Source organism: Emys orbicularis, chromosome 12, assembly GCF_028017835.1.
Source record: "Emys orbicularis isolate rEmyOrb1 chromosome 12, rEmyOrb1.hap1, whole genome shotgun sequence".
Taxonomy (NCBI): Eukaryota; Metazoa; Chordata; order Testudines; family Emydidae; genus Emys; species Emys orbicularis.
In genome coordinates, this window is record NC_088694.1 from 7,454,116 (window position 1) to 7,526,204 (window position 72,089).

General features: G+C 44.3%; 1 protein-coding gene across 1 annotated transcript; it reads right to left on the bottom strand.

Moving 5' to 3' along the window:
• Positions 1-25,124: 25,124 nt before the first annotated feature.
• Positions 25,125-45,631, bottom strand: SLCO4A1 (solute carrier organic anion transporter family member 4A1). Its single transcript, XM_065414902.1, has 11 exons — positions 44,839-45,631; positions 42,806-42,896; positions 39,895-40,016; positions 38,649-38,760; positions 32,388-32,542; positions 31,344-31,539; positions 30,561-30,726; positions 29,015-29,184; positions 28,475-28,539; positions 27,515-27,663; positions 25,125-25,274 (listed from the first exon to the last, which is right to left on the bottom strand). The coding sequence occupies exons 1-11, from the start codon at positions 45,629-45,631 to the stop codon at positions 25,125-25,127; spliced, it is 2,169 nt and encodes a 722-aa protein (XP_065270974.1).
• Positions 45,632-72,089: the final 26,458 nt, after the last annotated feature.

The window sequence follows — 72,089 nt, forward strand, 5'->3', positions numbered from 1 at the left end:
GGGAACATGGAAGAGCTGCTGGGGCAGCGTAGGGGAAGATGGCATTAGTTTCAGGGCCTAGGAAATTGAATCGGGGGGTCCCCACTGCCAAGAGGTGTGTCAGATGCAAGGTCTGCTCTTGGAGGGTGTGTTTCAGAAATCCTATACATAAAACACACTTTGGGGGAACAAACCTATCTTCACCATTGAGCATCCTCACATCTCTCACAGCCTGGACGATGTGCAGGTTGACCTGATTAGCAGGCAGTTTGGGGAGTGAATGTGCAAATGGGGTTTTGTGTGTGCAATGGGACACAAACTGTCTGAAAATTGGACCCCAAAATTAGTTTCCCCTGTATTATATCAGAGAAAGTACCCCCCCCTTCTGAAGCCCTGCAGTCCTGGCCGTCAGACTTCAAAGGGGGTGGGTGATCCTTGAGACTCATGATTCCACGCAGACACAATTTGCAACACTGGGGGGAAAATGGTGAATTTCAGAGCTTTTGGTGCATGTTTTGTACTCCTCACATTTGTTTCAGGGGGTGGGGAGCTTATCAGATATTGGTGTTAACCTAACACTGGACACTCCGCTCATATAGCACCTTTGTGTCTTAGAGAATTACAAACTAAACAGCTTTAGGGATCTGTTCACTTCACGCATTACCAAAACAAAGTCACCTCTGGGGTTGGATGTGGCAGCCATTATAAAGGTGGACATAGCCCTTTTAGGACAGGAAGTGAACTATTTATTCAATTAAACCAAGAGGGGATTTGGACAGGTGACATATAATTCCCCCCGCTAGAACTTGGATGTTGATTAACCCACCTTTTGGAACCCCCTGCTAGTCTTGAAAGACACGCCATGGGTTCATTAATGAATGACTATGAACAGTCCAGACTTTGGCTTTGGGTCTCCCCTGAAAGATCATTCTACTGAAAAAAAAATATATGGAACTTAAACAATTTGAGCAAGGTTTTTGCAATAACCTTCCTCATCCCGCAAGCAGTAGAAGGCTGAGGGGAGAATCAGCCAGAATTTGCATGTTGGCACCTGGAACAGGAATAATTTGATGTTCTAAACCTGCTAGAATCTGATGTTTCCCTCTTTAATATTCATACATAACAGCAGCTGTTGAGGGCTGGAAGAGCTTGCTGGCAGCTCTGTACTAAAATTCGGCCAGCTGACAGATACCGGCACTGGGTATCTGGGGTAGTGAAAAAAGTTCATTGGGTAAAATAGACCAGGGATTTAGCAGTTAGAGATGGCATAATGGTGCCAGGTGCATAAAATTTGGTAAACCTTATGCAAAGTGAAGAGCTATTCCTCTGTTACTTGTAACTAGAATCACAGTGAAGAGGCGAAGGTGGAAGAGAAGAGGCTAATTAAGGCCCTGTCTAGTAAAAGCTTTCCCCAACCCTAGAACATCATAGGTCAGTTGTAATAAACAGGATACATGATGAAGCAGGAACAGTTGATATCATTAATACTTCCTGCAGCTGAAACAGACACTGATTCAGAAGAGAATAGACAAACAATCATGGTCACAGATGGGAAACCAGTACAATTTCAAACCCATCACACAACAGAGATAGAAAAAGCTAGGGCCAAATTTATTCCCGGTGGAACTGCAGTGGAGTTAATGACCTTTCCCACAGACAAACTGGCCATGAGATTGAAAAATGTTAGCAAGGCCATGCAAAGGAAGGGGTGGTTAAATTGCAGAGAAGGAGAAATGCTATAGTCAGGTGTGTTTGATGAGGGTAGGTGGCATCCTGCAGTGCTCCGAGCAGAGGGAACATGGAGAGGTTTGAGTTCTGTGTCTACTCTTGTGGGCCACATAGCTCCGGGCTTGATCCTGTGCTCCTTGAAGTCAATGACAAACTTTTGTTGACTTTAACAGTGCAGTATCAAGCCTTCAATGAGCTTGGAGGTCAAACCCTGACCTCTTCTTCCCGATGTCCTGGCAGTGCCTGCCCAGACTGCATGCTGTTCCCAGTGGCCAAAGAAAAGCAGCCAGCCCTCTTCTTGTCCCCAGTCCAATCCCACCTCTCCACTAAGAACAAGCTGCTGTCACGCAGGCCCTTTTCTGGATCATTCACAAGGAAGCAGCTGTTCTCTGCCTAGGGGATGAGTTCTCAGAGCATAGACAGGTATATATCATTCACTGAGATGGGATCTGATAGCACAAGCTTTTCTCTCATTCACATGCATTGAAGGGAGTGTCCCTCTCCTTCATGCTGGTTTCTGGGATGGGATCCCAGAGGGTGAGTCTTTTCTGGTCTGACTGTGAGGAAGTACTGAGGTTCTCCTTTCTTACAGGTTTTCTGGGAAGGGGTTCTTGAGCGCAGAGGCTTCCTCCTTGGCTAGTACTTCCCACTACACCATGACACGATGGTGGTTTTAGTCACCCCGGCATCACAATGCAATGATGCACCATGGTGATGCACAGACTCCGTCCTGGTGAACCAGCTGTAAAATGCAGTACCTCTTTCCCTGCTGAATGGAACTCCGAATGGCTGGGTGCAATACCACGGGCTTGAACACCACGGCTTTGGGCTCCAGATGCTGCCCTCACCATTATCCAAACCTAGTAATATGGAGAAACTCTGAATTCTGTAATTCAATGGCCCCAGGTGATATCCTTCACAGCCTGTCTGATCTACATGGACAAGCAAGCAGCACAGAACCAGCAGTGGCAAATTGTCTTCCATTTGGCCTAATGCATATACAAGATCTGTTCTACATTGAGATGCAAAGAGTCAAAGAATACCCCTATTGAACTGAGAAGGTAGCTGGTGTGGAATAAATCCATTGGGCCAAATTAATCCTCGGTGTAAGTGCAGCTCTCAAAGCTCCTTACAAGTGATGTGAACTGTTATATTCTCTCTTTAATAGCTGTAATAACAGTAAATAACAATAAATACATACTTGGGTCTCATATAGCTCTTTTCTCCATGGATTTCCACATATACCTAGCTTTTATAGTGTTTTTTCTGCCACAGATCTCAAAATACTTAAATACACTGCAGAGTGTGAAGACACTGGTTACAATGCCAATGCTCTGATATATCCACCCTTCCTTCTCTTTACATTTTGACCTTTGCTCCCAGCTATAAGACTTTAAGCTCCATGTAACACTTCCTTAATGATTTGTGTCTGTCTTGATTTTTATAGATGTATCAATAATGTGCATCTGGTGTGTGAGTGTAATATAAATCCAGGTGCTTCCATAGATTTATATTATGGATTAATCTGGAACCTTCTTCGTGGGCACAGCGTGTGCCAGCTGATTCAGGAAGGCTACAGAGAGGATATAATGCCATGTACCCTTCATTCTCCCCAATGAGATAAATGATAAGGAAACATACGGCGTTTTGTATTTCCTGTACTGTTGTTGTGAACTGATCAACAAACATTGTATTCATATTTAACTTTTATAGATCCTCCCAGAGCCAAACAGTCCTGAATCTGGACTCTATGGTGTTTGGAATGTGAATCTGGATCATGACTGAGCCCAACCAAAACTGCAGATCCACGTTTCCCAATCCAGAGTCTCATGTTGTTCCTTGGGCCCATCTCTAAGTAAACCCATATTCACATTGCAGTTATTTAACTTATCTTAAACGTGCCCACTGACCGCTGTTCACATTGAAACCAATGGGAAAGAGATCTCACTGAACTCAACTTTCTTCCTCTTCAGGAGGAAGAAACACAGCCTTTGTGGAATAAGTACATTTTACTTTATTTCTTCTTGGGATTAAATAAAATGTTAATAAAAAACCCAAACAAAAAACAACCAAACAGGCATAAAACCCAATTCCCGTGTTTTCGATATGGTGTCTGGTGAGAAGGTCACAACAATGTTACCCAATTCAGATTGATCAGTAGAGCTCTGAATGATTATTCCAAAAGTTGCACAATGAAAAACATTATGTCAGAGTTTTAGTTGTAAAATGTAGACTAGAATAGACATCATTACCATATTTCTCTATATCCCTATTCTCTTTTGTATGAGATTTATGTTACCCCCAAGGGTTCCCACCTTCACACAAGTACTATTCCTTATCTCCACCATCAATGACCAAATCCTACAGTCCCTACTGAAGCAGAACTCCTCTGAAGTTAATACAAGGCCCTATACGTTCCCCTATTGTGTTTTCCAGGCACAAAGATTAAACAACTAGGATTTTTTCATTTTTATGATGCCTTCCATCTGAAGATCCCAATGCCCTTTACAGACATTAATGAATGAAGCCTCACAACCAGGGCCGGCTCCAGGCACCAGCTTAACAAGCAGGTGCTTGGGGCGGCCAAGGGAGAGGGGCGGCACCTGCGGCAATTCGGGGGCAGCAGGTCCCTCACTTCCTCTAGGAGCGAAGGACCTGCCGCTGAACTGCCACCGCCAATCGCGGCTTTTTTTTTTTTTTCTTCTTTTTTCTATTTGCTTGGGGCGGCAGAAATGCTGGAGCCGGCCCTGCTCACAACACCTTTTGTGTGGTAGATGCATATTACCTCATCCATGACAATGGGAAGAGTAGGTTATACAGAGGTTCAGTGACTTGCCCAAAGTGACATGGGATGACAGAACCAGGAACAGACCCATCATCTCCTGACTTTCAGACCTGTGCTTCTTATCATAAGACCATTCCTTTCTTTGAACTTATCTGTGACGCTGGCAAACGAAGTGCCAGCTCATGCCAAGGCCATGCTCATGCCAACGGAACACTGACAAATGCTTAGCTGGAAACCAGTCTGTCTCACCTGTGTGTTAGCATTATTAAAATAGGTGTTAGATTTATAGAAATGCATGTAGTGTTTAGACGTTACGAAATGCTTGCAAGTTGCTGCATGTATTAATCTCACTTATAACATCTGTACCCCATGCTGTAAGGTTATATTGAGTGTTTGCATTGTAAGCTTCTGTAACTGTGTAACTCATCAAAGAGGAAAGAAGCATTTATCTGTTAGGTGCTGCCCACCAAAAAGGCCCATAGAAACCGATCGGAGCCATTGTGAAACATCAAAGAACAATGAATTTGTTAATCGCTTCCCCTACAACCATGAAGAGAAGACCTGTATATGGACTTGTCCCATCAGCTTAAACTCTGGGGGAAGGGAATAAAAATCCCTGACTGGACAAAACTGTATCTTTATGCTGCTTGGTCTCTGAGGGTCCAGAATTACTAAGCATAAGCAAAAGATCCCAAGTGCTTGCCCTGGCTTAGCCCTCATATATAGAGCTTGCTTATTATTTCTACCATCTTTTGAAACCGAAGACTATAACTCATTTATGTATGTTTATCTGCTTTAGCCTTGTAAATAACTCTCATTTCTTTTTCCTTAGTTAATAAATCTTCTGTTAGTTTATTAAAAGCCTTGTCTTTGGTGTAAGATCTAAAGTGCAGTTGACCTGGGGTAAGTGACTGATCCTTTGGAACTGGGAGTAACCTGAATAATGTGATTTTTGGTGTAAGAGATCACCCAACACAAAGGCAAGCTTCTCTGGGTGACAAGATAGATCAGAGTACCCCAGGGGACTGTCTGTGACTCCATGTTAAGGTTGTTGTAGTGCCCGAGCAGTTCATATTTGATACTTTGTTGGAGCTCACAACCAACTTGGGGTGTGTGCCCTGCTTCTAAACCGTCTGTCCTGAGGTTGGTATCATGGCCTTGAGCCACTCTGGACAGCCTGACAATATCAAACCACTCAGTATTACATATTATAGGCCAGATATTTTTTAAAACTGTCCTTCCTTTCTGTGCCTGCAATTCATGCGGGTAGTTAATTGCATGCACAGTTAATGTCTAAGTACTTGATTGAACCCACAAATCAGGTACTGAAATGTCTAATGACCTAAATCATTTTCACAAATGATTGCAGGAGCAAAACCAGGCCCACAAATCTTTGCTCCCGCAAAGAGGGAAGTTGAGTTTAGGCTGAAAACCATGGTCAAATCCTGCTTGCCTTACTCATGCAACACTCTTGTTGACATAGAACAGGATTTGGATCTCAGTGAATCCGTTTATTCAGCTCACTCTGTGAAAGATATTTAGCGTACATCTTCACTGAAGAGTTAGCCTGGGTGATTGGCACTCAGACATGAGCACCCAGGTTAGCCTCGCCCAGGGTGTGAGCACTCTCACTGCAAAGCCCTAGTCCCCATGTATGCTGCTAGAATTCTACAGGCATAGCCCATAGGTCTTTGTTCTGCAGTAAACTGTGCTGCTCTATGATTCTTTCCCAATGAATTGTGGGAAAACTTGTCTGCCCTTCTGAGTACATGAGGGAATTGTGGGAAGGCACTGGAGAACTATCAGCACTCAAGTAGTTTAGCCTATGTCCTCACTGCAAAGTGGGCAGGTTACCAGCCCGAGCGAAAGCGGAACTTGGGCTCTGTCTCGCAGACCCGGCCACGCCAAATAGCGCAGTTGAAAGCACCACTTAACTCTGAAAGGGTTGTGTGTGTGGACAGGAGAGGTGTTAGGGGCAACACCCAAGTAAGAGCTCAGGCTAACTCTGCAGTGAAGACATATCTTTACACTGCTCCTATAGCAAAGAGCTACTAATGATGGGTAACAGAGAGAGAATCTCTCTCTTAATCAGTAAGATTAAGAAAACAAATGCTTGGTTGATAAACGCTAAGTGCAAGGTAATTAATCTCAGCTCTCTTTTCCCAAGTCACTAAAACTGTGCAAATAAAACTCCCAAATGTTTTATAATGGCACAAATTTTTGCATATTTATATATAAACCTTCCAGTTAATTGACATATTTCCAACCGAAGGCAAACGAGGCGCTAGCAGAGAAGAGACATTCTTAAAGCGAGCAGCATTCTGTTTAATGATGACCTTAATGAATTAGACATGCGGAACACTGACAACATTTGTTTGTCTAATTAGATTAATAAAATAGGAGTGGAGCCCCTTCACTTTCTTGAAGATATACAGCACGTGCATCCCAAAGGACAGCACCCATATGGCTTTGGGATGCTCCTCAGGGATGGCTCCTCTCCCTATGCACCGACAGGCAGGCTGGGATCAGCTGAGGCTCGTTTATTGACAGTCCCTTGTTGTGCACTTTTGGGGACCACCAGTGGGACATTGCCAGGAGGTGATTTCCCAGCTGCAGAAGGTGCTCCCTGTGGTGGTCCAAGGAGGCCATGTTTATTGACCTCTGGACTCCCAGCTACTACAGCAGTGGTTCTCAAACTGGGGCCGACGTTTGTGTAGGGAAAGCCCCTGGAGGGCTGGGCTGGTTTGTTTACCTGCCGGGTCCGCAGGTTTGGCCGATCGCGGCTCCCACTGGCTGTGGTTCACAATGGGGGCTGCAGGAAGCAGCGCGGGACAAGGGATTTGCTGGCTGCCGCTTCCAGCAGCTCCCATTGGCCTGGAGCAGTGAACTGCGGCCAGTGGGAGCCGCGATCAGCCGAACCTGTGGACCTGTCAGGTAAACGAACCAGCCTGGCCCGCCAGGGGCTTTCCCTACACAAGCGGCGGCCCCAGTTTGAGAACCACTGATCTACATAGCCAGGCTGTGTCCATTAAAATGGGTCCTGGGGTTGAGTGGCTGATTTCCCCCACAGGGGATTGTCGCTCAGTGGATTCATGTTGTGCATGAAATCCACTGGACCATTCTCATGCCCATTCCAGAGGCAGCTGCCAAGACAAGCCATAGAGATCTCCAACATAGTGATGACAAAGGTATGACTAAACAGCATAAGACCTTCATCCAAGATGAAAACAGGTACCCAAGTGGCACACCAGAAGCAACCATGAATCTAGATGTCAACCCTAACCAGTGGGCCAGCAAGTGCTCTCTCACCAGAAGGGCCAGATACTTAAACCTGCCATGTTGTCTGGTAGCTTCCTTCAACTGAACAACATCACAGCTCTTATTTATGTGACTCTGGGTAAGGGACATTTAAATATTTTAGGGAGCAAAAAGAGAAATCCATTCCATCCTAAAGAAGTAGTTATGTAAGTGAAACAAGGTGTACAAAATGCAGGAATAACTTATAAGGTTTGCTTGATAGGAAATGGGTGTTATCATGCAGTGAAGAGGAATAGAATGTTGCTAAATAAACACTAATCATGCATTAAAAAGCAGATTTTCCACCCCAGGAGTGAGAATCTGGTTCTTCTACTGATGTGTGCTTTTTTCATAGAAGTTGGTTCTTTGTCCATGCACCGAACTAACTATTAATGTCTGTCACTGTTCCAGCTGAGCAGCTATTCAGCATTAACTGCAGGTCCATTTAAAAAAAAAAGAGTTAGAAGACATCTAACTGATTCTGATCAACCTAAAAACATGTGTGTTTAAACTGAAAAATGTTTGATAAGAGTTTGGGAAGCTATTCTTGCAATTCATCACATTTCCACAAGATAGAATCAAATAAATGGAGTGAGCTGATAGAATTGAGATTGGGCTTCTGAAAGCTTCATTTATTTCGACTGTCATACTCTTCCTGTTATATACATGGGCCAAGATACTCAAAGGTGATTAGACACCTAACTCCTGTTGGTTTCTATGGAACTTAGGAGCCTAAATATCCTTGAGACCTATCACATAAGATTTTCTAACTTGCTAAAGCAGTCAGAAAATTTGGTCTATCATGTTAGTTATAAGCAGGACAGATAACCATGTCTGACAGTTGATGAGAGCTGCAGTTGCTGTACTTTCTATGCAGTGCATTTTTATTGCACTGACTGCTCTTGCTATCCAATATGGATTTTATAACAGAGCATCTAAAATGTTCTCCACTAAGAAACTGTTGGCCTCATGATTAGCATCTTCTGCTAATCTCAACCCCAGTGCGCAAACTTTTAGAAGATTTCTCAGCCCCGTCTACTAGCCACACTGTACATGGTTATTGTGTTGCAATGTCACTTGATAATGATACATGCAACTCATGCCTGAACTGTGAGTCAGGCATGGCCATCTACACATTTCCAGCAAACTGCGTCTAGTGTTCCCGCCTCAGGGGCATGCCTCCTCTGCCATCATTGATCCTATGCCAAGTGCATTGGCTACCACATCGAGTCAGGTAAGTCAGCTGGTTCAGTATGGAAGTGTTCTTGTCTTAAGCAGATCTAGTATACTGCACCAGTAACTTTAAGGGATAAACCTGTCTTTGCTGTTAGGGTGACATTCTCTACCAGTAAAGAAAACCTGGGAGATCAGTAACTTTGTTGCGCTAACATATGATTTTGTTCCCTTAACTTTTCTGCTTGAATATAACATCTGAAGTGTAAATGATGCATGGTACAAACCAGGGCGTTGGGCCCGGTCTTCAGCTATGGCAAGCTCACCCCCAGCACAGTTGAGAGGAGGGTGGCAAAATGGTTTAAGTCACCTCTGGCCCCGGGAATGCTCAGGCTGGTGAAGACTGGTGTCTTTTTGGCTCGCATTTCAGTTCCATGTAGCATTTTAACATACACACTCTGAACAACAAACCCTAAATGTCCACTGCTTTCAGCCTCCGGCATTGGCATTTGCAAAACAACACTGAAGCTGCAGGGAAGATAAGATCATTATAATGGCATTTATTCTGTTCCAAGTACAATGCCTCTGGCCAAAGGAAAAGTTAGGGTGTTCTGCTTTTTTGGATCCTGTTGTACAATTCCCTTTAAGTATAATACAATTCACATCAACAACACAACAATCACTGTACAACCATCGGTTTGTGAAATTTGTCTGGTCCAAATAACCCACCCAAATTACCTGCTTTAACCTGCTGTAATTCTCTAGCTCCACTTGGTTTTCAAGCAAGCCAAAAAGAAGAGTTATTCCTAAAAATCTCATTCTAAACCCAATCCAAAGTTTGTGACTGAAGCCAAAGCCTGCTCAGTTCAATGGGAGGTTTTCTGTTGAACTCCATAGGCACGTGTTCTGGCCCCACATTATTGTTTCTATGCCCCAAAGAAATATTTGGTATAATCTCAGGAAAGTGACAGCTGTGTTCCACACCAGAAATCAAGAGTGGTTGATCTTGATGACATTTACAGATTTGTTTTCTGACAGCTGAATTCTTCTCTCACATCAGTTTTGACATCCAATAACTCAGTTGAATTCTGCGGAGTTATTTCCACCTCGATAAGTGAGAGAAGAATAGGACCTGAGAAGCACAAGCATCAAGCTTGGGCTCCCCATCCCAGTCCTATGCTTCGGCTATGGAACAGCTTGGCCGTCAAAACCGATTGGTGCTCAAGCCTTCTCCTTCCAAGCTACGTGCACAGTCATCTGTGGCCTCAGCTTGCCCGTCTGATCAGTTTGTTCAGCATTGGGAAATCCAAAGTTGGAAACTGAAATGAGGTTATAATACAGTGAGTAGCTCTTGTGGCTGAAACAAAGTTGACATCCTCCATCTGATGCTCTCATGTTACAGGAGGAGAGGAGAGGGTGCGGTTGCAGCTAAGGGGACTGGGCACCAGGGGGCTTTGGCACAACCTATCACATCCCAGTGAACACAACACAAGGACATGTAGAATGATAAGTTGCCACCTCCCCACCATATATAGAGGTTTATGTCAATACAAAAATCTCTAGGAAGCCTGCTTAGATGGGACAGCCAGACTAGAACATAGGAAAGACCTCTAAGTATTCACATATAGGAATGGGTATGTGTTAACCACTTTTCCTATTTGTAAGAAGCCCAGTTACGAAAACCCTGTTCACAGCCATAGCCCCAGTCTGCCAGATTCTGAGTGCAGAATGTGGTATCGATGGTCATGTATCAAGGGGTAGCCGTGTTAGTCTGTATCCACAAAAACAACAAGGAGTCTGGTGGCACCTTAAAGACTAACAGATTTATTTGGGCATAAGCTTTCATGGGTAAAAACCCCACTTCTTCAGATGTATCATGGTCATGTGCATCTCTTAGACAATTCCCACTATATGTGCCCTATCTCCTGACAAAGGGTCTCCCCTGTTCCTGCCTTTCCCCTTATCTAATAGAAAAGATTTTGTCTCTGATATTTCTTGCTTCCTGACTCTTTTCTGTATCTACTGATGTTCTGACTGAACCTAGCTGGTTGCTAAATATCAAATTTAGCATCAAATATTTCTCTGGTTCTCATTTTCTTAAGATTCACGTGTTCTCAGAAAAATGCCTTTTTCATTCTTGAGAACAGAGGCCAGCTCCAAATGGCTCTTTGTCCATGGAATTCTAGTTGCCTCTCCCTCAGAAACACCACTGTGCGTCTCTCTAGACATTGGTTTGTAGAGGAGAAACAGTGAAGATTTCCTTAAATTATATTCCATATGAGAACTCGGAGAAACCATGGTCAATGTCAGAAGGGGTAAAGCCATGGGTAAACGCTGGACCTTAGGCCTGAATACTCCTGGAACATGGTCTCCTTGGATAACAGGGAAACATATCCCCTTTGCAGGACTAGGTTAATGCACAGACCCATGCATCGGGCCCCATGATGAAGTCAGAATCTCCGTTTTCATTTTCAAATACTATAGTCTAACCCCCCAGGATGTGAAGAAATGTTTAAACACATGACCAGCGTGTAAGCAGTACAGTGATGTCATCTGCCTGAGTCTGCAGACAGCCTCCAGCAGAGGGAGAAACACCAGCCACAAGAGCTAGGGAGGAAGGGGCCTGGGCCACACGCGCCGGCAGAGCAAATCAGCCCCCCCCCGCCATGTAGGTCAGGGATGCTGCCATTGCTTTGGGGCCCAGTTGTCACCTCCACCACTGCAGAGGAGGGAGAAGCCCACCCCCATCTGTCCATGCTCAGTTGAGTAGTGGGCATGGGCCCCCCCATATTGGGTGCCAGGTTGCCTTAATACAGCCCTGTTTATTCATAAAAAACATTTGCAACTCCTTTTTGTATTGTTCCGTTTGCTCTAGCTCTTTCACTGCTCATGGCGACGTAAAGACTTGCTTCTCTCTCTCCTGGTACAACCTATTACTGCCTCACGCTCCTGTTTCCTTTCATTTATTAGCCATTTGCAAGCCTTATGCTCTAACGTGGACAGGCTACAGCCAGAGCTCTGCTGCCCTAAGGTTTGTGCATTTTCTTTGGCATGCACATTAGCAATTTTTCAGAGAACATGGTTTATATTTGCAAACACAAACAGGAGGAGCTTGTGATAGGGACGCACTGAAAACAGGTCTAGTAGTCAAATGATCATATGGGCATGATTTTTCCAGGCCATTTCTTCCAGAAATAAGCCTCCTCGTTGCAATTTGGATACATTTAAGGAGAGAAATTCGTCTATGCTTTAAAAACTAGGAGTTTATTTTTATGGGCAGAGTTGTAAGAAGGTTTCAGTGACTGTGAGAGTGAGCCTGACCTCATTTACACAACGTAAGTTGGGAGTAATTCCACTAAAGCCGCTGGAGTTAGATCACAAGGAACAAATGTGAGATGAGAACCAGCTGTCTTGTGTGTCATCTGGACAATCTCTAAAATACGAGCTTGATCTTCTATTACAGATAGGAAGAAGAGCTCTGTAATTGACCTGGATGGGAGCAGGATCTGCCCAGTATGCCTACGGCCTAACAGAGCAAGGCTGTTATTCCTCCCCGGGACATTTCAGATACAGTTATTCATCTGCAGCAGGTGGACCAAATGGCCCCCGTCTTTTTAGCAACACAGAGCTTAACGCCCCTCTCACTTGCACCCATTGGAGCTGGTCCAAAAGGAGACTGAGCCAGCGTGTGAACTCAATAGCCAGCATGTCATATCAAGCTCCCTGGAGCAGCAGGTTTTCAGGCTCTTTCTTCAGGGTTCTCTCGATTGTGCAAAACAGAGCAGGTCAGCTCAAGTCACGGTAGATCTTCCAGCCCTCTGTCCCAGCTCAGCAGTCCCTGATGGCCCTCTCACTGCCTAGTGTGTCTCCCACCCCTTTCGCAGCCACGGCTTCTGTTCCTGCTCCCTACAGGCCCCTTCCAGCTGCTCTCTCCTGTTACTCCCACCAGCACCTCTCTCATACCAAGTGCAGGCTGCTCCTTATAACCCCCCCAGAGAGGTATTGTGTCAGTTACCTGCTGAGTCTTCTGAGCCAGGCCTCTGAGCCCTATCACCTGAGCGGCAGCTAACTAGGCACAGGTGGGGCTGACCTCCCACTCCCTGGAAGGGCCGGCCCACACTGTCACACCCAGGGGGTTGAGAAATTAGTTCCACGTTCAAACACTTCTGAATGTTAATGAGAGTCAGGTCTCATTCCAGGTCTGAAGTAGAACATTGCAGCTTGCCACTACGGGCCAGATACACAAGGTGGGTTCCAGTTCCAGCCCACCCCTCAGATGCCATCATGAGATTGCACTGACCCAGCTGCAAATGCCCAGCAGGGAATCCCCTTTCGGAGGGCCACGCCCTGTTGGGGCATCTGTTGGTTGAACCCGGACCTCCAGAAGGTGGCAGGTAGGGCTGTGCTAGGCAGAGTGGGCACATCTCTTCTGCCAGATAGCGACAAACAGCTCTGGTTCCAACCTGCAATCTAAACAAGTCTGATTGCACAGTCAGTAACTAGCCATTACAAAAGCATACACCAGTTGTTGTTGTTTTTTTAAATGGAGATGTCCTATCTCCTAGACCTGGAAGGGAATTTGAAAGGTCATCGAGTCCAGCCCCTGCCTTCACTAGCAGGACCAAGTACTGATTTTGCCCCAGATCCCTAAGTGGCCCCCTCAAGGATCAAACTCACAACCCTGGGTTTAGCTGGCCAATGTTCAAACCTCTGAGCTATCCCTCCCCAATATTTTAATTGCTGCATTAAAATATTTTCCACTGAGTGAATCCGGGGCGCAGGAGCATTGTTTGTTCCAATTGGCTTGTGTTTAAATAACATCACAAGCTACTCTGCCATTGTTATCCGTAGCGCAGAAGAAGTGCAGTTCCAAGGCATTCATTTGTTGACAAAGCCGACAGGGGTATTTGTGGAGAACAGAATTGGAAACAGCTGGTTAACTCATCAGCCTCCTGACGTCACCCATCCTTCCAAACTTGTGTCTTCTGCCATCATCTCCTTCTTCCCTGGATGAATTTGATTCACCCAGGAGAGGAAGCCTGGGAGACCAGTATGTTTGGAGACACCAGGCAGGCAGGCTATAACACTAGGACCATCTAATGAGCAGAAACTTTTCCTTCCTATTCTCCTGCCTCTCCCATGATGTCATTCTGAATGGAATTAGTGTTGGAGGGGAAGAGGTTGGGCTAGCAAGGAAAAGCAAGCTAGAAAGCACGCTACAGATATGTGCTCAGACGAGCTGCACCTCTGTGGCCAGAAAAGGATTTTAAAGTCTATATTTTGAAAACTAATTTTGCACAGGCAATTTTATGGGAGCTGCAAAATCCCAATTGTGGTGGATACAAGGTGCCCGTGTGTGCTCAAATCAGGAATTTTGCAAATACAGGCAATTGATTGTGTGTGCATACGATTCCAGGCACACATCTAGAAACTGGCCTGACACCCTCTTGACAATTTCCCCCTAAATATTAAAGGGGCTTGACCAGGATGAAGGCAAGAAACACCAGCTGGGAAATTTGCTTGAGACTAGCACATCCTGACTCTGTCTAGCTAGGAATTTACATGCCCCTTATCACCATATTATCTAGCTTCACTCATAAATAATTCCAAAGGAATGGGGAGTCCTCTATCTGCCTGACACTAGATCACACTTCACTCGGGCACATGCTTCACCACTGATAGTGCCCGAGAAATGCTAGACTGCAATTTCTCTGATTATTCCCCTGGATCTGGTGAATCTGATGCAGAGCCTGATGGAGTGCAGCACATGTAACCAGTCTGAGATGCCAGACTGGGAACATGATAGAAGAGAAAACATCAAATGGTTCCGTAGGGTTTGTTACTCATTTTTAAAAGCAAGTATCTCTTTCTTTATACACATCTCAGTGGCCCCTAACTCTGTCCTGGCCACTTTATTCTGTATCCATCTGACAAGCTATTTTTCACACATGGTGCATCTGCTTATTGACAGGTTATTAATAGCACCTATATATAGTGCTTTTCATTGGCAGATCTCAAAGTGCTTTACAAGCAGATAAGTACCCATTTAACAGAGGGTAAACTGAGGCATAGAGAGGCAGCATGACTAGCCAAAGGTCACCCAGCAGCAGAACCAGAGATAGACCCCCACATCTTCTGAGTAGCAGGCCAACGTGCTGTCCATTAAGCAGGGCCGGCTCTAGGATTTTTGCCGCCCAAAGCAAAAACAATTTTGGCCGCCCCCCCCCCCCGTTTTTTAATTACCCCACCCCTGGACCCGCCTCAACTCCGCCCCTTCCCCAAATCCCCAGCCCTGCCTCCTCCCCCCAGGCTCTCAAGCCTAGGAGGGAGGGAGGGGGAGAAGCGGCGCCCGCGCCGCGGCAACTCGGAGTCTCCCCCTCCCTCCCAGGTTTGAGAGCCTGGGAGGGAGGGGGAGACTCCGAGTGGCCGCAGCGCGGGCGCCGCTTCTCCACCTCCCTCCCAGGTTTGAGAGCCTGGGAGGGAGGGGGAGACCCCGAGCGGCCGCGGCGCGCGAAACAGCTGATTCGCGCGCCGCTGCTCCCCCTCCCTCCCAGGTTTGAGAGCCTGGGAGGGAGGGCGAGTAGCGGCGCGCGAATCAGCTGTTTCGCGCGCCGTGGCAGCAGCAGCGGAGGTGAGCTAGGGTGGCTGGGGCACATTTTTAGGGGCGGCATTCTGGCACCGGCCATGCCGCCCCTAAAAATGTGCCGCCCCAAGCACCAGCTTGTTTTGCTGGTGCCTAGAGCCGGCCCTGCCATTAAGCCACGCTGCCTTCCATAGTTGAAGCTTCACAGCCAACCTACTTAAAGCAGAAAAAACACAGTGTTTGTTTTGCTTTGGGTAGGTTGAAATAGCACTTGCCAAATGTTGTGTGGCCAGAAAGTACATTCATCTTCTAGTTCGTGGCTGAAGCCCTGGCGAACAGCGTGTAAAGGGGGATTTCAGCTGTACCCAGTAGCTTGTGCTAACAACATGCATAATTTGTAACTAGAGCTGGTTTAAAAAAAAATAAAAAACAGTTTGAAGAAAATTGTGTCCCAATTGTTTTCCTGTTATTTTTTTTCCCATTGAAATTCAAGATCCACCTGCATTTTTCACTGAAATTTCAACCTTTCAACCAATTCTACTCACAACCCTTCTCAGTTCTCAAACGACGCTATCAGAGATGATAACTTCAGGAAGGGAAGTGGGACCCAATAGCTACAAGTAAACGGTGTCTGAAATCCTGAGCGTGCAGGCATAGGGATGGAAGCAGGGTTTATTCACCTTCGACAACAAAGCCAGGCTTCCAGGAGCAAGCTGCTGATTCAGAGGAACATTGCAAAAACATGAGGGGGCCTCGGCTTTGTGGGAGGAAAATGGGTGTCCCAGCCATAGCATTTCATTTGAACTTAATATAGACATAAAAAGAATGCTGAGCAGGGATGTAATATTAATACAACCCGCATGAAGGAGGCTTGAGCAGTATTGCTAGTTGTCAGGTTGCTTGGGTGAAAAACAACAGGGAAACAAGCACCATAGAGCAGCTTGCTTGTTAAGTCCATTTGAGAACACACACGTACCCAATACACTAATACATTTAACTGTTGCCCCCAAAATAGCAAACAGTTCAGGCGCTCCAGCACAACGGCGGTAATTAAAAGGTTTGCCGAGTGCTCCCAGTCATTGCTGTAATCCACGTTTTCATTCCATTTCAGCCAAATCTCCCATTATGTTGATGAGTTGTTAATACAATCCCTGTGTAATGTTGATACTTTAGTCTAGAGGGAGCAGATTCCAGCCTGGCCCATGTAAATGGATTTATGGGGTGGGGAGGGAGAAGTGACACATATACGTTATGTGTCTGAGGCTTCATTCCGAAACCCACCTTTCACAGGTTGAGGGCTGGTCAGACTCTGTGTATATAAATATTGAGCTTTAACCGTCGACTCTTCAGTAAAGGGTACTTTGGAAAACCAAAGCCCGTGTATCGCCAGCTGGAATATGGTGTCGGTTATATCGCAGTCCTGTTATAAGGGATAAGTCTGTTAAGCTGCAGGGAATGTTCATGGTAATACAGATGCAGTCTCTTCTTGTGGGGAGAGCAGATTAGAGTTTGAAATAATGTCCCTCCATTTCCCATCTACTATCAGGTTATACAGTGCAGGGGAAGCTGGGGGAGGGGTTAATGATTTCAGCTGTAGTGTCGTGTCTAAGCAAATGGAGATAATCTTTCAGGGGCAAATGGAAAAAAGGTGGATCAGGATTATGGTTTGTCTGCAGCTGATGCTGGAGTAAAACCAAGACTTCGATTGGATGCCCTCCATTGCTGCAACGCAGCCAGGGCAGGTGCAAGGGGTGACATTGATTGTGCTGCATTCCTTCTCATGGACCTGTTCCGTCTCCTCTGATTGTGCCAAGAAGAAATGTTCAATGATTAGACCACAAAGAGAAGGGCAGGATGAATTTCTGGAAGGAAAATCATGCATTTGATTTTCAACCTCGTCTAACTCAAAAAGGGCCAAAGGGATTTGGCTAAGAATGTAAAAAATAAAATGAGTGACCTTTGGAGAGAGACCAAACAGGGAAAGTATCATCAGAAAATCAATTTTTTTCCGAACCATTCCGAGTGCAAGAAAACAGGGGCAAGGGGGCTTATCATTTAAACTATGCTACCAAGAGCACATTACATGTGAATTGAGGTTTGATAGAGCTGTAACTGTTACACGTCTTGGCAAAACAAGCCCAGTAAATCAGCTTGACGGTCAGTTAGTCACTCGGAAGCTGCCCCTAGAGAACTGCATTACCTGACTCTGCCGTGTCAAATAGCACCTCAGAAATCCATGCACACAGCATCAGATCTCGGAAGGGCTATTGATTAGGAATAGCTCATCCCAGTCATAATGTGGCTGGTTTTAATTAAATGACTATACAGATGGGCATAGCAGCGGGATTTTTTTTTAACCAAGCTTTTGGGCTGGATTTCTTTTTTTCCTGGATCGTGTCTGAAGGAGCAGAAGAGGAGTTCAGGGCTGCGTATTACTCTGGCATAGGATATCCCCTCTCCACTACATTGCTGGACGTTGGCTGCCTGGCATCACTGTGAAGATTTGTGTTCCCAGATTTGTGCATGCTAGAATGCAGATGGTAACACATGCGACACATACTGCATCAGGGTATATAAATTGTGAACCGTGATGCTAATTTTCAGCGTATGGATGGGCCCAACGACAGTGTGAAAGGAGGCTGTGAATTCCCCAGTCAAACTCTCCAATGCAGGGCAAATCTTGCTTCCTGCAAACAGTCTGAGTTCATGGGCTGTGTACAGAGGGTAACCATTGCTTGCTCTTTTACCTTTCTCCAGAGGTTTTGGCTAGCAGATCTGAGGTCATAAGATCCGCTGGCCACACAGCTCCTTGAGCCTGCTGCATAGCTCATGGCGGAGCTGTGCTTCGCAACATACAGGGGTGTGGGGTCTCACTGCACAGCCTGCCCCTTCTCATACAGGGGCCTTCTATGAGTGCCACTGTGGTTGGGGTCTCCTGAAGCCCCTCAGCTTTTGTAGGTCCAAATCAAGACCCCGTAAGGAGGCGTGATTTTTGGAAAGTGCTGAGCAAATACCCTGAAGGCAGCTCAAGTTGGTCCTCCAAAAATGGAGGCTGCCAAAATGGCTAGTCAATTTTGAAAACCTCAGGGTGTGTTTTTGCAATGGCAATCCCAACTTCCCAAATGTAGCTAGCTATTTATACTGTGATCATTGCGGGGGTATCTGAGCCCCTTCCCCAGACATGTAAAGCCTGCAGTTTAAACATCATTGAGCTTTCATCCTGTCTCTCCCAGCTTTGTGCATGGACCTTCTGTTAGTTTGTTTTAATATTCTCTTTTCTTCCTCTTTCCTTTCCCAGGAGTTGTTATTGTGGGAAAGCTGTAGTAAAGAGTGAGCTCTTATTACACTTTGTTTTGATGGTATTAAGCTTCATTATAAAGCCATTTTGCAGTTACAGGCCTACTTGGCAGAGACAAACAGCTGTATATTTTCTGGCAAAATAGGTTATGGCGATCCTGCCCTTTAAAAATCATTTCGATTCAGTACCGGGGGTTAGTTTTAGTTTTACAATACTGGGGTGGGTTTGCTCCTGGGCTTGTTCTTTTCTATCTATCCGCCCGTCTTTTTTTAGAATACAATTTCATCAAAAGTGGCTTTAAAAAAATAAAGTGAATTTCTCTGAGTTCCCTTTTCTGATCATATGCTCAATCATGGACAGAAATCTCTTTTTCCCCATGGGAATGTCTTTGGTTTCCACTTTTATTTGCTAAAGGTTTAGCATGAACCTTGATTGGTTTATTTATTTTGAAACTGAGGAACTCCCAAGTTCACCAGTGTAAATCTGGAATAAAGCCTATTAATTTATGTTTGTATGGTGCCTAACGCAATGGGGCCCCGTTCTCCATTGGCCCCTAGGGCCTACCATAATACAAACAGTAAATAATATCAAATAACATTCCCTGGTTACCCATACTGCACACCTTTCCTGGTCCTTGACACTGGAATTTTACAAAGGCATTGTCTGTACTGCCATCTAGTGGTGCTGTGGCAGCACTACACAAATGTTGTGAATCGAGAAATAAAACTCAAAACATTTTCTGGGGCATGTATTTCACTTTGCCTGTATCATCCATTCCAGAGATAGCCAACAAAATACTATCAGGCAGGTGATGGCTGGTACAGTGTGTGTGGATAGCAAGGGTCAGAGAGCACAAGAACCTTCCTGTCCCCCTTCCCTCCCCCCGCACTGAATCCACTCCCACTGTGGCAGATGCTCACAGAGCCACAACAAAGCCATAAATATGTGTTCAAGAGACAGGTTATGGATGGGCGAGCTCAGTGGAGATTGACAGACATTACCGCAGATGTTCTGGGTTTCATATAATAAGCTCAATACTATGTGAAAACTTTGTCCATAAATTAACTCTATAATTATTTTTATGGTGAGCCAATTAAAAACACATGCTTTCCCCCCTACCTCCCAGGATGCGTGTGCTATGGAAACAATAAAGAAATCCAGAAGCGAATTTGACATGCTCTTTTGTTTTCCTGTCCAGCAATAGTGGACATGATGATACAGTGGATTAGGCCTGATAAATCCAGCCAGATGGCTCCACTCATTTGTGACACCTTAAAACAATGCAGTGTTCTTGAAATCAGAGAAGTCTAGTAGAACATGGAGCTGTCCCCATAAGTCCTGCAATCTGGTCTTATATACAGATTCAACATTTATACTAGGCTTGTATCTCTGTAATGCATCAAGCCAAGATCTCAGATCCAAACACCCCTAACTTTAGGTTTGGGGAAGTGCGGGGTGGGGAAGAATTGAAATTTGGATCCAAATTTTACAGCTTAGGCCTGTCTCTAACTAAAACACTTTAAAGAATCATCTGCGCCATTGGAAAAGCTGCTCTTAGTTTTCCCATGAAACTGAGTGGAGAGAGCCTGGAGAAGGAAACCCGATTGATCAAGTAAAATACTTTATTGATACAAGAATAAAAGGGACTTGACATGTAGTTAGTCTCATTTGAAGCCATGACAAATGTAATTATGGAATGCCATAGTTTGGGAGCCTGCTGAGCCAAGTATAACGTGCCATAATTTAACGGTAGCCAAAATACGGAAACAGCTGAAGGCCTGCCTGAAAATCAGCACTAGATCTTAAAAAATAAATGGAAAGCAATTTTAATTTAATATTTTATTTCAGTGCACCAATACAAAAACAACGCAGGCTTTTATATTACACATATACATAATGGAGTTAAAGACATTTGCAAGCTGATTGCCTTTGTATCTCTTAATGTAGCTGTACTGGACACTGTGGTTCACCAATGCCATGCTTTAAACATCCAAGAACCTGGAGAGGGCTGTAAAGCCCAACAAAGCTGTTATTTGTCCTCATAATCGAGAAGAACAAAAGGAAGAGCAAGAGTCAAAATTCGGCCTAGCAGGTGGTAATTGTTAACGAAGGCCCTGATCCTGCAGTTGAATCAATGCACGATGACCTTTACACTCACATGGAGCACTGCTGAAGTCAGTGCAGCTCCTCGTAGCCCCAGAGCTGTGTGTGTACAGCTCCAATTTCAAGATCAGGTCCTAAAACAATTCACTGGGGGGGAAAGTGAGGTTCTGATCTTGCTCATTTTGTTCTTCTCTGATAACCAAAGACCTCTTGTCTTGCCCTTGCAAGGCGGCTGGTCCTGCTTATGCAGAATCAGGGCCGGGTCCCCAGCGAATGAAAAGTGCCATAGCTCCATTGATTCTGCTGGAGCTACCTCACTTTACGCCAGCTGATGATGTGTCCCTCAATATTTGACAATAATGCACTTGGCACAAGAAAAAAAACTGTTTTGTTTTCTAAAAATAAACCTATCATTGCATTCAGGTTGGCACAAGGAAAAGAAAATGAAATGAGTCCCAACTGGGCTGAGCGCAGAAGAGAAATCTCTCCTCAGAGCAAAAGCACACTGACATTCTGTTTCGTTTGGTTGTGCTCACACTCTGGCCTATCCTCCTTTTCCCACAAAGATCCAAGAATAGGCTCTTGTTTGCCACCCTTGTCCTTGACCTAAGGTTGTCCCAGGTTCTTAGATTTTTCCATACATTTTGATTTTAGGAATTGCTGTTGTCCTTCCATGTTATCTCAACTAGCGATGAACAGTACCAAGAAACCTAGTTGTGTTCTGAGCTCAGTACTGTAAGATGAATCCTAAGAAGTTCAGGACATCCAATTCCCATGTCACCAAGGCTTCTCTCCATAAAAGCCCACTGACCTGAGCTGGCCTCATAGTGTTCTTTTTCCCCAAAGGTACTAGACAGATGGAAGAAGTCTAGTGGCAGAATGGACCTTCTCTGAAACAGAATCAGATAGCTCCTCTTAGGTGTCTGCTTATCCTGAGCCTGGTCCGATGCCCAATTAAGTCAACAGGAGGCTTTCTATTGTCTTCAATCTGTGTTGGATCACATTCCCTAACCCCAACCATTCCCTTACTCCCACTTGTGTAACCTTCCTCCATGAGCGCAGGAAGAAAGGGTTAGTAGTTAAAAAGAGAACCAAAGCGGTGGTGTATCAAAACTTCAATCACAATCCAAAGAGCTATCTGGCACTAAAAAGTATTGTGTCCAGAGAGTTACTTAGCACCACAGTTCTCACTGGTTTCATTGAGAGGTGCAGGTGTCTACGCCCCAACTTTTCCAGTTGTGACTACATTATAGCTATGGCTAAGCTAATTCATTCCATTTGCCTCCAAAGCACCATTCAGAATGAAATGAAGCTGATCAAGACACACACAAAGGACCTGTTAAATATTGCTTATATTTCTGTGAAATCATAGGAATACAATACTTCACATGAGATGGGGAAATGTCCTGTCAGATACCATGTGCACGTACATATTTTTTATATACAAATGTTGCCCTAATAGGAACAGGATTTTTTTGCTATTTAATTAAAATCAAGGATTTTCAGTCCCACGTTAACATAATAAAACACCACTATTCTTTTGCTCTTGAAATGATAAATTCAAACAAATTTCATTTTATAAACACCACTAAAGCATGTCATATATATAAACACTTCTAACATCATAAGTACATTATGCACAAAATATTTCCCCAAAATTACGTCATGCAACTCACCAGGCTACTGCTTGTACCCAAAGTGTTGGGAAGAGTTTCTTGTTTCTAGTGTACTGGAGTGGCAGACTCCTGTTGATAGTGGTTGTCTTGCTCACAGGCGCCTGAGAAAACTGTTGACGGGCATGAAGAACCATTTACTATTGGTCAAGGTTAATCACTTTGGGCCTAGTCACTCCCCTTAAACCCCCACAGGTGTGTAAGATGGGGAGTGGGTGTCAAGCAGCAGAGAGGGGGACACCACACCCAGAACACTGCAAGGGCTCTGTATGCACCAGTGCGTAGGGGTTTATTCTGGGCAGGCACTACCAATGGGTCCACGACTACCCAGAGCTACTGACCAGGGATGTCTTCCAGAATGTCGGTGTTCAGCAGTAGTTACCATGCTATGATACCAGAGACGTTGCAGTGTTTCCCAATACTAGCTATTCTCTCTCAGGGTAGGTGTACATGGCATTTTGGAGTGAGCCTTTCAGCCCAGATCAATGGCTCTAAAAGTTGCGGTATAGACAGTGCTTTAAACTTGCAGCTCGGGCTGAAGCTGCTGAAGTTGCGGCTGGGGCTGGGGGATTCAGAGCCCAAGCTCCAGCCCATGCCACAACTTCAATGTGTTGTTTACTATACAGCTATTTGTAGAGCAATAGTGCGACTAGCCTGAGGCTGAGAGGCTTGCTCCAAAATGCTGTGTAGACATCCCTAGACACTGTGGTGTGACAACGGTTGGTAAATATGGGCCTTTTAATGGCTGCTTCCGCATAGTAAATCCATGGCCTTGGTGGAGGAGGAGGATTCCCGGATGGCAGAGGAACTCTTATTCAGAGCCCATTCCCAGTGAGTGTCAAGGAAAGAACGGACATTTTACTTCAACCCCGTATCTCCACCACAGTATCACCCTCAGTAGAATGGGAAACACCAGGCATGGTATATGGCCGTGTTTAATGGTGACGGCTGTGCTCGGGAAAGTTTGGTCCTTTGCGAAAAAACTATAAACAGCTTTTCAACCTTCTTCACTCTTTTACAAAAACATAAATATAAAAAAATATACAAAGTAGCTACAAAATCTTTCTAAATATTTTGTAGTGACCATTACATGTTGATTAAACAGCTCGTTAGTGGTTGTCCTAGAATTCTTCACTACAGTTTTATGCAGGGTAAGGACTTCAGGGGCCTGCATCTTCAGAGGGGCCTCAATCCAAGTGCTGAATTGTTACCTGAAATTTTTGCTTGTGCAACCATTTGAAGAGCCAAATAATAAGATTTTGACACCTGCCTGATTTCGTGGGTGCGGGTGAGACAGCCACCCAGAAATCTGGCCATCAGATGCTGAAAATCCATTGCTTGGCCTTGCCAACAACATACGGTTAATACTGCAGTGCATATTTAAAGGGCATTTTTGAAAATGTGGCCCAGTTTATTTGCAAACAATGGATCAGATCATCATCTGGTGCAAATCAGCGTAGCTCCACTGAAATCAACAGAGCTATGTCTAGTTACATCAGCTGAGAATCTGGGTGATCTTTTCATTAGCTTCATACAATAAAGTCTGTTGCTATGTTAGGTTTCTCTTTAAACTAGCAGTCTAAGAAAAATTAAATTAGTTCTGATTTTTCTGCGTACTTAAAAACAATGTCTTTACAGAGCAGAACAAACAAAACATTGCATAGATCCATATCTTATGTGTTTCTGTGTCAAACAGCACAATAGCTCAAGGACCACAAATAATCCAACAAAAACAACAAGGAGTCTGGTGGCACCTTAAAGACTAACAGATTTATTTGGGCATAAGCTTTCGTGGGTAAAAACCTCACGTCTTCAGATGCATAGAGTGAAAGTTACAGATGCAGGCATTATATACTGACACATGGAGAGCAGGGAGTTACTTCGCAAGTGGAGAACCAGTGTTGACAGGGCCAATTCAATCAGGGTGGATGACATCCACCTGTCAACACTGGTTCTCCACTTGTGAAGTAACTCCCTGCTCTCCATGTGTCAGTATATAATGTCTGCATCTGTAACTTTCACTCTATGCATCTGAAGAAGTGAGGTTTTTACCCACGAAAGCTTGTGCCCAAATAAATCTGTTAGTCTTTAAGGTGCCACCAGACTCCTTGTTGTTTTTGTAGATACAGACTAACACGGCTACCCCCTAATAATCCAACAGTTTACACCAGCTGAGAATTTGGTCCCACAGTGGTACCCTGGCTTCTTTAGTGTGGTTCAGGTTTGTTACAGAAGTGCTATAAAGCTACCAGTGAGTAAAATAACAGTGTCTAGCACCAATGCACAGATCCTCATATGGCATCAATGTACATATCCTCTCATGTGCTTCTGCCATTCAGAAAATGTTATGCCAAACCAGAACTTACTTCAAATATCCTTCTTTAAATAGAAACACAAAAGTGTAAAGCAATAGTAATAATAATAGTAATCATAAAAACAGGAATAGAACAATATCTTGACATGGTATTTCTGAGGCTGAGAAAGTCCCTTGCAGTATTTACAGTGCTAGTCAGCAGCTTGGGTCTGGAGAGAAGATTTGTTCTCCTGGAGGACACAGTTCCCATTTTCCGATGCATCTGAGCTCCCTGGTAGGGATTCGGGGGGAGGCGGTTTGTAAAGGAAACAGGCCAGCAGGAAGAAGACTGTTCCAACCACCTGTAATCATCAAGACATCCCCTGTTACTGGTAAAGCCACTTTTAATACCCAGCATGACTCTAACTTATTTAAAAACCCAGGGCCAGATCCTCAACTGATGTAAATCAGCATAGCAACCGTGAAGACAGTGGTGTTGCTAGTGCCAATGGAGCTACGTCAATTAACAGCGGCTGAGTAGCTCCCTCCAGGCTTCCCAGATCCAGATTCAAAGAGTTTGAACATGTTCCGAGGGAGTCGTAAAGACAATCTGACATGCAGGTGAGCTGTGCAGGAGGATTTGGCTGGATTATAAAGACAAGGAAGAGATTAGCTGGGAAAATATATTAGTATGTGGCTCTGGGAATATGCTCCAGTTGATTATGAGCAGGTGTGCATGCCTACTTTTTAGAAATGTGCATGAAACCTCAGTGAGCAGCCAATTAATCCGCATAGTTCCCTTGAATGTAGAGGCAGCAAAGCAAGACTGCATAAGGGTGAGGCCCGAAAGCCTTATTTTAGAAGCTCTTGGTACCATGGTGAGTAGTGCTTAGCATGATGCAAATTACAAGTAAAAGTTCATGCCATTACACACACAATTTATGGTCATACTTTTTAGACCGACACTGTACTATGCTGTAGGGCAGGGGTCGGCAACGTTCGGCACGCGGCTCGCCAGGGTAAGCACCCTGGCGGGCCGGGCCAGTTTTATTTACCTGCTGACGTGGCAGGTTCGGCCGATCGCGGCCCCCACTGGCCGCGGTTTGCCGTCCCGGGCCAATGGGGGCGGCGAGAAGCGGCGCGGGCGAGCGATGTGCTGGCCGCGGCTTCTCGCCGCCCCCATTGGCCTGGGACGGCGAACCACGGCCAGTGGGGGCCGCGATCGCCCGAACCTGCCGCGTCAGCAGGTAAATAAAACTGGCCCGGCCCGCCGGGGTGCTTACCCTGGCGAGCCGCGTGCCGAACGTTGCCGACGCCTGCTGTAAGGGGTAGTGACTACCCATTAGCATTATGGAGGGGGATTCATCCACATCAAACAATCCCTGACGATGATGAAGATCACATATAAACTTCACACATGGCCTCCCATTGTCATCTTTCTAACAGACTGACCCCAAACCCTCCATTTTAACCACTGCAGCTTCAGGAAAGTTCAGCTCTGAAGCTGAACTTTGCAGTCATGACCTATCATCACATAGCATCAAACCCTGTATGTAAAAAGGACTGTGGCTAGAACCGTGCCATTATTTTGGAAACAAACTGGTTTTCTTGCAGCTGGGATTTGTTTTTAAATGAAGGACTGTTTGGACTGGGGGGGGGGCAGGTCTGCTCTTTACCTTGTTCTTGACAATTATGTATGATTCACTTCTAAAGTTCCCAGCTTGCGAGATTGTGAATACATCAAGGGGCAATTCCATGGCTTCGAAGGCCTCATTGTCACCAGTAGGTATGTTTGCTGAGTAGCTGGGGGAAGACTGGATTGGGGAGTGTACAACCCTGCATGCCCAGGTACTGCAAGTATCAGGGGCTAGATTCTCTGATCACCTGACTCCATGACAGTAGTGCACTGGGACCTTAGAGGGATGCTCCAGCCATTTAAAACACCTGGAACCACATTGCTCTGAGCTACATGGATTTAGAGCAGCTGAGGATCTGACCTATAGTATTTTGCCATGTATACTAGCATTGCTATACACATACCTTCTCACCACAGCTGCTGATTCCTATTGTGACCTGCAAGCTAGGTGCCAATTTGGACAGAGCTAAAACAATGCTTTCTGCTCATAAATACTGAAACATTCACCCTCTTGACATTTTCGAGCAGTGATCAGAGAATGGCTATTTACTCTTCTTTATAGCATGAGCAGAGTGACCTGAGACACACTAGCTAACAGACTGCATTTATATACTCAACTCCACTTCTAGAGTGAGTGATTTTAATAAAATGTGGGTTTTGTGGAGTCTTCCCCCTAAAATTTTAGAGGAAAAACATTTAGCTTGGAAAATAATATGAAGTCAGGAGAATGATGGTACCCAGAGAGTTGTTAAATTGTGAATCATAAATGGAATATTTGCATGTAGTGACAAACACTTTGCTGTGTTTTCACACCAAAGTTGCGTGAAGATAGGATTCATGCTGTGATCAGAACAGCATAACAGAGGTTTCCAAAATTCTGCCACAGTTGGCGCTGCTCATCTAACCAGTCATCAGCAAAAAGCACAGGCTAGGAGATGTGAAAGTGAAATAGTAACTGGGCATCACCTTGTAGACAATTCCAGCAACCAGAGTGTATCGGCTCATGGCGGAGTTCTGGTAAACGTAGCAAGAACCTTGTTCTCCACATTGGTCCTGCCACACCAGACATGATAGATCAATCATTGAGCCAAAGGCAATAGGACCGGGAATGGCTCCTGCATGAAGACAGAATGGAACATCAGTTGATATAACTTCTATCTATCATCCTCAAGGTAGCCCAAAGCACTTTCGAAACACTGTGTCAGGTTTTGCAGGTACAGTGACTGAGTAAGCTAACACTGCAACCTGTATGGCTGGAATTTCCAAAAGAGCCTAAAGGAGTTAGGCACCCAAACCCTACTGAGTTGGGTGACTAATGCCCATCAGCTCCTTTGAAAATCCCAGCCTATGAACTCAGCAATGACTGATGTAGTTATCCAGGGCCTTGGACAACACAGCCCATTTTCTTCTTGGAATGAGCAGTTGCCCACTGCTATTGTTTACTCCTTTGGAAACATGTTATGGGAGTTTTAGTTTTCCGTCCAACAGCCAGCTTACATGGTTAACAAGAGATCTCACTTCAGCACATGGCACTTGGTAAGAGTTCAAAATTGCATCCCCACCAGGACCCCCAGGAACTTTTGGTGTCCTGGCTGGCGCCCTGAATTTACTAAACTCAAGCTAATGATATTGTATGAAGCTTTGCTGTTCTGTATTAAGTTATCTCTAGAGCTGGGTGAGCTATTCACAGTGAACAATCTAGCTGCAAAATTTAGCTCTTTTTTTTTTCTATTTGCAAATTACATGCAAACAGGATTGGATGTTTATGAATAGTGTAGGTAGGTGAGAGAAAACATCCTCCACTCAAACATCACGTATCCCCATTCCCCTGCCCTTAAACTATCTGTATTTGGCCCATGGACACTCCTATGATAAGTGTTTTACAAATACAATAGGAAAGACATACACATTCACTCCATACTATACCTAGAGTTCTTACTACAATCCACTGGATTCCTAGTGCAAATGATCTCTGTCGGTCGGAGACGCACCTAGAGTACACAAAGTTAGAATTTTAAAATGTTGACATGAAGTAGTAGCAGCACACCAGCACCAAAGAGAAGAGCCTCTCCACACCCCATAATACCATCAAACAGTGTACTCTGATGATAAAGGGATATATTTTCAGCCAGAATGAGGCTCATTCTCCCTTTTTGTGGACATAATGTGCACCAGCAAAATTTGTGTCCAGGCTTTTGGGAATTGTGAGGGCAAATCTGGATATTTGCACATCTAACTACCTCACTGAGGGCACAAATGAGCTACATACAGGCGCAAGCGCTCAGATTGTGCTCACAACTGGACTGAATGGAGAATCGCGCTCGATATCTTCAACACCCTGAAAACTGGGCTATTTTCATCAGGCCCTGTATCACAATTGCTAGCATAAAATGAAAACGTTTGCATTCAATTACTTCCTGCTGAAACGGGGGCTTTGTACGGTAAAGAGAAGGTTCCGCTGCTTACCGTAGAGTTGCGGTCAGCGCCGGAATACTGCATAGGAATGTAAAGAAAATCACAAAAAACATGAAAAGCAGCAGGACAGTTCTCTCACAGGAGGAAGTGCATTTCCCTGGAATCGCTTGGGCAGAACCACTGGGATCATTCTCCAGGACACAGCTACATTCATAGTAAACCTGGGAAACAAACACCTCATCAATTTCCCAAAGAGACAGCGTTTCTATAGGCATCATTTGGGCCATAACTAGAATTGCACATGGTCAGATCAGCTGTTTTTACAGCTGGGTTTTGCTCCTGGAGCAGAATAAGGCAACCACAGCAGGGCCAAGAATTTGGCCTTATGCCAGTTTCCAGTGCAGATATCAGGTCGGGTGGCAATGAACTTCACAAGACTGCTCTGAACTCTGGAAACATTAGTTATTGCATAGCGTGAACACCCTCACACACACTGTCCCCTATGTGCACAAAATACTAACAGGGGATTAAGAGCACACAATGGGACAAACTTTGCTCTGAGAATGGGAATTATGTGCACACAATGGGACAAATTCAGTTCCCAGTTCTACCCGTGTAAATTCAGAGCTCAGTTCAGTTATCAACAAATATAGGCTTGAAATGAGATGAAGATTTCTGACCATCAGAGGAATGAAGTTCTGGCACAGTCTTCCAAGGGGACCAGTGGGGGCAAAAAACTTAACTGGTTTCAAGACTGAGCTTGATAAATGTATGGAGGGGATGGTATGATGAGACTGCCTACAGTAGCATGTGGTCCATCTGCAACTGCTAGTAGCAAATATCTCCAACCTCTGGAGATGGGACACCAGATGGAGAGGGTTCTGAGTTACTACAGTGAATTCTTTCCCAGGTGTCTCGCTGGTGGGTCTTGCCAACATGTTCAGGAGCTAACTGATTACCATATTTGGGGTCAGGAAGGAATTTCCCCCAAGTCAGATTGGCAGACACCCTGGGGGGGTTTAGCCTTCCTCTGCAGCGAGGGAGCACGGGGCACAGGTGGGTTTGAACTAGAGTAAATGGTGGAGTCTCTGTTCTTTAAATCATGATGTGAGAGCTTCAGTAACTCAGCCAGAGGTTGGGGGTCTATTACACGCATGGGTGGGGGAGGTTCTGTGGCCTGCGATGTGCAGGAGGTCAGACTAGATGATCATGGTGGTCCCTTCTGGCCGTAAAATCTATGAATCTATGAGTTATGCAGGATTTACCTCAGTGCAGCTGAGAGCAGAATCTGACCCATTGCAGGGAGTCTAGACCCCTAAGTAAGAACATTTGGAACTTCAAACTCCAAAATGGAACAGCAGGACTAGGTCAGTGCAGAGCAGAGAAGCATAACCAGAGTACTTGCATCTCAGTTGGTGCCCAACGCTCACGAATGCTATGTATTCACAGGGGGTCCTTCTACAGTTTATATCAGCTTTAAAGCAAAACTCAAAACCTGAATAAACTTAATGTAACTTCATCAAGGCTGGCCAGAATGTATGAAGGCGGATGTGCTAACTAATGTTCTTTGCTAACACCTGGGTTCTTCAAACCATACCGTCTTGCCACTATCGAGGATTGATGTTTTTTTTTTGCACCCTGCATAGCAGGCAGAGTAATACATGATGTCATCACTTCCACAGACTGGACTGTAGATCTCCCTTAGACAGTCACATTCGGTGTTGCACGCTGCTGTCAGGTTTAGGCTGCTTTCCAGTAAGATGCTAAAGGAAACAGTGGATTAGTCAGCAGATGTTCCTTTAACCATGTCTTCCAGGGCTGGGTGGGGTGGAATAAGGGCTTGTTTACATTACCCGCTGGATCGATGGGCAGCGATCGATCCAGCGGGGATCGATTTATTGCGTCTAGCCTAGACGTGATAAATTGACCGCCAAGCGCTCTCCTGTCGACTCCAGTACTCCACCTCCGGAGCGAGAGGCGCAGGCGGAGTTGACGGGGGAGCGGCAGCAGTCGACTCACCGCAGTGAAGACACTGCGGTGAGTAGATCTAAGTACCTCGATTTCAGCTACTTTATTCACATAGCTGAAGTTGCGTAACTTAGATCAAACCCCCCCCCCCAAGTGTAGATGAGACATAAGAGGAGAAGGAGGGCACAGGGGTGTGTGAGAGGGGATGCTAAGGTAGTGGGATGCTGGAAGGTGCTAGGCTGTGTGTAGTCATACACTTGGAACATGCCTATAAGGTTGGCTTTGCAACCATGCAGCGACATTATTCTGTAGTGCATTAATATTAATCTCAGTGTTGATTACTCAGGTTTATCCTTGTGTTTCTGTACCATCACAACACACGACTGACGGGAACTGTGATCATTATTATTACCTTCGGTCGTACATCTGCGTTACTCCCGCCATAGGCATGTTAGGGCAATGAATGAAAAATATGAAAACAGCCAGGAGACTTGTCACTGTGCAAAGTAAACACAACTTGATGATTCTGGAACAGCGAAGCTTAAACTTATTCACGATGAATCCTCCCAGGAATGTGCCTCCTCCCCCCGCTGGCACAACAAGATAACCTAGGGGGAAAAAACCAAGCCTATAAATATCAGGAAGGGAGTTTCTATTTGTCTGAATAAATACACTACAGAGTTGGCACAATTGTAACTCCTTCTGTGCCACTGGCCTATGCTTGTTTCTTGATAGGAATTTATAGGACTTGAAAAGAAAAGAAAAGAAAAGATACCTTCTGCCTTCAGTAGCAGCTCTGGGAAAATCTGAGAAAATAAGGAAATATTTTCTGCATATAGTGCAGTTCTGCCCTGAAAAATGACTCTCCAAGAATAGCATGTTTATTGTATCCCACTGAATTCAGATAAAATTTGCTCAGTTTTCCAATTTAAAGGTATTAACCTATGTGTGTATGTGTATATATATATATATATACATATATATTTTTTTCTAATTGGCTGGCTTGCAAACTCAGCCTGGGGTCTGAGAGTGAAGCTGGGTTCTTTCCAGCTGTATGTTACCAGTAATACAGGTTCTGCAGCTCACATGCTCTCCTCATTTGCACTTGAGTAAATACTTAGATACCACTATTGACAGTTCTCTTGATGGTGCACAAAAAGCAACAAACCCCAGCTCACTCTGTGCTAGTTTGGCAGGACCAACTGGTGTAAAAGTTGGAAAAACATTTCCCACTAAAGTTAGTAGATATAACACTGACTACACACACGGTGCAGGTCTGCTGGGTCGGAAAGAGCCATTTATATCTAAGACTGCAGCCACATTTTACATGATACACACAGTGTAATTACCGCATAGTGTCAGTATTGCATTTGACTCTGTGATAAAAGAGATCATCTCCTTGATCATGAGAGTTTAGTATTTTTACATGGACATTATTGAAAATCTCTTTTCTTACCAAACAAGGTAGCAGCTTCAGAGGCACTTAAACTATACTGTGACTCAAGGAACTTGGGTCCAAAAGTAGACATTCCCGCAATGAGCGTGGCTTCAGTTGCTCCAGCTAAACAGAGGAAGATGAAGGTAGGGTTCTTCAGAAGCAGCAATAATGATCTGTCGAGTCCAAGAGGCATACAGAAAAGACAAATATGATGCAATTGCATTGGGTGGTGCAGTTTTACTTTGTTATTGTCTCTTTGAATCTAAAGGGCTAGAGGGGGTCTTTAGGCTCATCCTTGCATAAGGGTGGTACCCAGCTGCCCCACCTTTCATTGGAAGAAAAAAGAAAGGAAATAGTTGATGCAGCTCTTTAAAAATGCAGCATGCTTCTCTCCTCATGCTGATTCAGCCATGGCGCCAAGGAGCAGCACCCCTCTCTGACCACTCCCTCTCCACCTACTCAGGGTGGGGACTATTGGATGAACATTGTTGGGTAGCATCCCCTGTCAGCAGTCTCCTCCCTTGGAAGTGGAAAATTGTGAGTTTGTCCACTGAGCTTGATCCATGTTGTAGGGGTTTCTCAATATTTTTTCCACTTGCCTATTCATGTAGAATGATGATTTTCCAAATTGAATACCTGGATTGCACCTGCAGACTTTGCGAATGCATCTGTTGTGCCCACATAGCTGATATTTACATAAGTAAACAGGGACCTGCATATGCACAATGGGTGTCGCATATGCAGTCATTGACATCATAGGTACAAAATAATGTGGGTCTTGCAGACACAAATGGTGAAATCACAAATTCTGTGGGTGCAATTTAGATGGTGAGTTTTGAAAATTCGGGGCTTGTGTCTGCAAGGTGTTGAGTGTCCTCAATTCCCATTCAGGGCAATAAAATCTGAGGGTGCTCAGCACCTTTCAGAATTGGGTCAGAATTGAAGGACAACATATCAATAAATACCCTGTTAGATCCTGATTCTGCTAGCTGCTGAATACACTCAATTCTCATTACAGTTTATGGGAATTATACCAGTAAGCAGTGATCTTAATCTTTGTAACCCTGATCCGGACCAGGTGACTGGGGTCAGGAAATAAAGCTGTGTCTCATACCAGCACTCCTGTGTGTCACACATTTACTATTCTACAACACAAACCTAATAAGTTATTTCCTGCTCTAAGTACTTTCATAAAGACCTTATCATCCTACTGTAAAGCAGCAATCACCACAGGCCAGACAAAGTGGGTCACAATTTAAGTTTAACTAGTATGTTTAGCAAATAACTGGAATTTATTAGGGGAAAGCAGACATTCCAGACAATTTGCCATGTGCCATATTTATGCAGAAAGATGATTCAGCAGTGATCCTTCTGTTGGATACAGAAAAAGCCCCAGGCTTGCTTGATAGTCTCAGTTCTCCTGGGATATTGAATTAGGAAATCTACACTGCTTTGCTGGGATTTCTTTTGTTAACTGGCTTGAAATTCTGTCATGTAACTCTATTAGCCTACTCCAATTGCTCCCCTCTGAGGCTGTTATGTGTAATGAAAAGTCCTGCCAAAAGCAATTTGGAACATACTGGTTATCTCTGGAATGACAGTGAGTGATGGACTCATCAGAGCTCTCCATACAGACAGATGATGTGCGTGTGTGTTTTATGTCAAAATCACTTGACAGTTGCTTATTGCTTTGGAGAGAATGTGGAATGGGGGCAAAACTACTGCCATGAAACTAGATGTCACATAAGTAGAGCTGGCCAAAACATTTGGGATGGAACTCTTTTCTGCTGGAAAATGCTGATTAGATGAAATCAAAATGTGGGAGTGTATTGATTCCGTCAAAACTTTCGATGGAAACCAGGCAGGCAGGTAGGTGGGCCAGCCTCCGTATGTTTCCCAGGCAGCTGCCTCCTGGCGCTTCTGAACTCCCGGGGCAGCTGCTTCCCAGGGCTGTCTGCTCTGGTTCTCTGAGCAGCAGCCACTCCATGCTACCTACTCCTCGGAAAGCTGGCTGCCTGTGGAGTTGGGCACCAGGGAGTTGGTCAGCCTCCATTTTGATTCTCCTGAAATGGAATTTTTCATCCCATGAAACATTTCAAATTATTCACTTTTCACCCTGAATTGAGATTTTTTTCCCCCCTAACAAATTGAAACATTTTCAGTGGGAGGGAAGTTCTGTTTTCTGGCCTGTTCTAATGCGGGGGTCTCTGCATCACACATTTTGGGCATTTAGATATTTATGAGTGACTACCACTGTGCTGTATATGACTTCTTTACGCCCAAACAACCAAGAAAGAAAAGAAAGAAAGAAAAATGGTAAATTCCTATAATGTAATTTCATAGGACCCTATTGCAACCGTTCTCTCCAACTGTTAGAATCAGTTTAATTCCTTGAAAATAACAGGAGTACTTGTGGCACCTTAGAGACTAACAAATTTATTAGAGCATAAGCTTATGCTCTAATAAATTTGTTAGTCTCTAAGGTGCCACAAGTACTCCTGTTATTTTTGCGGATACAGACTAACACGGCTGCTACTCTGAAACCTTTAATTCCTTGAATATTCTTCCAGGGATGACCTTTTCTTTTTCCCCCCCAATCATTTCCCTTAACTGTAACATGAAAGAAATTAATCTGCATGACTGCATTTTATTTGGAAGCGTAATGCCTAATCTCTTGACTAGAAAACGTATGGCTGATTGTGTATATTGTGTGATAGCTCCTATCTTCTACGCTCAAGAGAAAATAGAACAGTAGGACAGTAGTTATTCCATCACAGGAGAGCCATTTTTGCCTGCAGAGTGAAGGTGTATGCGTCAGATCCTCAACTGGTGTAAATCAAGGTAGTTCCAGTGACACCATCGGAGGATCTACCCTATCTTCTATTGCTAACAAATGTAGGGACTGATCCTGAGAGGTAGTGCCCAATACAAAATATTAATGGGTTTCGATCCAGGGCAGCTGCTGCACAACTCCTGAGAAGTCCTGGATGTCCTCAGTTCTTGAATTCACTGGGAGCTGCTGAGGAAACTCACCATTTCCCAGGGATAAGGCCTGCTATATATTAAAGTCTGATCCCGCAACGCTTACCCATATGGGTAGCCCTTACTCATGCAAATAGTCCTGTTGACTTCACTGAGACCACGAGCAGGATCTACTCACCTGTGCAGAATAGGGACAATGGGTTGTCATAGCATTCACAGTCTACTAACATTTTAATAAGTCAATAACATGCTACTTAAAAACTCTACACTTATGTTTACATCATCTTAGTGCATGTGGCATGGGGACTTTTTCATCTTTTGAAAGGATTATTGTTAAAAAGCACTAAATGAAACGCAATGAACTTCCTCCCTTTCCAAAGCTAAAACAGTGTTAAAGTTGTGATGCAAACCAACGCTTCCTCCCCGCAGGTAATCCAAAAGGCAGGAATGTAATATTGATCTCAGCTCTTTGTTTTGGAGATCAGTGCATTGTGCATGCCTGATATACCAATGAGCAAGCCTCATAAAACAGATGTTTATCAACTTTGTATAAAACTCCCCTTTTCTGATCAGCCCCAGCAAACTATTTATCAAGCGTGTCTCTTGTATATTCTGTTTAAATCTCTATTGGATTGACACCAGTGGACTTTTTCATGTGCACTACCAAAGTGGAATATGCGACAGAAATCGGCAGAGGGAAGTAGAAAAAAAATGCTACTTTTATCAAGCCTTTCTGAACCAGGAATCAAGCCGCAATTCACTGATCGACTGTTTCATCCTATTGGCTTCATTCTTGGTTGTTGCTGGCTGCGAGAATAGCATCATGTATTAAGCAGTACATGCTTTCTCAGGAGCAGAATCAGGCTACTTGGACCTCACTGAGTGGAACCTTATTCTACAGGTAATTCCACATATCTTAATGGAATCCTCTTACTCTATAGAACATGAGTAAATGTGCCAGAGTCCCACCCCTAATTAACATAAAACTGGAACAGTGCTCCTATAAAATTAAGCTGCCTTTTGCCCTTGTAACTGATACATCAGCCCATTCATCCAAAGCTGCCTCATTTACAGATGTGATCCATTCCTCTAAAACAACTTCCCTTTAGGGCATTTCCTCTTCTCTCAAAGCAAACCAGAAAACACAGAAGCATGTACAGTTGGGTTTATTTTTTTTAATAAAAGGGACAACTGACTCATTTTTTAAGATGCATAAAAATACATTCAGGTCTAGACTGGCTCTTACTTTATATGATCTGGTTTGCCCACCTCTAATTATTTGCCATGTGTTCTCCAGGGACTAGGCACATTAAGGAATGTTCAAGGCCAATGAACTGATCCTGCAGCCCTCACTCAGGCAAAGCTCCCCTGAGGTCAATCAGAGTTTTGTTTCGGTGAGGCCTGTGGAGTGTGAAGCACTGAAGTTTAGATACAGCTCCCTTAACATTATTTAAATGCAGTTTTTGAATTTAATTTCCGTGTGGCGAGTCATGACCTCCAAAAATGGCACTCGGTCAAGAATTTCATTTAATAACAAGGTGGAAATCAGTTCAATGCAATATTCTTCACAAAACATACTTAACCCCTGGTGAACTGCTTTGGTGTTGCCCTGTGTGAATAGTTGCTTAGAGTCAATCAAAGTTGGCTATTGTATGAGGTAAATTCTCCTGTGCATCTCTGTTTCAAAACAGAACTTCAAACGTTACGTGCAATAGCATCATTCAGTAACTCCCAAACATTGCCAATTGGTATCATGGCCCTTTCTGTCTCCCACACTCCTCCAGCTAAATGCTAACTGAAAACAGCACAGAGAAATTCTGACTCTCAGTAATAAGATGTTACCTGTATCTTATTTAGGTCAATTGTTCATTGACATTTCCTGCTTTACATTTCCAGAAAACAATTTCCAATTAAACTGGATTTTGTGTGTGTGTGGCTACATTTACACTATGAGCTAAGGGTGTGATTCTCTCATCAAGCTACTGTGACTATAAATAGCAGTGTAGCTGCGGTAACATGGGAAGTAGCAGATGAGGCACAGCTCAGCCCTGCCTCCACTGCTGCTACCCATGCTACCTTGGCCACACTGCTCTTTATAGTCACACTAGCTTGATGAGAGCTAGTGCGAGTATATGTGTACACAAGCAGGGGAATTACACCCCTAGGCCATAGTATAGACATAACCTGTGTGTGTGCCTACACAGAGAGCTGACGACTGGTCCTAGTCCTGGTCCTGCACTCTGCCACGGCTACTTTGCATAAGGAGAGAACAGAGGGAAAAACACAAAGAAGCTGATTGACAGAGGAGAAAGGAAATGGAATAAAACAGAAAGGAAACCGAGATAAAACTAGGACAACAGGAAGCAGATTTGAAACAGAGATACTGTATTAGACTTGCTATGAGCAAGAAAAGGAAACAAAGATGAACATTATAGGGACATATGAGGAAGCCAACATGGGACTAAAATAAGAGGAAAATAAGAAAAGCTCAGAGAAGACAAAGATGAGGAAACACTGGACAATAAACAAGTGAGCAGTGATGCAGAGTGAGCAGTTTATAAAGCAATAATACCAATTTAAGGGGAAGAATCAAAAGATAGTGCCTGTGCATGTAGTTTAGATCAGTGTTTCTCAAACTTTTTGGTACCGGGGACCAGCTTGCTCCTTCCTAAACTGTGTCAGGGAGATCTCAGGGACCAGTGTCGGTCCACGTACCGGTCGTTGAGAAACACTGGTTTAGCCTACAGTGGTGATTGGTATTAAGCCACCTGCTGTAAAACCCACCTTGTCACATATCCCGGATGGTATGTGGGTCTCTGTGGGCACAAAATTGTGCTTATGAAAACAATCTTACAGGTAACACTTGCTGTAACACACTGTGATGCTGTATGCACTGGACCATCATTGAACTGGGTTTTATTTCAAAGGCTGAAACACAAACAGTTCCAGGAATGTAAACTGTCCCCATGTCAACTATGGAGCTGCATTTGGTGACTAAAGTTCCTAGATTTATTCCTGGCTCTACCATTGAATCTGTAAAATGGGGTTGATGATACCTATCTGTACAGGAGCATTATAGTATTAATGTTTGTAAAGTGCTTTGGGGACGATTGGCTTGATCTTGGAAGATGCGGAGTGTCATCAACGCAAACTGATTTCAGTAGCATCCTACAGGATCAAGCCCCAGGTATTGCAAAGTATTTCAATTATTATTGTAGAAAGCCAGATGAAATTGGGGCCATTTCCCTAATTTTGGTAAGAGCTCTCTGAATGTCATGCACACGCAAAGGTACTCACCGTGGAAGGTCTTTAACTGTTTTCCCAAAGGCGGGATCCGATGCCATTTCTTGGCTCCCATCTTTCAGCTGATGAGCCTCAGAGACTCTCATGATGATGTAGCGCTGGGATCCTGAAAACATTGATGTAGGAAATAGAGACTATATGAGAGGAGGGTTTATGTGCAACACAAGTAGCAAATTCATGAGGGAAAAAAGCACCGTAGTATAAACCTGATGCTAATATGACTCAGCTAGTCAGAAAATGCTCAACAAAAATGTTTCAACGTAAAAGAGGATTTTTTTTCCTGCAAAATTTTTTCCATTGGACACTTTTGTGCAAACGTTTTACCACTTCCCAACCAGCCCAACGAAGAGCAGCTTTGAAAGTTAATGGGAGTTGGGTGCTTGACTCCAATTTATTCCTTTGAAGCCCTCCCTCTCTCCAATTCCTTTGTCTCACATTTATCCCACTTTCTCTCTACTCGTTCATAAGAAGCATAAAGGGGCGGAACAGAGAAAGACAAGGAAACACTGGGAAGACAGGTGGCTGTGAAATGGAAGGTGTGAAATCAATGTATAAATTACACTTTAAAATACAAGAACTTTTTCCCCAGCCTATTGTTTCCTCATTCATTGGCATTCATCCAGAAGGGCAACATTTAGTCAGGCATATCTCAAAATAGGAGGAGTCAGCCCGTAGGCGTTAATGACAATCAAAGTATTATGCACATCTGCGGGACAGGCAGAAAATGTCACATTATCTCAAATGTTCAGCAAATGAGAACAAAAGACAAAAGACAGAGATGGAGGGGAGGACAGAGAAGCAAACAAAAGACCTTAATGGGGAACAAAATACATGTGTGAAATTGTATCCTGTTCCTTCCCCGTGTATAGGCAGAGATGTATAGCATGCAAGCTGAGGATAACTGCCTGAATGCAAGTGTTAGTGGCATAAAGGACAGCATAAATAGCAGGCTACTAGTAACAAAACAAAGAAACAGGGTTCTGCCCCACTGGAGTAATTAACATCTAATGATTAAGTTCTTTCCGCTCCAACCTAAAGCAGCCAATTTGCATGGCCTCATCCATAGATTTATCAAATCTGTGACACTGAAATGAGAAACAAGGTTTGTATCACAGCAGCAGCAAGGCTCAGGCAATAGCTTCACTGAAACACAGGCTAATGAGTCACGGCAGCCGTCCTCCATTAAGAAGATCCCCAAGTGTTCTACCCGAAGTTATTCAGGATTTCATTCTTCATATACCTGGCAGCTGGCGAGGGTAACCCAGAATGGGAATGGCAGTGAGAAGGGCAGCAGCTCCAGCACCCAGGAATCCTATCCACCAGGCCCCAACCCAGAGAGTATTATCTGGGGTTAGATCCATTCTGTAAAAGAACAAAGGGGGGAAGGCAGTTACCTAACTGGGACGGAACATTAGAGGCTTCTTCACCCTAACACTGGCATGGATCAGGAGTAGCAGGTGAAGTCAACAAAGTAAAACTGGCACAAGGCGGAGGGCAATCTGCCCCCAAGTATATTTTGTGCACATGACAAACTGAAAACTTGGGAGCCAAATTCTGCTCTTCCTGACACTAGTATAAATCTGAAGAAATTCCCCTGGCGGCAATGGAGATAGCAGATTTATACTGGTGCATCTGAGAGCAGTTTTTAGTCCTTGGATTTTACTTCTTACTGAAAAATAAAACCACTGTCCAAGGGGGCTCTGTGCTGTAAGGATCTAGAGAAGACTTATCTTTACTATTAAAACCTCACTATGGGCTACATTTTAACTTTACAGCCTGCCTTGGGTAAGGGGCTGTGTGGAGCTGTGCTGTCCCAGGGGCAGACCCAGAGAGTCACAGCTCCACCCTGCTTTCCTTCCTCTGGGGAACTTGGAATACAATATTTCCCTCCTTTTCCCAGAACAGCTTTCTCTCCTCCATGTGCCCAGACAGCTACTCTGTGGGGGGGAACAGAACTAGGGCTCCTCCCACTCCCGGCGCTTCTTACTCATTCGCTGCCAGCAGCTGAGTAGCCCCTGCTGTCCCTGCAATAACAATCTGGCCAAGGCTCAGCAGGGGAATTACAGGGCTTTATCCCCCACATTCTCCTGTACGGCTGAGGAAGGACTGTGGCAAGGAAAACGACATGTGGCTGGGTGTTCCCAGCCTGGAGTCAGTGCTCAATAGCAGTGTGAAAAGTACTGTCAGCCCTTGGCATTCTCCTGTAAGTCAATCATAACAAAACCCAGTACAAAAGGCTGAACAAGCCTGAGTATTCAGAACCCTCATCTAACTGTGCAATGGAAGCTCTGCCAAAGGGCTCTTTATTCGCAAATAAACTGCACAAATAATCCTTCTGAACTAAAGGCAAATTCAAAGGCTGGCACAGGTGAGTTCCATCGGCGACACAACCCCTGGGGCTGCCGCTTCAAAGCTGCTCCAAGCTCAGATGTTCCAAACACCTACGTGGTTTGTCAGCGGTGTGTCTTATCACATGAGAGAGCAGCAGAGTAAATTTAGTGCTTGGGTTTCATGATTGGAATCAAAGGGGAAGTGAAGTACTGCAGCATTTTCCACCCCTTTCTGTATGTAACCAAAGAGCTGAAATCTGATCAATGTGTGTGGAAACAGCACAAAACGTAGCTGAGAATATAACATCAGACGAACTCAAAAGTGCTCAGCATTTGAGGTCGGATTTGCAAGAGAGCCCAGCTCTTGTCTCGGCAGCTGAGCAAAACGAGCTGAATTCCAAACGTGCCCAGCACTCTACAGGTCCCATTGAGACCTATGGAGACCCCACCACTTTGGCAACAAGCGCTGCTGGGAGCACTTCTGAAAATCTGCCTGTTTCATTTAGATGCCGAAATGGGAGCTGAGCTCTGCTGAAAATCTGGCTGCTTCTTTTGGGTGCAAAACTGGGAGATGGAGGTGCTGAAACCATTGCAACCAGGGCTCTGATGTGGTGCCCCTACGATTTGTGCATACAAGCAGGCTTCTGAATGAATAACCAAGATATTTTTACACCTGGCTACCTACGCTAATGCTCAAATGTGAGCTTGCTACTGTAAGCCACCCCACCATCTTGGCCAACACAATTTGTTATTGGTACCTATATGGCCCCTGCTACTGTAGTACCTCAGCTAGGGTGACCAGATAGCAAGTGTGAAAAATCAGGACACTTTGGGGGGGTATAGTTTCCTATATAAGACAAAGCCCCTAATATTGGGATGGTCCCGATAATATTGAGACATCTGGTCACCCTAATCTCAGCACTTTATAATCTTTAATGTCTTTATCCTGACCACACCCCTGTCAGATAGGGGAGTACTATCATCTTCATTCCACGGGTGGGAAACTGAGGCACAAAGAGACTAAGTGACTTGCCCAAGGTCACACAGGAAGGCCATGGCAGAGCAGGCAATTGAATCCAGGTTTCCCAAGTTCTAGGCCAGCACCCTAACCACTGGACCATTCTTCCTTTCAGACCCACAGCCCTATTGGCAACTATAACAGATCATTCATGACAATGAGCCTGAAAACAGAGTTGTTTAACACTGTATTTATCTCTGAGCACTCATCCGTTCCGGGTTCCATTTTCATTTCTATTTTTGTCACCCAGGCCTGCGTTCAATAGCAGATCAATCTTTTGCTACAAGGCTCGTTGCCAAAAGAAACAACAAAACAAAATGATCCTGTCCACTAATCTACCAAATGTCACAGCAAAATGACAGGCCAGGCTTAAAACACTTTTGCAAGGATCATTCATTTGCTGCAAATGAAAAAGAAACTCCCCCCAGTAAACCAAAGAGTGACTAGGTGGCACTGCAGAATCATTGTGAGGCATACTGGAAAAGGTGACATGCTGCATACACAGGGGAACTCATTCAAGAAATCCTCTTGCTCACCACAGCTCAGCTCCAGCACATGACAAACCACAAAGCTGATGGATTTAGAAAAATAAGGCTTGTGAGTCATTCTTTTCCATTAATGAAAACCCATCTTTCTGGTTTCATATCCACACACAGCCCACTTACAAATTCACTGCTGGACAAAACCCCTTTGAAGACTATGGATAGTTTTCCATTTAAGTTGCTAAAGGTTTCATTTCATTTTTTTTTAAAGGAACTGCACAGCATAAAGGAAAAGGAACAAGATTATTTTTACCAACTTACTGTTTGCCTATATGAGTATAAATATTTAGAAACATTCCTCCTACCAGATAACCTGCTGCGGGCCCAAGAATTGCAGCAGTGTAGAAAATAGCTGAAAAAGAAAACAATCAATGTTACAGAATCCTTTGCATTTTACTGAAAGCCCTGACTCTGCTCTTCCTTTAAGCTAGCCCTCAAATGAAACGGTGCAAAAAATCCTAGGGTGACAGTAGGCACTGCCCTGGGCAAGGGAGTGGTATGAAAGTGCCATGGTCTCAAGTGCAGCTCTGGAAGGAAGTGTGCCTCACACAGGACCGTAACCACGGTGAGGTGAGCAGGACAGCTGCCCTGGGTGTAAAACCGCAGGGGCAGAAAAATGGACCGGACAAATGCTGAAAAAAAAATGGCAGCAAATACGCTTGCTCACCCTGGGCGCTAAAATGGGTAGTTACAGCTCTGGACTCACACACACAGCTCTGGTGTCTCAGCTCCCTTCCGCTGTGGGGTAACGGTCAGTGCTGTGGAGGCTATGGACTGCAGCCCGCAAAGATCCTCCTTCATTTTGCAAGGCGGGATTCTGGACTGTAGGGGGCAGAAGAGCCTGGCTGGCTGTAGTTTAGAGCAGGTTCTCACAGCGGTGCCAGGTAACATTTAGATGAAAATATATTGGTTGTTATTAAATACAAGCTCTATGGGTGGTAAAAAGAATAACCAGATCCACCCCCTGCTTCTTTCATCAGGGAAGACAGTAATTTCCTGAAACAACAAGGAGTCTGGTGGCACCTTAAAGACTAACACCTGCACGTCTTTACCAGCAGCAAATCATGACACTCCTCACACTGTCTCCGTAAGTAGAGGGATGAGCTGTGACTCTGCCTCCTTCCTGACCCTCCCTCCCCACATGCTCCAGCAAAGGAGGAAGCAAGCACGCAGACCTGGATTCGTACGGACTTGCATGGGCGTATAGTCCAAGTCACACCTTTTCCATTTATTCCTCCCATGGTTGTGACATAGGCAGATGGACAATCATGTATTTGGGACTAGTCCAAGTACCCTTGAAGGCAATGCACGTGCATGTGTTTGTCAGATGGGAGCCTAAATTGGTTTCAGCAGAAAAACTACTATGTAATTTGGAGTCAACTTTTTTTATTATTTACCAGTCAAGGGCTTGATCCTGTTAGCACGGACTACTGGGCATAATGCTTGCTACTGGGAATACTCCTGTTGTCTCACTACTGACCATGGCCAGCAACTTGCGTGGTAGTGACTGCATGATTGGAGCCTATGTTTTGCTCTACCCATCACTGCCATCAGAACAGTGACATGGACCACTGACCTGAACAGACCCTTGTGGTTTCTTCCTCTATCTCCACAGCCCTCCGGTATTACAGCTCAGGCCCACAGGTCTATCCAAAGCCAACTGAAGTCAACTGGAGTCTTTCAATTGACTCCAGATTAGGCCCTTAGTGAACATGTTCCCTATCACACCAATTTATATTAGAGGTCTTTTGCCGTTGCCATATGATTAGCCTTGCATAGAAGAGGATCTTTATTATTATCAATGCCCTTCTCATGCTGTAGCACTAAAAGGAGAAATGCGATCTTGAGGATATTATCGCATGCTTTGGGGAAGGACAAAGAACCAGTGGATTGTGTTCTAAGTGAAGAAGCTGAGGTCAGACCTGTAATTCATATACTTGGTCAGATGTCAGAGCTCTGCAATGTTCAGATATATATGGGGGTGGGGAGGGGGGGGGCGGGAGGATGAACCTGGAGATTTAAATTAATGCATATAGTTGCTGTAATATTCAGGCAACTCACAACATTCTTCTTGCCTGTAAATAACTGGAGGGAAAACTCAAAATCTTCCAGCCTGTTGCTTCCCCTCTCCTATTTTCATCTCTTCTGATATTTGGAACAAATTACTTGGATTACCCCTGGTGAGCTCCTCCAGCACTTTACATTCCGGGCCAGCACAGATGCATTTGATTTCTCTTCAGCCAACATGACTGAAGAGAACAGAAGGCTCTTCCTCAGTAGGCTACTTGACTTACCAATATACACAGGGGAATAATTAGACTTGACATTTTCATCTAAATAGGTCACTCCAAGAGTGTAGAGTGGTGTCGCTCCAATACCATGCAGGAACTGCCCGAGCATGAAGACAAATCTGTAGTTTGAGAGGATCGAGATGCTTTCCGCACATGGCATGCTCTGGTTGGAAGAGCACATGCCGTTCTCTTTTGGCAGGTGTACTTCATACTGGCTAGTGGTGAAGTGGGGCAATGCAAAGACAAGGGAGCCGACTCCCATAATGAGCACTCCCCATCCCAGCCACCGCGGTTTATGCCCATTGCCCCCAAAGTAACTGACAAACGTCAAGCAGCCACATGCTGCTATGTCATAAGAGCTTGCAATCAGTCCACTCTGGTAGCTGTGCAGGTCAAAGCGCCGTTCTATTGAGGTGATGACTGTATTAATGAAGCCATTCACTATCATCCCTTGCAAAAAAGAAGCCACACAGAGGAATAACAAGACGCCCTTAGGTGTGTTGAAGAACTGTAAACAAGCAGGCGTGAAAGCCCCCCACCCACACTTGACACCTTCGGAGGAGACATATTTAACTCCTTCGTTGCACTGGCTTTTCTTTTCGGATGCTGCATCGCAGAGAGGTTTCACACAAGAATCTGAAGGGCTGTTTGTGTTGGAATATAAAGTATCATTGCTCAGTGGTGTGGTACAAGGCTCCTTTACGCTGTTCTCAACTGGACTGGATGCGCTGGGTACAGTTAAATTCTGGGGGGAATTGAATTCATTTTCTCCTGTCGAATTATAAGACATTTCCATCAATGGGCAACCAAAGGCTTGTTTGGCTGTTTCTGGCTGAGGATCTTTTACACGGTGCAGAGACGATTTGGCTCCCAGTGTATTGCAATTTGTGGCCAGTTGTAAGCAGGCAGAGGGTGAATGTCAGGTTCTGGACCACTTCATTCTGTGACAAGAACATCAGAAGAAGTTAGCAAACATGACGTCAAGCAGTTCACCATTCTCACTGATTTCTGTACCAAACCTTCATTTCTGAACCAATTCTCCCTCCAAGTTTAGCAAACACTCAAGCTGCAGTGAGGACTTCAGATTTACCCAAAGCCTAATCCTGCCAATGGACTGAAATGTGCAGTCACCTTGAAAAAGGAATCAGAAAACCCACTGTACATTAAATGATAGTCACAGGCAACATAACATTCTTACAAAAGCAAGGGGATTCTATGTTAATTCAGCAGCAATGTCTCCCTCTTACCTTATTACTACAACAGTTTATGCTGAAAGTGTATCTCAGTGTGTCTCATGCCAGGGGATATTGGGACAAATTCTCTTCTCAGATACACATGTGCAACTTCCATGGACTCTGAGGGCAGAATGCAGCTGCTAGTCATTCTGAAAATGTTCAGCACAGATGCTGCAATGTATAGAACCAAACTCAGACCATGCCCAGCCTATTTATCTGTTTTGTCCTCCTGTTTTGTCCTGTCTGCCATGTAGGTGGCGTGCTCCTTGGGTCAGAGACTGTCCTCCTTGTTACTCATCTGTACAGGACCGACGACAATAGGGCCCAGAGCCTATCATAGAGTCCCTAGGCACTACGATAATAGAGATAATAAATAATACTCGTTATGATGCAAAACCTGACAGGTGGACCAGCCATAACAATCCAACCCCCCTCACCAAGGTGCAAGTATTACAGCTGCTCAGTGCTGTGGTATGCCAGACCTCTAAGGCAGTGCACCAGGTGTACCATGACTTAGAGGCAAGTGTTAAAGGTGCTTCAGTTGCTAGGCCATATAAGCACTAGCCCCAGGTGTCCCGCTAATGGTTAAAGTGAACAGGTATTATACTAGAACTGGCAGAAAGGGGACGATAGCAGATATCCTCAGTACAGTGGCTTAAGCAGTTGCAATCAGGGAGACGCTCTAGCTATAGCCAAACTAGGCAGCTGCTTAGGGCGGCAGATTTGAGTGGCACTGTGACCCCGTGCACCAGGTCGCAATGCCACTCACTCAAATTTGACCTGGCCACTTCTCCATCATGATGGAGGGGCGGCGGGGCCAAATATGCTGCCATAGGCCTATGAAGGGGGGGTGTAGTGAGACTGAGTGGCCTCCCTCCGAATTTGAGAGCGAGGGACCATTACACTTCCCTTGGAGGGCGGAGCCTAGATCACCCCACCCCTCTCGCCAGAAGCACCGGGGCGTGGCTGGAAGTATAAAAGGCCGGCCTTGCAGCACAGTTGGGGCAGAGCCTGCGGAGGCGAAGGACACTCTGCCTGTTCTGCAGCATCCCGGAGGGGAACCTATGCCTGCCTGTTCCCGATCCCCAGACACCGACGAGGACTGGCCCGGAGTGCCTGCTGCCGTGTCCCCGAAGGAGCCGGAAGAGGCCTGGCGGTCACAGGTACTGAACCCCGGGGAGGCAGGAAGTGGCCCAGGGGCAGCCACGGAGCAGCCGGCTGCAGAGCCCGGCATGGCTCAGTCGGCGTGTTGCGGCTGGATCCCCGCCAACACAGGGGCAGCCAATCCTGCCCCTGCTAGGGCCCTGGGCTGGGATGCAGTGGAGTAGGGTGGGCCCACGTCCTCCTGCCACTCCACCCCGGGGTGGCTGAGTCCCTACACTGTGCAGGGAAGCTCTAGACCTGAAGAAGGAGCCATCCTTACCAGCACCTGTAGACGGTTTGCTTTGCTGGCTGCCCGAGCCTCCTCAAGCCCAGGCCCCAGCTCACCTGTGGACTGTTTGTTTGCTGGCTGCCTGAGCCCCGCCCAGGCTAAAGCCAGCCCTGATAGACGGTTTGTTTGCTGGCTGCCCGAGCCTCCTCAAGCCCAGGCCCCCAGCTCAGTTATAGACTCTGTTTAAGGGCTGACAGGTTAAGCCGCCCAAACCCAGGCTAAAGCCTGACTGTGACTATTGATCTCCCAGCCCTATTGTGGGCTCTTGGCTGTCCTGCGGACTCTGGTCCTGGCCAGACAGGACCGGACTGAGTGGCCTCCCTCCGAGCAGGAGAGCGAGGGACCATTACAGGGGGGGCAGCACACTGAAGTTTTGCTTATGGGCACCAGATTGTCTTGAGCAGCCTATGGTTGCAATTTAAGGTAAAACAATAGTGGTTCCTATTTGGGCCCCTGGGAAGGGCGGCAGTCCAATAATAGAGGGTTGGGGTTAGGTTTCCTCAGGCCTAGTGCCATCTCTATTGAAGACAAATATGGTTTCCAGGCCAGTGGTGCGTCTCATTGGGGCACCTCTGCAGTGGCTCCGAATCACAGGACAGGATTCTTCTCAGTGTAAATCTGAATTAATTCCATTGGCTGCAGTGGAATTACTTTAAGGACTTGTCCACTCGGGAAAATTAATCTGAATTCACTAAAGGTGTGACTTTAAAGTGGATTAGTTAAACTGCATTAAACCTCTGTGTGGGTTCAGTCAGAATTACAGTGGCCTTACTTCAGTTTAGTTTGAACAGAGGTTTCATGCAATTTTACTAATCCACTTTAAAGCCATATATTTAGTTAATTCAGATTAATTTTCCTCAGTGTCCCTTGTGTGGACAAGCCCTAAGTTAACAACTGGGGTAAGTGAAATCAGCATCTGGCCCAAGTTGCTTACCCTTGATAGATAATGTACAGGAAAAGAACAGTGACGCAGCAAAGGCAGAGGGATTGCAAGGTGATCATTTCCACCATTTGTACTTGTTTTAATGCGTGAAGAGAGTCACTCTTTAATCGTCTCTGGGGAGAGGAGCAGAGGCGTGGCAGTGGAGGAAAGTCCTTTTCGAAGACGTGACTCTGATGCGGAAGAGGGCATATCATTTGAATAGCTGTAAACCGCTGGTAGCTGCAGTGGCCGTAAAGCAACAGAGGAACAGCTTATCCTGGTAATCAACGGAGATGTGATCTCAGCAAAACCCTGTTCTGTATTAAGAAACTTTTAACAATTGCTATGTGGAAACCATGAATTTCATATTGTAAAAGGTCCCATGTGCTCATTTTTTGGATATTGTTTAAAAACAGGTTGTAACTATCACGAGAACTTTCCACACTTGCATCAATTTTATTTCAGGCCCTGAGATCTATTTGCAATTATTCTGTGACGTCCTCTCTATAGCTCATTAGACTGTACATGCCATTTTACAGCCAGCCAGAGGGCACAGATAGCTGACTATAAACTGATTACTGATGAGGATTGCCTACTCTCAAAGAGGTTCTTGGGCTGGGTACTCTTGGTGGCTCCAGTTTTCCCCGTAACTGGTTGTGAAATACACTGGTTGAACTATAATATATGGAGACAGTGAGGAACCCCATTCAATACTGGTCTTAAATAAATTAGAAAATAAGATATTTGAATTGTTTAGTGCAGGATATTTTCAAAGCATCCATATTTCAATCCCTGCATGTCAGGCTGTTGATAAACCTGTGACGTGCTGCCAACACTTGCACAAGAAGCTCCTATAAAAATGTTTCCCTTTAGACTGCAATAAACCTCATACCAACAGTGCCATGGGCTTGCAGAGAGCAGGGGTGAAGGAGAAGAGGAAACTTTTTGTTTGTTTTCCCTTTAAAACAAAAACACTTTCTGATCATCTTAACCCAGGGGGAAAGCAGCAGCACTCGGCAAACCAATTAGTATTAAGCTGCATTTTGCTGGAAACACTTATAGATTATTTCTTTATATCTACATATATATACTCGCTGCACCAGCTTGGTATAGATTCACAGCTCTGTGTGAGTGAGAATTTGACATCCAGAAAACCACTGGGACCAACTTGTGTGCAAAGTAGGAGTTTGTGGCTGCAGAGTACAGGTGCAAATACTGAGTGTGCAATTTTACACTGCCAAAACAAATGCTGACCTCGGAAAATTCAGGCCTATGGTACTATGAGAGGTATGGACCTTATGCCAATGTTATTAACTATTTCACTGCTGATCATTTGGGGCTTGATCCTGCAAGCTGCTAGGCACTGTGGCCCCCAATCCTGCCTTCGGTAGTTCAAGAACTCACACGCTTAAATTTAAGTGCTTTTGGATCACAGCAGAAAGTGCCTAGCAACTTTCTGTACTGAGCTCTTTACCAGGAATGTCCAGCTACTGTGGGACTGTGTGTGGAGTGTAGATTTGTGACCAGAATACAGAACAATCATTCTTTTTGTTTTCCCAGTTGAACTCCTGTCAGCAGGCTGCTAATCTAAGAATGTATTCACGTTTCATGAGTCATTTTCACCAAGATAAAATTTGTACTCGTCATGAACTGTCAGTTCTAAATCCTCCGGGCTACTGCTAGCACGTGCTAACACAGAAACTTTGAAATATAAGTGCAGTGCCTAATTTAAAAAAAAAGTATCATCATAAAACGGTAATGTCATAAATATAAAGCTATCTGTGATTTTTTTTTTTTACCCAGTGGCCTTAGTACTGCCATCACCCTTCATTTATTTTCACTTCTTTTAATATAGAACAGGAAGCAATAAATAAAAATGCATCAACGTTCTATCTACATTAAAGTAAAAACATGGCTACTGCTTTGAGAGAATCTAGGCTATACGCTAGAAAATATATTCAGATGACCGTCTATACTATGCACCAGTTTCTTTACTGAAGTTTATTTTAGCATGAAGCCATAAAAAAAAATCAGTCTCTCAGAGTGTATCATTTTTGTGAGCTCATCTTTCTGGTATTCTCATTACACTTGCTCCTAATAATCTAAAGATAATAAACTCTTAAACTATGGATGTGTGTCGAGGTATACAAACCCCCCACCCTGGGCAAACAGGGGTTAAAGAACTGCTCTGGGCTCAGCCAGCCCCGCCTGCTACACCTGTAGGAAATGCTCCAAATGGGGAAGGAGTTAAAGGCAGAGGAGCAGCTCAATTGGGGGCAGACCAGAGAAGAGAGCAGACCTGCGCCCTGTAGCTCCAGCAGCGGAGAGCTGAGGGCAAGACAGAATCTCTCCACACAACAACTGCCCAAAGGTCCCACCCGGAGGGAAGGGAGGCCCTGCTGCTGAGACAGCTTGAGAGGGAAGCATTTCCCTCTGCCTCTCATAGGGACTCCAAGTTTTGTTCATTCCCCTCTATTTTGTTTCAATGACCCCAGCAGGGGAAAGTCCTAGGACACAGCTGGCCCAGGAGGGTGGGTAGGCCATACCGCTGAAGGAGGAAGTTGCTGCCCGAGAGAGGTAGAAAGCTACACACAGCCGCCCAAAGCTGCCTTGTGGTTTGTGGACACCCTTCACTCCGCCTAAATGCAGATGGCAACTGTGGGACCATTGGGTGGGGGGGGGTTGGGGGGGGGGAGAGGGGAAGGCAGAAAGCAGCCCAGGGAGGGCAGCCATAAGCTGCCCAAGCTGTCAGATCACTCATAGCCCTCAAAGAGCTTTGGTTGGAGCCTAGTGGCATGGGAGGGCCCCGGGCTCCCTTACCAACAACCCCCCTGCAAGTCATGGGCCTACACCCTGACCACTAGGCAATGCTACCCTACTGACCAACCCCTGAGAGAGGACCGTCACAGGATGTTTTATCTGATTTTTTTCCCACACAGAGAAACTTCATTCTTTACTGTCAGCACTAACTGCCTTTGTAGTCATATCCTGACTGACTCAATTTGCACCTACGTGCCGCATGAAGGAAAACCGTACTGCTTGAATATAATGTCCAGCAAACCAATTTTTGCCTAGGGAAGTAATTTTAAAAATAGGGCCATATTAAGTAGGAGCAATTCACTTCCATAGGGAAATGCACCTCCTTCAGAGGACAGAATACAGCCTTTAGAAAAGAGAGCTTGATTTAACTACATACAATTCCTAATTGTCACTGTTTATAGGCACCACACAAGTATCGCTTTTCACTGATCTCGATTTTTAATGACTCAGCTGATCATTTCCAGATTATTTTAAATACTTCCAGATTGCTTTGCATACTGATTACACTATCCGTAAACTATACATTTACCCATCTTTCAGAAAGATTACAGCCAAACTATGCTTGTAAACTTTCTTTCTTGTAAACTTTCTTTTCTTGTAAACTTTCTGTACAGCCAGGCCTGAATGGTCAATTTAGCGAAAGCAGCAAAGCCACAAAAGTATTTGGCTTGCATTTGATTATGAGATTAATAAAAGATCCCCCCACGCCCCTCCAAAAAATATTTGGCATTATATCAATAGTGAAAATGGCAAAGGTTTTCATTGGATTAGCATTGAATATAGCACAATAAGTCACAGGACCAATTAAAAATACTCTGGAACTCAGTTGCAGACCTCAGTTAGATGAATGTAATGAGTTAGCTGATAATTGGCATCTGACATAATCCGCTTTGCTGAAGCATGCCCAACAATAGTTAATCTTCCTTTTTACTCTGTGGTGGTTGGAGTTCTATAGGGTCCTACTGTAGCAAATGACATTCTTTCACAATTTATGCTTTCCCATCGGTGAAAGTGGCTTACGCTATGTGGGTAGACGCTGAGGTATTGTGTAACACCATAGTGTCGTAAGGAATATTTGCTGAGTAACTGAATAAAAACCAAGCCCCTTTTTCATGAGTGAGGAAGGCTTACTGATTCTGACCGTCCATCCATGACTCCCTGGTCCCATGGCTTCCTAGCAGCACCCATGACTCCAAATCATTTTCTTTCAGGTTAGATTGGGGAAAACAGAGCCAAGTGGCTGAGCTGCTTGGTGGGTCAGACCAGGCCTCATAGCAACAGCAAAGCCTATCCCTGGGGGAATAATGGCCTGTGGATCAACCAACCTGCAAAACCACTTACTTCCCCCTGCAGGCCTGCCCTTGCCTGGCTGTCAATTCACCTTCATGACAGCATGCTGAGAGCTGATCTCTCTAGCAACCCCTCCTGTATGGGTTCTGCACATCCGTAACCTCTCCCCCTCACCTGTTCTCCCGCAGGTAGTAAAACTGTAGTTGTATTTGCTCCTGTGTGAGACAGAAATCTCCATTGCTGCAGGCTCCAAATATATTAGTCAACATATGTCTGAGCGGGAAATACGATGCATAGAGCAAACATTCAATGAGTATGTATAACCCCCAAATATGGTTAATTAGAGTAATAGGTACTGTACTGGTTTCAGTGCTTCTCATACGGTGTATGAATGATAGTCATTGTGTCCTATTCTCTTATGCATGGTGTCCTGAACCAGTTAAAACAACTGACGACAAGATATGGTGCTCAACCTAAATCCTAAACCCAAACACCTCAGACTTTAGGAAAGTTCAGCTCTTGACCCAACTTTTGCATCTCAGGCCCATCCATCACTCAAGAACAGGCCAAATTCTTCTGGCCCCATCTGGTTAATTTATCTTAGTAACATGTATTAAATTTTTCATGGATTACTTGCGTTATGAGGATTATCCATATTATTTCTGTCACAGATAATAAACTCCATATGGATAAAGTGTAATCCACTCATTGGTTTATGAACGGCAAAGCCTCCCAAGGAGTGTCACAAATCCACATGATGCTTCTGGGAACTGGCTTTTGCACTGAGAGTGCTGATTTAGCTAAAAGATGGGGAAAAAAGAACATGTACAATATACTGACTATGTTGGGATCCTTCCCTGGTACGTGTGACACTGTAAATAATTTCACTATCCTAAAATGGTTAAGGGCCTGAGATCTTTTACTTCGTAATCAGTCCGGGAAACAGTGAGTAAGAGCTGGCCTCAAGAAAATATAGTCCATTTAATAACTGCAAGCTAATAGTATATTTCAGATAAACTCCCCTCCCTCCCCCCCAGTTTGTCAAAGCCTCACTGTGGTTCATTGGGGCTGTGCAAGTGTGATGAAGGGCAAAATTTGGCCCTCTGTAAGAATGTAATTTACTCCATTCCAAGGCCAGACAGGATGATCACAATTGTCCCATCTTCTGCTTCATATTGTGAGGTCCCTTCCTCCCTCATTAGTTCCACTGGAGTCTATAGCACCACTTGAGGAGCAGGGACTACTCAATGAGTGTAAGACTAGTAGGATCTGATCTTAAATGATCACTTTAGCAAGGCTCCATAATAAAATAAAATATTATTAATAAATAAAGCTTAGCACTTACAGAGCACTTTGCACTTCTTCAATGCATTTTGCAATCATTAACACCATTTATTTGGCTTGCATTTGATAATGAGATTAATAAAAGATCCCCCCACGCCCCTCCAAAAAATATTTGGCATTATATCATTCCTCCCTCTCTATACATTCATTAACCAAAGTAGAAACCTGACTCCAAAAACTATATGCCAACCACTTTTAAAAAAAAACATGGATTAGCAGAAAATAGATAAATCTCTCTCTCTCTTGCTCTGAAAGTACACATCTATTCAGTAGACACATCAAACCTCAAAAGAGTAGTAGTAAGAAGAACTCTAGCATTGTTTTCCACACTTTACATTTTTGAAAAAATTCAACATTAGTAAAACGAAATATCATTACCAGGCATCTTTGCAGATCATCTACAAAGATTAGTTTAATCCAGGTAGCTACCTTAGCAACAACTGATAAAGAACTTCAGTCTTCTTCAAATTCTTTGTGAATAGGACTTTTTTGTACAAGTAACAGTTTATTAGTCATCTCCTGTAGGGCCCAATCCTGGAGTAACATCAGGCCCCTGAATGCTGTGGTTTGACAAGCCTGGCTCATTAAATTGCATTAGTGGCTTAGGCAAAAGTGATTACCGTTTTGTCCATACAGTGGGCATATTAGCTCCATGCATAGGGACTCACCTAATGGAAGCAGAATATTGGGATAAAGTCTATTTATTTTTTATTTTTGCTGGATACTTAATGTTCTGTGTCTTTAACAAGACTCAGATAAAAGCAAACTTACAAATAGTCATTCCCACTAGGTTACATATTTTCAAATCTTTAACCTCCATTGCTTTCCTCCAGGGCAGCAAAGTTTCACACTGATAAGAAATGATTAAATTCCAGTGTCTATCTTGGAATCCACTTTCCTTTTTAAAAAAGAAAGATAACAACACCGGAGAGAAAAGGTCAGAAATACATTCACCATGAAAGCATTCAGCAAATTCGTTCGCTTTATCCATTGTTAAAAAATACATGGCCAGACGTTTCTATTACTTCCACTGGTTTTATACTATCTTGCTACTGTTGCATTGACTTCAGTGGAGTGACTCATTATGCGGGCGTCACTGAATCAAGCCCAATAGGTTCTATCAATTACAATTATTGCTAGCTCAGAAGAAAGCTAATTGCGAGACGGTCCAAGATTTTTTTTTATATAAATCTCTTCTAAATGTGGGACCTAATCAAAAGTTAAATTACCGGCTGGGGTCGGCGACTTTAAATCCACTGATATAAAATTAATTAAGCCATGCATCAAAAGAGAAGGCTGGAGATGGCAGGGATCCAGGTCCTTCTTGAATCCAAGATTATCCAGAAACAGCTCATTAGTGATCTTTAGAAACACTGGTATTTTCAGTATGTGTAAACCGGACACAAATTAGGACTATAAGCGGAACTGGACATTGTGTCAAGGTCTGCCAATATTTTTCTATAGTGTACGGGGAGACTTTGGCAAATCAGTAAAGTGCTTGAAACCACTATGGCTTATTGTTAAAGGCGGCCTAGTCAGCAAGCTGTAAAGTGGCCATGTAGCAAACTCAGCTTGACCAAGGCAGGAGGGGAGGGAGTTTTGGCTGCCACAGAAAGGGCAGCCTGACCCCGCGTCCTTCCTGATAAGAATTGTGCTGAAGTTGCTGATACATTTTAGAAGAGCAGGATGTGCCCCAGGAATGTCTATTGGGGTCTCAAGGCTGCAAACTCTGGAAAAACCCACACCTGGTTAATCAATAATCAGAAGGAGCCTCTTGCTTGACCATTGGAACTGCTTGCTTAATAAGTTTTCTTTAAGGGACATGTCATTCTATTACTAATGTATAAATAAGGGGGGAAAGCTTGAGATAGTGGGACTCGTCTGGGGACTCTTCAGGACTGGTCTCTCCCTCTGGATGCATCTTGTGTTCCCCACTGGCAGACGGGCTGCCACTGTGCCACTCGAGAGCCACACTCAGCTTCAGTAATTATCAAGGGTTGGGAGTGTGTTACTAACCTGTTGCAGACGTGTGTAAGTGCTTGAGACTAAGTAAAGTTTAGCTTTAAGTGAAAGCACTCTTGTGTTGTCCTGTTTGTGCCAGCCATCTATCGGTCGGATGGCCATGTCTCCCCTGATTTATTTCCTGACACCACCTCGCCCAGAGTAAAAGTTACCAAGCGCTTTGGGTTGCAAGAACCCCGGGTAACAATAGCTGACAGCAGAATCATGTTCTGTCTTCTTCCTTTACATTAATTTTCCCCTTCTATTGTTATTATTTGATACTGTGGTCCTCAGTACATGCAGCAAAGCCAGGATTTATGTACTTTGGGACCTCCACAGTTTCCTCCAAGTTTCGGCCGCTGGCTGCCTGGGAAACGTGGTCAGCATTCAACCCTTCATCACATTCTTGAACTCCCACTTCTTGGGCTGTCACCAGCTGCACAAGCTCCCTCCCAGCATTGTCTAGAATGTGCTCCGTTTGGAAGATGGAGGAGACAATCTTAGCAAGCAGGGAGGCCCTAATTTTGAAACTCTTATGTGGGCAAAGCGCCCATTGTCTTTAATTGATGATCATACATAGCACACTGATAGTGGTTTTTCATCTGTAGATTTCAACATGCTTTAGAAAGGTGGGGAAGCATTATTACCCCATTTTACAGAGAAGGAAACCAAGGCATGGAGAGGTTCAGTGTCCTGCTCAAAGTCACATGGCAAGACAGTGGCTGAGCCAGGGATGGAACCCAATCCCCATTCCTGTAACAGACTCTGTGTGGATGGACTTCTGTGCCCGGGTAAAACGTCAGTGGAGGTCTGCTCACATCCAGTCCATTGCAAGATCAGGGACCAAGTCTCTTGGCTCTCAAGCGGGAGTCCACTGCCTCTGCATGATCGGCCTCGCAGGAGCAACAATCATGTATAATTATACACATGGATCTATTAGTAGCTATGGAACTGCTGACCACAGTGTGGGAAATTTGCCCCTGTGCATAAAAATCCTATGCTAAGTCATATTTAATTGTTGTAAGTAGGGTGAATTTCACCCAATATCAATAGAAAGCCACAGCAGACGATTAAAGCATTTTAGGTACTAGATTACGTAGAGCCAAGATTCCAAGATGGCTGGAAGTTAAAGTCAACAAAGTTCAACCAAGAAATAAGATGGACATTTTTAGCAGAAAGGACAATTAACCTTTGGAACAGACTACCAAGGGCTGTGATGAACTCTCCATTGCTGAGAGTTTTTAAATCAAGACTAGATGACTTTCTAAAAGAGATACTCTAGTTCAACCACAAGTTGTTGGGCTAGACTCCGGAATCACTGCATGAAAGCCTACGGCCTGAGTTATGTAGATCAGATGATCGGATCGCAGGGTTCTTTGGGTCTATCTCGCTTTCAAACAGCGCTGGAAGGGTGTGATCTTTACATGCCATAAAGGCTGCAGTGGAGCAAGGTACACAAGGAGTGGCTGTCCAGCTGAAATAGTAGTGCTTTGCTTAAATCAGTTCCTTAAAATTATTTTAACATTGTTTTTACTGTAAGTACACTGCTTTCCAAACAATGTGCAGAAAGGAACCAGTTTCTTCTTTCATCACTCTCTTCTTGACTCTCCCCAAAAGCAAACTAAATATAAGCTTTATGATTCTTCCTCTTACACGAAATACTATGTCAGCTTTTGGCTAATTTGAACACTGCAGTCTTGCTGCACACCACCACATTATTACATTAGCCAGAATTCTGCATCCTGAAACCCCCCCTACATATTGCATAATTGTCTTATTAAATAGGCTTTTGAGAGGCTCCGAACTTCTGGTGTATTCCAGCCTCCGACTCCGAATGCAAATATCAAATCCCCAGGTTGCATTCACAGCTGCAGCAATTGCACAAGGACACTAGGAACTCCATCCTGCCGAGCTAGGGGTGAGAGTTGTGACAGAGTAGCACTGAGTCAGCAATAGGGGCTGCTGAGCATGACATTTGGGTGGACACAATACCATAGGGTGAAGTAGAGTAAAGAGAGAAGTGGGATGACAAGAACAGTGTGGCCAATACATATCATGAGACACTGAACAGCGGGTCAGGAATGGGCGCTTTTTGGTCAGTGGCTGGCCTCAGGACTGCCTCAGCTGTAGGCTTCTACAGTGACTCTGGACTGGAAGCAGGAGACATTGGAAATCCCAAGTGTGGTCTCTATGCATTCATTGGGTTGCACATAGGCACTCTGACTTGGCCGTACCCTGTCTTCATCTCCCTGCATGCCCCTTTTCTCCCTCTGCTGGCTGCCCTTTCTTAACGGATGGTCATCTGAGTCTAAATCAATAAAAATCAGACCATCGAGTTTGTAGCAGAACTCCCGCTTGATTTCAAAGAAGAGAGCAGACAGCACATTATGACGCTGTGTTGTTAAACCTTTCCAAGAAATTAAAATTCACATAAACCAGTGACCGTATGCAAACACAGATCCATGATTTAAACAAACAAACAAACAATAAACTTTATTCCAGGGGCTAGAACACTGGCTTAAAAGATACAAACCCAGATGGCTTGTAAACCTCCCTGCTTCTCAGAGGGCATTTTCAAGTCACAGAGCCATTGATCAGATCTATGATTCGTTCCCATGGCCAGCCAGCAAATTGCTGCCAAATGGTATTTCTTCCTGAGATAGAGGAAGAAACGAGTGTATAATGTTCTCATTGTCAAAGCGAAACATCTGCTGGAATTCGGAGTGGTTTGTTGTCCGTGTGTGGCAGTGAGAAAGTCTGTAGTTCATAGTCTCCACTCTCCCTCACACATGGGAAATTATAGTATTACACAGCAGCTGTTGGAGGATACGTTTACTTGGAAATCTGAAATCTGCCTTTAAAGGATTCTTGCCTTCCATGAAACAATCGTGTGATTTTCATTTATGATTCGAGAAAATTTTATTGTTGTCCACAAAGGGCCGGTCTGTATCTTGCCAGCCCCCTTAGCCTTTAGAGTGTTAAAGGAGATGAATACAATGGAAGAAATTCTGCCCTCAATTATGAACATGGATGGGTGTAACGGAGGGCAAAATTTGGTCTACTCTCCTTCCCCCTAACAAACTATGGGTCTGATTCTGCCACCCTTACTCACCTTGAGTAGGATTTATTCGCACAAGAGGTCCAGTCAAGGTCAATGCAACTTCTCACAGTAAGTAAATAATACTCAAGGAAGAAAGAATCTGGCCCCCTATGTGATGGAGTGTGAGAAAAACTTGCACTTAAAAACTGCATTGTTTAAAAAAAAAATTAAGGCAGAGATATTCAAAGCTGCCTAGTGAACACAGGTGCCTAATTTACATTCATTGTAATTCAGATTTTTTAGGTAGCTTTGAAAATCTCCTCCTAAAATACTTCTTTCAATGTTTTCCCTCGGGTTTTAGGGAAAAAAAGTCCAACCAAATGGGTCACACCCTGATCTTGGTTACCCTAATGTCAAAGGAGTTATTCTGGATCAACACTGGTGTAACTGGAATCAGAATCTGGGTTCAAGGAGCCAGATCCTCAGTCCAGAGTAAATCTACTTCAGCAGCGCAAAGAGGCCTTACGCTGCCTTCAGGAGGCTGCTAGGCATTCCCTTGTTATAGGGGAATCCCCTGGTAGCATAAAGGGCCATGGCACCCACTCCACCCTCATTCATCTAGGGGATGTATTGCAGTGCTAGGCATGGGAAGAATGCACTATGCGTTAGCAATTCTGGGCCAGCAGAATGACCCCTCTGGGGCCATTCCAACTGATATGAGTTAGAGCAACCTTGCACCTGCTCTAATTTGCACCAGGAATCAGAGTTGAGTCCATGGTCTCTATGTGGCCCCCAAAATGGAAGAAATTTTAAAACAATAATTTTTAGAATATCTTAATGTTTTAAATTTGGACTTGAGGTAGTTTTCTGGGAAGGGTATATGTAGGAACAGAAAAGGTAAGCACTTTTGGGAACCCTTATATTTCTTTATCAGGTGCTATGCTCATTTATCAGACCTCTATAGTTTGTATTTATTTTTCTATATCCTTGACAGCTAGCAAAATAAAAGTCCTATCTCATTGCCACAGTGTGTCCCGAGAGATGTATTTCACAAATGTGAAATTGTATCTCTGGAAATATAGAAAAATATTTTTGCTAGGAATTTCTTCAGACAGACCATAACAAATCCTTATGTATCTCCTTTGAAAAAACAAAATAGGGTCTTGTTTTCTCAACATGTACAATTACCTCCTACCTCCTTTAAAATCAATTAAAAAAACCCTTAAGTGTTACAAGTTCCCATTTCTGCTTAGACCTGTTATCATTCAGAAGAAACTGTATTCAGTTCCCTCAGTTTGCCATTCTGCAAGTTTGCATGGTAAAAAGTTGTTCATGCCACATATAAAATATACATTATATTTTAAAATTAGGGGCCAAGTCATCCCTGGGATAGCTCTATGTAAATCAGTGGAATTACACAAAGGATGGAATTGGCCTAATGTGTTTAATTACAATGGGAATTTCAAAGACTAATCTAGATGCTTGCCATCTTACTGAAAAGTAAAACACAATCAAATTAGAATAAAAGGATGTTTTGCACTTATATTGCGCTCCAACTACGGATCACAATAGTTTTTAAACTTCATTAAACCCCTAAGAGATGGCTAAATATAATGACATTACTTTTTGACACCAGCAATATGGAAATCTTGTGAAAAAGGTTAGCTAGCCTCTGTCCAAACAGAGGTTTAACATCAGAAAAACTCTTCTGTGTAAATATTTTGCTTAAACAGTCTACCTACTTACCTCTCTCTTAGGTATTTCCAATGCAATGGCCACTGTAGCAACTAGGGGCATAGTGCAAACCCCATTGAAGTCAATTACAGACTTTCCATTGACTTCAGAGGTCTTTGAATCAGTTCTTATGTCAAATCAGTAATAATATAATATATGGAGATATACCTATCTCATAGAGCTGGAAGGGACCCTGAAAGGTCATCAAGTCCAGCCCCCTGCCTTCACTAGCAGGACCAAGTACTGATTTTGCCCCAAATCCCTAAGTGGCCCCCTCAAGGATTGAGCTCACAACCCTGGGTTTAGCAGGCCAATGTGCAAACCACTGAGCTATCCCTCCCCCCTTACAATTCCTATCACGATCGCCAAAGTAGGATGGACATGTTTGGTTGGGCGTTGTAATGGGATGGAATCTTTGACTCCTAGTAGGTCATTGTTTCATATGGTGATGAATATGGTAATGACTGAATATCATGGCTAGCTAGTAGCTCTTCAGTGGCCTGCATGAAAGAGTTGGGGATGGGGGGTTGCTCCATCTAATTTATAATGGACAGATGTCCACATCTAGAAACCATCATAACAATGGGTCTGATCCAATATCCTTCTGTGGACACTAATGGGCATTGGATTAGGCCCAATATGGTAGCTGAGGTACATTGGCAGGGCAGTGTATGGAGCTTTGAATTGTCATTGCTTTTGCACATCTCACTCTGAAGATAAAGGACTTAAGACCCAGAACCTCACAGACATTTATGTGCCTAATTCCCTTTGAAATCAGTGGAAGTTAGGAGCCTAAATATCTTTGAGGATCTGGGACTAAGATTCTGATGCTGTCACTCCAGCATCTTTCACGGGCTCTAAATTCACTAAGGCCAGAATGGAGCTATGACAATTTATGTCACCTGAGCATTTGGCTCTAAATTGCCTTAATAACAACAAGAATAACAACAAACAGGAAAGAGAAAGTGGTTCAAAGATATTAAAGGAGCACACGACAGGCCTGGTCCTACTACCACTGGAAGGACATGATCTTACATACGGTAAAGGCTGCAGAGGCATCAGGCTATGAAGGGAGAGACAGCATTAAAAGGGGAACCTTTCCTTTGATATCAGACTCTATTTGGCTAACCACCAAGCCGGCAACAAACTAAATACAAGCATTGTGATTCTTCAGATTAGAATAAATACAGTGTCAGCTCTTTGCTAAATATTTGCATAGCAGGATCTCACTCGCATTACTATATTCTTATATTAACCAGAATTCTGCGTGATGGAAAAACTCTCTCATTGCATAATAATCTTACTCCACACCTCACTGACAGGAAGATGGCGTAGTGGTTAAGGAACAAACTGGAAAAGTCAATGTTCTATTAATGCTACCCCAGTGTGTTCTGTTCATGCTACTGATACAGAATTCAAAGACAACGCCCAAATACTCAGTTTGTATTCCTAGAGTAACTGTGCCTGCACAGTAGAGACTCACTCCCGCAGGGTCTGGAGGAGGTCTTGTGAGAGAGCGAGAGGTTGCTGAGCATGGGGCTTTGTTACTCATAATCAGGGTGGATAAAAATCAATGATTTAAAAAAAAAAAATCAAAACAATCGTGTTTTTTTTTATTTAAATCAGATTTTTTTTATAAAATGCTTTTTGAAGAAAAAACCTATCTAAAGATACATTATAGCTCAAAGATATCTCATCATGGAGTAGGGATTACAAATTCTAATTCTATAGTATGAGACAATATATTCATGTAATGTTTAAGAAAAGTTTTAGTAAATGAGTTCCAATAGTTCATGGATTAGGGACCCAATGTTATGGGGTTCCAGGGACTTCTGTATAGATTATTTAGGTTAATCTTTCTATCTACCCAATGGGACTCAGTGCTAAGTCTAGAAGATACCATCAGAGATGCTTAGTTTTGCAGTTCTCAAACTGTGGATTTGTGTCTCCAGAGATAACATGCTTGTTAACAGCAAAAATGTTTTAAAATAAATAAATAAATGATATATAGAGGTGAGAAATAACAGACCTCAACCCTATTGTCCCTCTTCAAATTTGTGTACACAGAGTCAATCCCTTACCTCTCTCTAAAAGTGCAAAGTTTCAAAAAGTTCAATGAATAGAAGATTGTTGGGGACGAAATAGATCTGGACAAGGGGAAGAAGTCTGGAGATAAATGTGAGAAGGGTGGGACAGGCAGTAGAAACAAAAGTGAAACTGTTTGAGCAGCATATTCCAGAAGTCTTGAGGTCTTTCTGAGTGTAGCCTTCATTGATTTGAGACCTACCATACCATTCTCTCACTAGAAGGGAAAACCTATAATGGCAGCAGGCCATAAACGAGACCCAGTTTGGGTCTCATCTATCTCTGAGTTGTGAAGAATATGTACACCTCTACCCCGATATAATGCTGTCCTCGGGAGCCAAAAAATCTTACCGCGTTATAGGTGAAACCGTGTTATATCGAACTTGCTTTGATCTGCCGGAGTGCGCAGCCCCGGCCCCCACCCCCCCAGAGCGCTGCTTTACCTCGTTATATCCGAATTCGTGTTATATCGGGTCGCGTTATATCGGGGTAGAGGTGTATTAAGGTTATAACAACCAACAAGAATGCACTTTTATGGAGAAATCCATGATTAAATCGAGTGATCACCACCACGTATTGGCTTGGCAAGAAGAGAATGATCAGCTGAGATCATTTTAAAGCGCTATGGGTATGCCATCCACTCCACCCTCATTCATCTAGGGGATGTGTTGGGGTGGATTAGGCATGGGAAGAGTGCCCTGTGTTCTAGCAATCATTCTGATTGATTTATGGTGCTGCGGTAGTGCCTAGCGGCCCCAACCACAGGCCAGGGTCCCATCATGCTAGGTGATGTACACACACATAATAAAAAGACAGAGCTTGCCTTGGTGTGTTTGCAATCTAAGATCACGCAGCACTGAGTGGTTGGATGCTAATTTCTTTGCACCCTGGGGTGCTTTTCCATCAGTGACTGACCCCCACACTGTCTCTGCTAAATGTCTCTGCTAAATGCAGCTCTGAGGCAGTAGCAACTACTCCGGGCTGGCAGTAGGAGAGATTGAAAATCTTAGCTGCTATGCATGGAAACTGAACTCACGGGATTGCACTCTCCCTCTTTGCCATGGTCACCCTATGGGCCAGATTCTCTTCTGGTGTAAATCACTGTAGCTCTAGTGACATCAAAGAAGCTTCTTTATGTCACACCAGCTGAAGATCTGGCTTTCCATCTAAACCTTCCCTCCCCAGCATGCCCACTCCCCCCGACCCCAGTCACCAGCTCTCATTTCAGAGCACACGCAGGTGTCAACTCGGGTTGCTAAGCCCATTGTCCTACACTACATGGAAGCCACTCAGCACTTCTGAGGGCTGAGTCCTAATGCTTTGGCTTTGCACTTCTTTCAGCAGTTCTCAGCAGCCTGCGGGACCGAGCCCTGGGTATACGTATACATTCATTGCATGCAGCCCAGCACCATGTTTTGCCAAAACCCCAGACACATTCTTCCATTTCCATTATTGCTGATTACCAAGATATATGCAGTATATATACAGGGCTCACTTATATCCCTTTCTACTCGAGTGATTCTGCACAATAAAGAGTGTTTTTTTTTAACATAAATTCATGTCCAACACGGCAATGTATACACCAGGAAACAAGATATGAAAAAAGCTGAGGATCATGTTGGGATATCCCCATGCCTGGGTGAAAATGAACAATCTGTACAAAGGTGATAATAGCAATGCTAACCTACCTCACTGGAAGTAATGTGGAGCTCACTTTGCTAATGCTAAATGCCATTGAGATCTCAGGAATGCAAAATATGATATGAACATAATTATGATTAATAATATCCCAACAAACAGACTAGCCTTGCAAAGTATATTTGGAAACATGGTTTGGCAGCTGCTGTACTGTGATCACTGCTTATCACACTGAAATAGCATTTCCCCCACCTGTGGTCTCTCATCTTATACCTAGATTGGAAGTTCTTTGGAGCAGGGACCATCTTTTCTTCTGGTGTTTGTACAGCCCCTAGCACGATGACATACTGATTCCCCTAAGCAAAAAGACAACAATACACATCATAACTGATGTGGGTCAAAAATATCAAATGACAAAATTTTAGTGAAAATAGGGCCTTATTTTGAAAATCCAGTGAGGTTTTTTTGTGGAAAATTATCAACATTTTTCTTTTTTCTTGTGAAAAACATCATGCTTTTTTAATTTTGTTTTCCATTTTTAAAATAAAAAATGTGATTGAAATGCATTTAATTTTGTTTTCAGTAAATTACAAAGAACTGAGAAACATTTCAAGAAGTTTTCGATAAAAATGGAGGAGGGGATTTCGATTTGCGAAACATTCTGAAAACATTGGAAAATAGATAAAACAAAAACAACTTCAAAATTTTGATTTTTTTTCATGAGAAAAGGTTTTTCTTGCATGACCAGCCCTAATAACAACAGATTTTATCCCTTTCCATTGGGAAAATTATAAAGGCTGAGGCCGGGAACTCTATGGGATTCAGCTCAGGGAGATCACAGTCAATTATATACTTGAAGCGAAGGGTATTGGGTGAAGTGAAAGGGCAGGAGTCGTGGCCTCTACTTCCAATGGATTCTGAGTTCCAAGACAGAGGAAAACAGAGCAGAGTGTAATGGTGTGTCTGTATGGAAGGCTGGCCCCAATTTTCCCCTGGCAGTGTAGTTTTTTTGTGTCAATCGCAACTGTAGAGGGGCCAAGAAGGAATTAAAGCCAATGAAACAGCACTAATTTTCAATACGGTATCTACTCAGATTTCTGTAGGATCAGCCAGGGATGTCACTGCATAAAGCAGTTGGTCCACTATTCCACTCCCTCCTTCCTCCAGCAGCTCTAAAATCCCATCAAGCTACGTCCCTGCATGCCCCTTCAGGAGTCTACACGCTCCCAAGAAGGGATGGTGCCGTGAAGTTTTATATTTATGCCCACCAGGACAGCCACTGGATTGGCATCCCCTCCGCCCATGGAAGAAAAGCAAATGATCCAATTCATGCTCATTATAAAAATGGTGCTGTGCTCTGACTGACAAAGTACAAGGGGGAAAAAAAAGATAATAAAATAACAATAGTAACACATTTTATTCTCTATTTATACTTATTGTTTACTTAAAATTTGGAACATTTCAATGGTACCTTGTGATACCATTGCATTGATAAAAATATTGCTTACAAAAATCACAGAAAACATCATGGAAATTGAAAAATTTCAAGATTTTTGACCAATTCTTTTTGCCAGAATTTTTTTTTAAAAAAAGAAGCCATTTTTCAAGTTAAAAAATGTTATGCAAAAAAGTCAGCCAGCTATATGAAAAGTATTTATTATTATTATTACAATAAGATAAAAAGCCTTCATTATTGCACTAGAGTATTTCTACTTTCTAGGAGATCATATCATTTGATGAATACCAAGCTCAAAGCATGACGACGTCTCGGTATGACATGCATTGTGCCTGATTCGCCTGCTACTGTATCAGCCCACATATGAGGTAGTAAAATGTTCTGTGCTGCTCATAATGGTGTGAGTTGAAAGGTGACCTCTAGTGAGCCATTAGCTCCCACATATTACTTGACAATCTGCAATAATGTTAAAGGAAATAGAGAAAAGGGTGCGTAACATTTGAATGTGGTTTGGGTGACCTATCATAGATCTGAAAGTTTCCAAGTGGGGCAGTGATCATTCATGTTCTGGATTTTTTGCTTATGCCACAGGATTAAATTTAGGGCCAGATGCTGCTCTCACTTACACCAATGTTAATCTGGAACTGAACTAAGGTCTGGTCTACACCTAAAGATTAGATCGACCTAGCTACCTCACTCAGGGCTGTGAACAATTTCACTCCCTGTGCAACATGGTTAAGTTGACCTAGCCCCCCACTGTAGATGCACCTCTGTTGATGGAAGAATTCTTTCATCAGCCTAGCTACCACCTCTCTGAGAGGTAGATTAACTACATCTGTGGAGTATCAGAGGGGTAGCCGTGTTAGTCTGGATCTGTAAAAAGCGACAAAGAGTCCGGTGGCACCTTATAGACTAACAGATGTATCGGAGCATAAGCTTTCATGGGTAGATGCATCTCATGCGTCTGACGAAGTGGGTATTCACCCACGAAAGCTTATGCTCCAATACGTCTGTTAGTCTATAAGGTGCCACAGGACTCTTTGTCGCTTTTTACATCTATGGAAAAACCCCTTCCATCGAGGCAGGACACATCTACACTGCAGCACGACAGTGGCTTAGCCGCAGTGCCGTAGGTGTGCCACTATGGTGTAGACATACCCTGATTTACTCCGGTGTAAGTGAAATCAGGATCTGCCCCTTTATGGGCAAGATTTTAATGTATCTGGGTTAACTCCATTGGGCTCCACACAATTACTCCTAATGTACGCTGGTCTAAGCAAGAGCAGGATCTGGCCCTCTATGGGAAGCGTTTCAGTTTAATTTGATCATTAACTCAAGGGGGGGGGGGGGGAAGGCAGGAACTACAGAGTAGTAGAAAAAAGACTCATTTCCTGACGGAGGCGCAGGCAGGCGATTGCCTTGTGGCAACAGCAGGTGCATGACCGAGAATAACCCGACAGACACTCCTCGCTGAGTGCTGGAGCACAGGCAAGTCTCCCTTCCTTGCCTTAATTAAATAAGCCATTAGGCCCCTCCATCTCCAGCCCCTCCTCCTCCATCCTCTTGTCTCCTGGAAAAACAGCTCAGAAGCCCCAGCCCTCCCCAGGGCCCAGGGCCTGGGCTGCATGTACACTTACCACACGGACGGGCTGTGGGAGGAACAATGCTGCACGCTACAGAAGCAGGCAGTTTTCAGAGCATGTGGCTGCGTCTCCCACGCACCCTCACCCAGCTTCAGTGAAGGTTTCTGAGGAGAGGTGAATTTCAAACCATAAGGTCACCCAGCTTAACATTAATTCAGCTTAAATATCACCGTCCTGCATCTTTGCCCCCCAAGCAGAACACAAAACTGACCCATCAGCATGCAGGCCAGTGGCAAAATGAAAAGAAGCAGAGCTTAAAAGACCAACATATGCCTATCGGCAGCCCCTTCCCTCCTGTTCTATTTCCCCAAAATACCCACAGCCAATGATCAGAAATTATAACAAAATACTGCTGCTGGTGGAGGGGGGGGGGGTTCCCGCTGTCTCTTTCATAACATCTCCTCCTCCTCCCCTGAGGTCTCAGCCCATTCCATGTGCTTTGTGCTCCCTCCCAGACACATGCAAAATTGAGCTATTTAGTGACCAAAACAAAAATCAATAAACACCAATCAAGCCAGGATTTTGCCCAAATTGTGTGGCCTGATCATGCTGCTATAAAAACAGGGAGGGAGGTAACGTGACATCAAGTGCTCATTCATTTGGTTTTTTACTACAACTTTCTCAGCCACCCCAGTTCCCTAACCACGTTAATACATTATTTATATCTACATCATTTAAACGGGGTGCCCAGGCTGTGCCGATGGCTGTCGGTCTGTCTGTAGCCCCAGAGTTAAATGCTATGGCCCTACTATCCTGTGGAGTAACTGCTGCGCATAACCTGACAATGAGAACACACCGCTCCCATTCATTCTGCACTGACGCACTTGGTCAGCCACTGAAAGCAGAATAAATATAAACTCATCAATGCTTAGTCCATACCTCTCCCCAGCCTGCCAGCCCTTAGCTGCCATCCTACTTCCCTAAGGCTGCCCACCTTGACCATTCACCGCCCCCGGGGAACAGATGCTTAGAGCTCTGAGTTTTGCAATACACCTCAGCACAAAAGGGACCTAGATGAAAACAGGGAAGTATAATTTGAATCCCTATAATCATCATTCCATAGTCACTATATAGATAATTTATTACCTTACAATCTATTACACTGTCTCTCTGCATTATTCTATACACACGGTACTGGAAACCCCCATTCTCCCCACCTCCCCACCCAGCCAGCCATCCACATGTACCTCCTCCTGGCCTCTGGCAGCTGCTCTCTCCCTCTGTGCAGGAGTTTCTATTTCTCCCTCCCTCCTTCCCCATTCAGTACCATCTGGAGTCCCGGCTACTAGAAATGATTGATGAGGAGCCAAACCAATCCAGGCGGATTTAAGGTGGTGGCGTTATCCCAGCTGGACCAATAGAAGTGCATCCCCAGCGCAGGGTGCCTTTAAAACCGAAAGTAGCAGCGAGAGAGAGAGAGAGAGAAAAGACGAGCCAAGCCTCCAGGGGTGGGGTGGGGGCTAGGCTGGGGCCTTGTGACTCCCTGGGAGAGCCCTGCAGTGAGGTGGGTGAGCAGGGGTGGGGTGGGGTGACCCTGGGGAGAGGAGGATGGGGAAGGGAAGAAGAAAAGGGAGAAGGAAGAGAGGATGGGGAAAGGGAAGAGAAAGTTGGTGAAGGGAGACAGGTGGAAAAGGAAGAGAGGAGAGGCGGATGGGGGGCAAGGGGAAGGGAAGGGGGTGGACTAGTTCAAGGGGGCCGGTCAGTTTTATTTCCTGACCCCAGACACTGAAAAAGATTGTGTGTGTGTGTGTCCCCGTCCATCCTTTTGGGCATCCCCCTTTGTCTGTGCACGTCCTTCTGTGGGTTTGTGTGTATCCCCCTGCATGTCCCCCTTTGTGTACAAGCATCCCTGTGTGTGCATGTCCCCTTTGTGTGTTTGTGTGTGTGTCCCTGTGTGTGCACATCCCCCTTTGTGTGTGTGTGTGTGCGCCCCTGTGCGTGCACATCCCCCTTTGTGTGTGTGTGTGTGTGCACACGCACATGCATATTCGCCCGTATCCCTTTGTCTGTGTGTGTTTGTGTGTCTCTGCATCTTTGGGTGTGTCCCTGTTTGCGTGAGTGTGTCTGTGAGTCTGCATCTTTCCATTTGCCTACCTGTGTGTGTGTACGTGTCTGTGTGTGTACACGTGTCCATATCTGTGGGTGTGTTTGTGTGCGTGCATGCCTGTTTGAATTGGTGTGCGTCTGTTTTTTATGAAGTGGGTGAGATAAAATGCATAATTTCCTGTCCTGGCCAAGGAAAAAAAAGTGCCCTGGGGTTTCTGTATTTATGAAGAGATTCTTCTTTTGGTTTTATTGAAGCCCAGGCTCTCCGGGAGAAATGAGTCAATGCTATTTTCCAGGAAAGGCCAAGGTAGGGACACACCGCAGCTATTGTTCTCTGGCGTGTTTGGGTGACACACTCCAGCGTACCCATTATGCACAGCTGGAGAGTTCAGAGCCACGCCTCAAAGGCATGTTCCTTCTAAAATGTACAGTGCTGGCAAACAAATGAAGGAAACAATTACTGGTGAAACTGACAAGGCTGCAACCAGCAATGACAGATTTTTAGTCTTTACCACCTTCTAGTACAACAATGGAACTCAAATAAAAAAAATAAATATTTTCAAGGTTTATGTTATTTTCTTTTCATGCACAACCTGATTATCACAACATTTATCTTTATGAATAAAATAGAGGGGGAAATACACAGAGCAATAGTTCCCGCATAGCTAAGAATTCCAGCTGAAATACCACTTTACCATTAAAATGTCTGAAGAATAGCGCTGTCTCTCTCACCAACAGAAGTTGGTTGAATAAAATATATTGCCCTACTCCCTGATCTCTGAATAATCAAGGAAGAAACAAGAAGGTTAGCCAAAGGGAATGCATCAAATGCCCTGTAGGCAGAATGGGCCGAGTTTTCAAAATGTCCCGTCCGTCCGTCCCCCCCCCCCCAGTTGTTTGTGTAAATAACTTGCGTATGCAATTATTTTTCTGCATTGTCACTTGCATTCTCAAGTGATGGATTTTATACACATGGAAGTCCTGGTCTGAATTATTATGCATGGAGTCCCTTGACCCAGCACGGATGTCTGTGCCCACCACCACATTCAGGTTGTTCATGCTGTTGCCTGAAATAATCTATGCAAGGGGGTTGTATGCATGTGAGGCTGCTACCAGCCAAATCATGAGCATACATCAGTGTTTCAGCAGCTTGCATGGACTTCCGTTTTAAGGGCCATTTTGTTAGGCTCTGATAGAGGCCTCCCTAAGGGATGGGGGAGCAGGCAGATACCAGACACAGTGTTGGTACAAAATACTCTAAATATTTTTATTGATTACAATATAAACCCCACATTCACACTCCTTTCCTACTACACCAGAATCTGAAGAAGGAAACCCCAATGGCCTGTCGAAATTCAGTCCCATCACAAGGCATGAGGAGCTTCACGTTACACGCCTCTTCTTTTTCAGGACGCTGAGTCGATGTCTGATTCCAACTTCAGCTATAGCAAAGAACTTTTTTCATAGACCAGTCCGTTGCATCATTAGTTCTTTGCCTGTTTAAGCCTTTCATCCATAACTCCAGAAGAGCAGTTCCGGGCAGGCTGCCATAATCCAAAACATTCCATTTCCCCTTATAGACATGACCAAGTTTGTTTTGCACAGACAATTCTTGACCGCTCATAACCTTAAATCCTTGCTTCAGCTGCCAGCAGGCAACTCATGTCCTCATGTCAAGCATACAGCATTTATACTAGGCCCATACGGCCTACAGCGTATTACAACGTCTACATCACAACAATTTCATATTGTTTAAGAATTTGGCCCTGTGTTTGCATTTTAAAAGCTAAATCATTCCATAATCGTATACGTGCCTGTTTAAAGTAGAAGCATAACTTAAAGTCAGCCCATGCTGGCCATACACCTGCAGGAACGGCGGAGAACAGCAGGCACGCTGCAGCAATGGAGCCTTTCCCTTTGCAGTTCGGCTGCAGTGATATTAAACAATGGCTTGTTGATGACCAGACTGCATAGGAAGCTGCTGCACTTCTGCTCTGGGCCGTTCACTCTGCCCAACAGCAATTTGGAGATGCATGAGCCTCTATCAAGTTTTGCTCACACTTAAGAAACTAAATCAGAAGCTCCTGCTTAAACTTCTTAGGTGGAAGTTAGATGTGAGAGGCCTGTTGTCTGTGATATGCTGATGGCAGTAGCAAAGGGAAGGATTCCTTCGGGGACCTTCAAGGCTTTGGGCTTCACTTTTTGCCAAATCTTGGTTTATAAATAGGTCCTGGAGGTCACAATGGAGATTGAGGCCCCACTGTGTCAGGTGCTGTACATACACATGATGAGAGACGGTCTCCGAGCCAAAGAGCTTATATTCTAAATAAACAAGCACAAAGGAAGGGGAAGCAGAGCGGCAGAGAGATTAAATGACTAGCCCAAGGTCACACAGCGGAACAGAACTGAGGTTTCCTTGTCTATTGACTCATGTACTACTAGATCACATTGCTTCCTTTTTAACTGTCCACCCAGCCTGTGTTCAAGATTGCCTCCTCCCTGAGCCTCATCATGACAGATAACTATGCCCAGACACCACTGGCCTTTTAAGGCTGTCATGGCTGCAGG

Bases quoted from the DNA above. Each gene is read 5' to 3' on its own strand.
- SLCO4A1 (XM_065414902.1), bottom strand. From the start codon at position 45,631: ATGGAAATGTCTTATAATTCGACAGGAGAAAATGAATTCAATTCCCCC. The intron at 38,761-39,894 runs GTATATGAAGAA...CAATGTTTTCAG, and splicing joins TTACCCTCGCCAGCTGCCAG to GATCCCAGCGCTACATCATC. The intron at 29,185-30,560 runs GTATGGTTTGAA...TTTGTTTCCCAG, and splicing joins TCCTCGATAGTGGCAAGACG to GTTTACTATGAATGTAGCTG.